Here is a 72,089-nt window from a genome sequence, read left to right as displayed (position 1 = left end):
GGCATCCTGCAAATAAAACCCTTCACCACAACTGGCATCAGTAGATTGGCTTTGCTCTGTATTGGGTGAGTGAATCTGTGTTTGGTTTGGCAATAATTTTGGCAACCATGAAGGGGCCACCATCCCTAGTGGGCATCTCAACCATAGCACACTGGCCCCTGACCAGTGGCAGCTCATGGATACTACTCAGCAGCTGCTTGAGCACCTTTGTCTCAGAGATGGCCCTGAACACTTGCCACTGACCAGGCATCATTGGCCCATGGCACTTTTCATTTCTGTGGTAAAGGGAAAAAGACACATGCTTTGCTGGTTGAGATTTCTCTAGTAAGTAGTGGAACTTGTGTGTGATAATACCAGGGTATTCATTCTCTTAGCCATTTGGGTCTGTCAGTGGCTAAACATTTTTGGGATTTTCCCTTTTGGGCTGAGGAGTTTGCAACACTGAGAGACTACATTTGTTTGTTTGTTTGAGATTTTAAGATTACCAGCCATAAGCAACTGAGAATGGGTAATCAGAGCTCTGTTTCATCTTATATTCCCTACAGTGTATTTTGCAGAATTGGGAAATTCTTAGCTCTTCGTTTCATGGGCTCATACCCATGAAAAGGAGAAGGTGATATTTTTCTAAAATCATGTGGTCACAGTATTCTTTAGGCTCTGGAGAATAATGACCCAGATGGGGCACTTTTTGACATTCTAAAACTTGTTTTTGCATATGAAAAAGCTGGCTTGTTAAAAGTATCTCTTCACTATTCTGACCAGAAGGAAACGAATCTTACTAGGAGGAACTTACATTTTTCTCCCTGTGCCTTTGAAATGTAAATGTTCTACCCTGGGCTCTAATGTACTCTCACTCACTCTTGTCTATACCATCGCCAATTCCTGAGACTGAGGGGGGAAAAAAGGGGAGAAGAGTCCTTTTTAAACTCAGGCAGGAAAACTGTGAGATCTCTGTTTGTCTGGATGTATGTATGTCCATGTGTACATTACAAATATGTCTCTTTTCCTTTGGATGGTATTATCAAAGTTAGTTTGTAAATGAGCTCTATTTAATTGACTTAAAGGAAATTAAGCACTTATAGAAATTCTCAGAAATATAAAAGAAACTAACTTGAATGAATTTCAGATTCATGTGATCTGAAAAATATTCAATATTAAATGTGGGATAATGGCTGACTTGGTCTAATGTCTCATAAAGTTTTCTTGGGTAATCTAAACATAATTTTTGAGAACAAGTGAATAAAACAGAGGTAAATGAGACAAGAGTTTTTAGGTGAACTCTGGGAATAATTATGTTTTAGGAATGTCTACTTAAAAATAGCTTTTCTGGAAGTTTTAGTAACTTGAAATTTTAGAGTTTAACTAAATTAAGCTAAATGACGAGAATTCATTGAATATCGAGGTCATTTCCAAATAAAATAATATACTGAAATATTAATTACTAAACATTGGCTTCCTTTTACAGAGGAAGTAAAGATATTTAAGACTATTAATAAATATGTTTGCTGTCACACTGAGACATTTTCCATAAGAAAGCACATATTTTTAGAAATTATAAATAGCATTTATTTATAAATTTGCCCATCTACAGAATGCTAATGTAAAGAACAGCTCATAATTGCTTACTTCTTAATTTTCACTAGGAATTTAGGTTTTTAAGACTTGAGAATTCTAATTAAATATGTAATTAAAGCTACTAGAAATAAAGAGAACATTTTAGTATACAGGGTATTAGGATGTGTGTTTTCATTAAAAGAAGGTATGAAGAATAGAAATTTATTTTGTTAAAGAAAAAGGAAGTAATTTTGTCTTAATGCTGGTTATTTCTAAATAGGAAATAAAATAAAGGGCAAGTTAATATGAATATAGAAAGTTGTAGATTTCTGGGGAAAAAGTAATCTTTAGAAAGAAATTCTATGTGTTGTCAGGACTCACTAAGATTAGAATGAATTTAATTGAGTAAATGAATTTTAAGATTAAAAGTAAAGTGGTACAAAAACTTGAAATTTTTTTCTCTCTCTGTTAAGAGAAAAAAGTTTTCTTGGAGTACTGATTTGCTTTTGATTACAGATTGTAAATTTTCTTTACCTTTTAAATAATCTGTTATAACTTTCTGTATTTGCTTTTAACATCTTTCATTGTCACTTTGGTTAAATGGATAAGCATTGTTTCACAGTGATCTGTAATCCTATTTGACCAAGTGTTTTGAAACTTTTTAACATTTTGGATAAACTTCTCAAGGATAGAATCCTAATTACAGTTAGTTTGACCTCTAGATAGCTTTGGGATGTTTCAGAGGACCCCTAAGTCATCTCAAAGAGAGATATTAAACTAATTAGGATTATTTGGTATGTTATAGGAGGCACTGTCAATTGATTAGAGATAAATGTATCTCCAACCTTCTTAGGTTATACACTTAGATTATACTAAATATCATTAATATAGATATTCTTATAAGTTATATGAAATTAAATAAAATTTCTAAAATTTGAATATGTCAAATTTGTATGTTACAGCAGTAAACAAATTTTTTTTTGTCAATTGCATTTTAACCAGATCTTTAACTGTGTCTTTTTAAATCTTTTTATCATTCATAGATGCTTTTGCAAAAATGCTTCATCTTCAGGAAGATTCATACTAAAGACTTTCTGACAAGTGCAGGTTTCTGATAACTTTCAAATCATACTGTTGAATTGGGTAAGAAATTAAAGAATTCTAATGGAAATCCCAGTGGTTTCATAAAGGTTAAGGCTGCAAACTGTAAACAGCTCAAATGTTCATCATCAAGTGAATGAGTAATTCACATCCGCAGTAAAGGGCAATGAAATATTAATATACATAACATGGATGAATCTCAAAACATGCTGAGTGAAAGAAAACAGGAACCAAATACATACTGTTAGATTCTATTTATGTAAATTTGAGAATGGGAAAACTACAGTCACTGGAAGCAAATCATCATATCACTTTTGTAGGAAGGTGAGGATTGACCACAAAGGAGCCTAAGGAAACTTTCTGGGTAATGGAAATTTTCTGTAGCATGACTGTGGTAGTGATTACACAACTGTATATATTTGTCAAAATTCATCTAACTGTGCTATACACTTAACATGAGTACTATTAGTTGTATGTAAATTGTACCCCAATAGGGGTGATTAAAAAGAAATATATATTATGTATGACATATAAATAAATGTTTACATATATTACATATATATCATGACAATAGAATAAAATATGTTCTTAGTGATTAAATTGCCATTTAGCCAACATCCAGAATGCCAAACATCCTTATTTTTTTCTTGTTTTTCCTTTCCCTAACCTTTCAAAAAGCATCATTTTTAATAGTCACATCAACATTGCTGATTAGGTTTGCAGTAATTTGAAAACACAGAAGACATTCCTTTTAAAAATATACACAAAAGCTTCTTTCATCTGCTCTCTAGATCTTTTTATTCTTATGCCACATTCTTTACACCAGTTGATCAATTGAGTTAGGCACTCATTTACTTTTCCACAAATCTTTGTTGTGCTTCTGCTAGTTCTACATTAGGGACTATTAAGGAGGAAAACCACTGACACAAAATGGTTTCATTTGTGCTAAAGCCCATGACACCACGCATATATTTAATACTTAACCTACTTGCAATTTCGACCTTCACCCGAAATGTTATCTTAATTCTGAAATCTGGAATTTTCTGGTCAGCACCAATGTGGTAATCTGTCACAGGGGCCCTCTCCATCTCCCCCAACCCAAGAAGAAGAGGCAATCTGCATGATAAAACTCAAGGCTTCCCTTCCCTCCAAAGAGAAGATAGTACTGGTCCCAAATAACCTTTTTTCTTTTGCTAATGACTTTCTCGCCCACCCTCCTTTCTATAAAAACCTTCCATTCTGTATAACTTCTCAAAGTGCCCTTCTATTTACTAGATGGGATGCTGCCCAATTCATAAAGCATCAAATAAGGCCAATCAGATTTTCAAATTGACTCAGTTGAATTTTGTTTTTTAACAAGACATGACCTTAAACAAGATAAACATTGCCCCTGTTTTCATCTCAGGTGGCCTCAGCCTGCAGCTGCTTGAAGCAGGATTTTGGTTCCTGACCAGAGATTGAAGTCAGGCCGGGGCAGTGAAAGCACTAAATCCTAGCCACTAGACCACTAGGAACTAGTGGCCAGTGACAAGGTCCTGGCCTGTCTGCTGTGTAGAAATGAATTTCCACAGAGATGGAAAGTAGTGAAACAAGTAAAGTGTTTATTAGGAGGACAAAGAATACATGTGGATAGACACATGGGCGGGCTCAGAGAGAGAGTTGCGCTCGCATGGTAGTTTGAATCACTTTTATGGGGAATTTCTTCCAGGTTTCCTTTGACCAATCATCTTGCTTTGCCTGGTTCTGAGTTCATATTTGGTATACCTCAGGGTCCTCCCGTGTTCATGTGCATCTCTTAGCCAAGATGGATTCTAGCGAAGAGGCCTATGGGTAGTTGACATCACTTACTATGGGGTGGTGCCCTCTCCCTTTTTGACCTCCAAGGAACCCTTCTGCACATGTGTAGCTGGGAAGGTCTCCTTGACTTGAGAATGAGGAATATCTAGTCTTTTATCTCTTATCTGGGCAGGGCACAGCCTCCTTTCTCGATTGTCCTGTTATTGATATTTTGGAGTTTCTGTCCAGAGGGAATGAACTCCTGCTGCTTACCCTGGGGCCCATCTATCTCCTGCCTCACTTTCACAAAACTCACAATCTGCTGGGAGAGACAGTCAGAATATGAGCACACACACACAAATATTTTAAAGCCCGATAGACTTGAAGTCAATAGAAAAGACATTGAAAAAGAAATGGGCCTCCTTTTGATAAGGAAGTCAGAGGTTTCTCTGTAACTTCTTTTGAGAACAATAAGCCATGTCTTTTCTTTCTTCTACATTTTCTCTCCCCACTGCTGACCCCAACAAAATGCTGAAGACAGAATTTGCACTCAACAGATTACTTTTTAAATTGATGTAAAAGTATAAAGTATATTTATGTGCATTAAAGTATGGAAGGGCATACATTTGGAGCATAAAAGCTCAGGACCTGCTGGAAATATCACATAATTGATGAATATAACACTAATTATATAATAGGGAAATTAAAAAGAAATTTCAGGCTGTGTAGAGACTAAATTAAGAGAACAATAACAGATATAATAGCTGAATATTTTGACATTTGAAATTGGAATTTAAAAAATAGATAAGAGAGGAAGAAATAGGAGTCTTAATTAATAACTGAAGGACAGAGGGGGGATAGGTAGCTTATTTAGCTTATTTCTGCCTTTTTAGTTGCAGAAAATATCAATTTTGAAACCAGATATGGTTGCAATGTATTAGTTCTGCACAAAGTGCTAGGATGAGTTTCCCCACACCCACAGTTTGGGGATAGTGCTTTACTCATAACTCATCTTTCATGCATTTGCCTAAATTCTTGTGGAATACAGTTGGACTTGCAGCTCATAAATATGACCTTTGGATGTGTTTTAAACACTACTGAACTCCATTTTAATTCTACATATTAAAGCCTCTGGGCTCTATTTACTCTTTCATTATATAACATTCATTTATCTTATGAAAAACGCTGTGATTCACTGTTGGTCTAGCATTTTTTTTTCACTTATTTGGATGATTTTTAGAATCCAAACTGTATTGTTATTTATCTTGGAAAACAGAAACACTTTCGGGAGTCAATTCTCTGAGTCCCAAACCCCTCACCTGACAGCCTCTTGTGGTGCTGGGCCCTGGAGGGAGGAGACAGCAGGATCTGCAGGTGGAGAGGCCTAGAGAGCTGAGGGTATTATGTGTCTGGTTTATCGCCAAGATTAGTCAAGCCCCAAATTAGAGTGTTGAGGGAGAAATTTTTCACGTAGTGAGGTATGGGGAAGTCATTTAGGCTTATACATGGTTCAGTCTAAACTTTGTGTGAACTGAAAGAGCCTGTCAAACACACACAGCACATCTGCTTTAACCATTAAGGAAAAGAAATGTGTGATTCAAAAATAAGGAGAAATGACTCCCTTCTTACGATGTCCATGTTAACACCCTCTCGAAGACGAGCTTCCTTTCCCAGGTACCAGGATCCTACTGTCTCACTAGATATGTCCTCAATCTGTCTCTTTTGAAATCTTTAAGGAATAGACCCCTGTCATGTTTGACGTATGTTCTTTGTTCTGATAAAGTATAAGACTACCATGCTTCAGCGGAGAAGTTCCTTAGAGCCTTTTGAGGGGCTGCCTCCTAGATTATAGCCCTCAGCTTGGCTCAAATAAAACTGTTTTCTGTTCCTATTATAAATTCTTTATTATTTCCCTCCACAGTGTGTTACTCCTTATGAAGTCCAGCTGTTCTAGGCTGACACCAAGCCACCCTGAAGCAACCATCGTGTCTTCATTGCCTCTTTCTTACATCTGGGTCCTTGAAGGTTGCTGAGATCATACTTGCTTGTCTGTGTCCATGCAACCCAGGGCAGAGCCCAGGTCCTCCCACCAGGGCCCTGGATTCTGGTACCAAACCCAGGAGAAGGTGTGCTCTAGTTATATCAGCCTCACCTGGCACCAAGGCCAACATCGTCATGTGTTTTTTCCCAGACTTCTTCTGTGGGAAAGGGTTTTGTGATGTCTTGTTTTCCCTAGTTCACCCTAGAGAGATGCAAGGAGGAAGTCTGACGCAGACTTTCCAGCTTACAAACATCTGAGGGCTGTGTCTCAGGTCAGGATCAAAGTTCCCTTTTCCATGGGCATTCAAGTCAGTGAGGCAGCCTGACTTGAGGGCTAGGACTCTGCCTCTGTAGTCCTGGAGTTGATGGCTGAAGGCTGGGGACAGGGGCGCTGCAGTTCTGCCCAAGGGGAATTAAAGGCCAGAACGCCCTGGTTTCTGCAGGAGTCTGATAATCTCCTGGAATGTATGCCAGTTAACATATAATTTCTTTATCCTATTTATTCATTATTGTTATTTCTCATTGTACTTTGGGACTCAATTTTTTATTGTTATAGAAATCCAATGTTTTCAAAGATTCTCCCTCAAGGATTCTACTGTTAACATTTTTCATTAAGAGAAATGCCTGTCTATTCCAATCTTTTTTTCCCTCCATTATTTACTGTGTCTTTTCTAGGTCTTGTCCTTGTCTCCTGGGCCACAGTCAGCAATGTCTCCACTTATGTATTCTGAGTGTGTGATCATTTGGTCCAAGGGATTCTGCTGAATGAAGTATAAATTCTGATATCTTTCTCTTGCAAACTTTCAAAAACTACAAATAAAATGAAGATATGGGCAATATAAAATGAAAATATGATTTTCCATTCTTATTAATATCTATCTCTATATTTCAATAGAATTCAATTATCGGCCCCTGATGACTATATTTTTCAAAAGAATTCCCTAAATAATTATCAGTAATTCACTACTCCAATGTAATGTAGAAGATATTCTTAGTGTATTCTTCAAATTCCTGTTGATGGAATGCTCAAGTTCCCTATAACAAATTGAGCTCCTATATTCCCTCTGAATAATAAAACTAAGATATGTTTGCTAAAGATTGTTGAAAAACAACATTTTAGCTTGACATGGACAGTACAAGTATAGTATCACTAAGCGTGAAAATTTAGTATATGTCCTGTGGACTACCAATTTCATGTTCCACAATCACAATCTAACCATTTAAATACAGAATTATTTCCTAATTCTCTGTTATATAAATCTCATTATAAATAACAAGCATTTTGAAAGCTTTAAATTTTTAACTATAGCTAATTAATTTGTACCTTTTCTTTCCTATCAACAAAAATTGACTTTCATGGTTAACTCAGTTAGAAAATAAAACAGCACAATAGGAAAGAAGTAAAATATCTCCATTGCCTACAATATATAATATATATATAAATATGCTGATGAAGAAAACGTGGGTCTGCTCTCCCATGTGCAGTAAAGCAAATCTACTGACACCAGGTTATGGCAAAGGAAAGTGCAGCGTTTACTGCAGGTGCCAGGCAGGGAGTTCAGGTCAGCTAGTGCTCAAAACCCCTGAACTCCCTTTCCTGATGGGTTTCATGAAAGCATTTTTAAATACCAGGTGAGAGAGGGGAATCACAGGGTATGTGATCAGCTCCTGCACCATTCTTTGATTGGTTGATGTGAGGTAACAGAGCAGTGTCACAGTGGTTAACATTATCAAACCGCAGGCTCCAGTAAAAGATCTCCTACTTAAAACAGTTTTAAAACTTAATAAAAATAAACATTAACTGAGTAGAGGGAAGGTATCCTCAATTTCAGAACAGTGTAAAGTCAGCAAATATCACAACTGGTGCACCCCTTGAAGATACTGATCTTGACTGGTTGCAATTTTTAAGAAAACACATTTGGGTAAAATTAACTCTGCACTTAAAAAAATTGAGTCACAGGTTTTAGGTTTTCTAAATGCTCTAAAAGGACTTATTTTTCCTTTCCAAGAAGGGACTTTCAACCTCCCCCAAAGTAAAAGGGCAGTGCCTCTTGTATTGCTTTCTCTCACTGAACACACCGAAGAAAAACTGCATCATGTTGGTGTCTATCTGAATAATGTGCTCAGGGCCCTCCCTGAGTCATTGCATGGTTCTCATTTGCACGTGGGAGCCAATGGGTCTAAGTGCAGGCCACCACAAGATGTGCCACTATGGCATGTGGATTATTTTGAGCTGAAAACAATCAAGGCCCAAAAGACACAGGAAGAGCCTTTGAACTTCCCCCTTATTCCCTAAAATAATTTAAGACAGGAGGCCTGTCCCAGGAAGAAGCTATCACTAGAGATAAATGTAGTATAATACTAGGTGTGGTAGAACAGGAGGAACATTGAAAAGCCCATTTGATCAAAATCCTCTCTGTGGGGCTTCCCTGGTGGCGCAGTGGTTGAGAGTCCGCCTGCCGATGCAGGGGACACGGGTTCGTGCCCCGGTCTGGGAAGATCCCACATGCCGTGGAGCGGCTGGGCCCGTGAGCCATGGCCGCTGGGCCTGCGCGTCCGGAGCCTGTGCTCCGCAATGGGAGGGGCCACAACAGTGAGAGGCCCTCGTACCACAAAAAAAAAAAAAAAATCTTCTGAAAATATCTAACTATCTGAAGGCCTGTTCTGCCGGGTTTTCCCAGAGCATAGACTGCCTCATTCCTGATCTCTGTCCTGAATTCCATTCAGGGTGTGTTGAAGGTTGTGAAACAAAATTTATATTTTATGGCAAGACAAGAGAAATTTAAACATAAATTCTTCTCTGCCCTTTGGTCTCCTCTCTCCCCACACTGTGCATTGTGCATCTGCATTATACATTGACCAAAACTCCCCCATAGGCAGGAACACTTGCTCAACCATAAAGAGCAACATTCTCCTAACATCAACAAGACAACTCCCTCCTTAAGAGATAACATTTCTTCTTGACCTTGTAAGGGGTTACATGACCAGCAGGATGGCACTTAGATCTGAATTATGTAAACGTTCAATAAAATGTCATTTGATGTACAGCCCTCTGTCTCAAAAAAAAAACTTATACACCTCCCTGGATTTCTAATGGGCAGAACAGTTTTCAGAGTTTTCTGAGATGCTCTTCCCAGGTTATAATCCTCAAATTTGGCTCAAAGAAAAATTTCCAGTTCTCTTTTAGATCAAGTGATTACTTTTTGTCAAGGTCAGAGACTACAGTGGCTAGTGACTTCATTCTTATAGAACCAGATGGTAAGGGACAATTTTATTTCACAAGATCATTAATTACTGAGACCTGTTCAAGAGCAAGCATCATGACCAGGCTGAGATCACAAATGATTTAGGCTTAAAATGGCTTCTCTTATGTCAAAAAGTTATATTTGATTCTTTTTCTTTGGGGACCCCCTACTCCCTTTGCCTACAGAAGGGCAGAGGAAAAGTTCTTCCTCTCTGACAGTCTTCATGACTGCCTTGAGAAACAATGATGGACTCAGGAGTTCTGCTCAGCCTCGATGTGCACAGAAATCTTTATGCCTATGGTAAAGGGGCATGGAAAGGAGAGGGTTCTCAATGTGTATAAGTTCAGATGCTTTCAAAGGCAGGCAATGTGCCCTGCACTATAATGCCTGTTGGGCAGGAAGAAAGTTTCCTGTACCCTTCTAGGTTTTTCTGGTTAGTCTAGGAATTAAATTGATATGAGACAGATTAAGATGAACAGGAGAAAATCAAACAAAATTTAATAATATGTATACATGGAAGAGACCCAGGAGAACTCAGTAAATCTCCCAAATGGCTGAAATCCTCACCTTAAATACCACTTTCAACTAAAGACAAAGATGTTGGGTGTAGTGGTTTGGGACTTCAAAGGGGAGGAAGGCAATTCTTCCTCGGACCTCATACATGAAGTCACCATACCTCAAGGGGAAATTCAGCTTGCACTGCAACTTCAACTAAACAACAGTTCTTCGTGTAACACTGCCGGATATTGGAAGATACACAGGCCCCTCGGCCGACCGAAGGCATCCCTTCATTGAGGCAGTTCGCTAGCCGCAGAACACCCTGCTTTAAAAAGTTGATTCAGTTTAGGGCACAGTGGGTAGCTTGTGTCTCTTTTACTTGTTAGAAAACACACGTATTTAGGCTGTGTGTCAATCTAGACATGGCGTCTATAGCGAAAAGCCTGGTTTTCCCATTTTGAAAGTTCCATTCTTGCGGCCAGAAAGAAACTGAAAAACACTGTTGTTGCCGTGTTTCTAGTCCCTGCAGGCATGGCTCTGAGAAAAAAAAGAGTTTTAAAGAAAGAAACACAGTGCTTCCTGTTCCTGGTTGGGAGCTCATCCTCCCTGCTCTATAGCTAAAGGGAAATTCAACTGAGCAGCAGCCCCGAAATAAGGCCCTGAACTGCATGCTGAATGAAAGGCGTGCAGCAGTTTCCATTAGGCAGTAGTCGCCGTTCTGCTTTAGTCGAACTGTAGTAAGATTTTCAGGACTCCTAGACTCCTCGTGAAAGCACCCGTTTCCGTGCCAGGGCCCTGAGTACCCCCAGGCTCTCCTCAGTTGAGGAGCGACATTCAGACACGGAGACACTTCGGAGCACCCGTGTGTGCGCCGAGTGAACGGCAGCATGTTGCACACGTCCTCGGGGGAGCTAGATTTCCTCAGCTCACCAGCAGCCTCAGGAAGATGACTGTAGCAGCTGCAGCAGGCCATGGAAGTCTGCCTCATTGTCATCGCTGGCCCCGTTGCCACAGTCGGAGCTATACTGAGAAAAACACTTTGCTTACAATTCCTCCCAGTACTTCATACCTGAAGTCAACCTGCCTCAAGGAGAAAGTCGGCTTGCGGTCCAAGTGCATCTAGAGCACAGTGTCTACTGTAACGCTGCAGGCTTCTGGAAGATTCGCAGGACCCTAGGAGCCCTAGCGCATTCTTTCGTTTAGGCAGTTCACCTCAGGAAGAACACGCTGCCTAGAAAAGTTGATTGTGGAAGGACTCAGTGAGAAGCTTGGTCTTTTTGGTTTGGTACAAGCCACTGAAGATTCTGCCCCATGTCAACCTGGAAATGTCGGCCGTTTGAGACAGGCCTTGTTTTCCCGCCTTGAAAGCTGCATTTATGCGGCCTTGAAGCTACGTGAAAAACACTGATGTGGCCCGGATGCTCATCCGTGTAGGCATGGCTCTGAGAAGAAAAAGAGTTTTCTCGAAAGAAAGAGGGTGCTTCCAGGTCCTGGGTGGGAGCTCTTCCTGCCTGCTCTAGAGCTAAGGGGAATCTCAACGTGGGCCCTAGCCTCGACGTAAGGTCTTGATTTGCCATCCAGAAGGGTAGGCGTGAAGCACGTTCCCTGAGGCCTTAGCCGCAGTTCTGCATTCGTTTAAGGGCAGTAAGCGTCTAGAGACTCGTGGCCCCATCGCGTCAGCGCCAGTTTCAGGACAAGAACTCTGAGGACCCGCCGGCTCCCCTGGGCTTGCTGGGCCACACTCAGACCCGTAGGCCCTTCAGGGTGCCCCAGGGTAGGCCAAGGAAAGGGTAACACACTGCAGTCTACCTTGGGGGAGCTAGATGTTGATGTTACAACTACCTGTTTTTTTTTTTTTTTTTTTTTTGCAAAACCCCTTAAATATCCTGTGCCCTGCCTTACCTTTTCAGAACGGTCCCTCAGAGCTATCTGAGAGGCTGTCTCCTGACTTAAGTCCTCAGTATGTCCTCCAAATAAAACATAATTCTCAACTTTTAGGTTGTGCATTTTTTTTTCAGTCAACATTTAATTGTATGGCTCATGTAGGTACTATGCCTAAATGTAATGGGATGAGCTGTAAATTATTAAAACTAGATAAATTCTGTCAGCTCTACCACTAGCTGAGATCAGGCTTTCTTCTCTGGATACTTCTGTCATAGACCTTGGCAGATATGGGGTCTGTGTTGGTCTTAAAATTATTCTTAGAATTGTGGGGACTCATTCATTCTTTCAACAAATTTTACTGCTTATATTCTATGTGTCAGTTACAGTGCTGGGTCTTGAAATACAGAAGTCAACACACAAAAATACAAGGATAAAACACATTTTCTACCATATTAACTTTTTTCATTCATTAATTCATCCTTAAGTCATTCAACACGCATCTTCTTATTGAATACTGATGAGGGGTCAAATGCCATGCTAAACACTGAGTATATAACTGCAAATGAGATGGATAGGCCCTGATTTTGATGTCACTACTATCTTTTGTCCTGCCATATAATGGGACAGCTTCATTATTCCCTTTACCCTAAGATTTTTTTTTTTTTTGCAGTACGCGGGCCTCTCACAGTTGTGGTCTCTACCCTTGCGGAGCACAGGCTCCGGACACGCAGGCTCAGCAGCCATGGCTCACGGGCCCAGCCGCTCCACAGCATGTGGGATCTTCCCAGACCGGGGCACGAACCCGTGTCACTGCATCGGCAGGTGGACTCTCAACCACTGCGCCACCAGGGAAGCCCTACCCTAAGTTTTTAGCACAAATTGCTAATGAAAATAAAACTGTTAGTGGAGGTTCAACATGCATAGGTAAATGAGAACACAGAACTCCCCTTTCGCATGCCCCATTCTCCTCCTTCTAACTCCTTGTGTGAACTCACTTTGTGCCAAGACCAAGAAGATGTGCCCCAGTAAGAACCAAGCTGATTTCCGCACACTGACCGGGGCTTTGCTCACTTAGAAGACTTGATGCTTAATTTTGATAAGGAACTAGAAGACCATGGAGACAACCTATAAAAATGATTTGTCTTGGGAGAAAATACTAAAAAGGGTTAATGTGTTGTTCCACATGTCTAACCTCCTGGGATTAAACCACAGGCACCAAGATCACCATGTGTACTTGGCAACAATGAGCTAAAAATGAAAAAAAAATAGCATCATACTGTTATTGTATTCGTCTTCCCCCAAGGCACTCTCCGATAAACACCACAACCTCTAAGGGAATTGAGACCAGCTTCCTTGTGAGGTAGGTTATATATGCAACTTTTTCCAAGCAGTTAAATCATATCCAGCTATCAGCACACCTTACTTAAGGTGATTGTAATGTATGAGATTAAATGTTCCTACCTGATTGGAAACCTTCTTGTCCTCAATTCATTGGCTATACTGGATTATTTTTCTTGGGTCAGACCTTCAGACTTCTACCAGAAATCGTTCCTTTGGGGAAACCAGGCCTTCCCAGAAACTCAGGAAACTGAAATGGAGACAGCAAGAGAGAAAGAAATTATTTGGACTTATAGACCTCAATTGTTTGGTTTTAAGTAAACGTCCAAGCAAACATCTTCTAAATGGTATAATAACTTTAGGGAAATTCACGGTTTATAAGTTTGTGTACTCATAAACTGTACATATTATGATAAGAGTACAGGTTGCATTTTGTGTCTTCAACTCAAGCAAAGACTTCAAAAAAGGCCCAGTTATCCTTTGTTCATTAAGACACAAAGAGAGGGCAAAAAGGGCAAGTTTCTAAGTCTTTTTCTTTAAAATTTACTTCCTTTCTTCAGTCTTCATCAAGATCTTCAGGAAATTAACTTTACTAAAGTTCATTATTCATAAAATAAACATAGGAACCTGCAGAAGACTATTTCACAGAGACCTGTAATGTACAATATCCATTGCATACATGCACCATGAGCTTGTCTTTTCAAGCACTGGCATACACAAAACTCTGTGTGTGTGTGTGTGTGTGTGCACATGTGTGCCTTTTTTGTGATGGAGCCATAGGGAGAAAATAAAGCTATTGGCTGCAATTCAGTGATGTAGAAAGATTTAAGGTTAAAGGAAAAGGCTACATCAAGTGAAGCAATAAAGTCATGAGGTTGTGCTTCCATAATAATAAAAATAGCAGTCTTCTGTAACCAAGGGAGCAGGCTCCTCAAATTATAGTCACACCTGTTAGACCATCTGCCCATAAATTTCACACTATCATTAATGGAAAACAAATGGCACTGTCTCTCCTTCCCTTTATCCATTGGCCATTCTCATATAAACGATTTTTCTCTTCAAGGTCATACTCTTTCCTATCTGTTTAGAAATATTAGGATTTAGGAGGAGTGATACATAATGTGCCATGCCTTGGTACTTGTACCAGTGATGGCTCTGTAAGGAGCACCGGATCGTTAGGAGGCTATAAATTGAATTCCCCTAGAAGCAGAACCTGAGGCAGTAATTTGAATGCAAACTGTTCATCTGGGAGGTGCTTCCAGAAAACTCAGAAGTGGAGTGGGAATTGAGAATGGAGGCATGGAAGGAAGACAACAGAGGTGCATTGCTGAATAAATTACTCCTGCAGGGAACTGCTGCCAGTAGTTCAGGGGAGTTCTGTGAAACTCTACAGAACATGTCTCAGAGTTATCCCAAGAATCGGTGAGAAACTTGAAGTACTTATCTTCCAGTCCCCTCTGTCCTTGGTTGAAAGCTACACCCAGATACATTAACTCCTGTACATTTCTGGCCTGCCTTAAGGTGGATAATTGCAGGTGGTAGCATGAGTCTATCAGCATATAGTGGAATGATGAGTGCTGGGGAGATATGAGTGGAACAGTGAAACCATCTAATACAGTTGGGGCAGAATATATTAATTATTGGCTTGCAAGTCCAAATGGATAACCTTAAATTCCTGGGATAATGGTTTTACTTTGAGGTATTTAAACATGATGTATGAGTAAAAATTCTTCTATTAAATCAAGTTGAAGATCCTAAGTCCCTAATCTTCTGGAAAACTGTGGGTATCTTTTAACAGATTTTTGAAAAGTAACATGATTAAGATTTCAAATTGACCATTCATTCATTCATTCACTCATTCAACAAACATTTATTGAACACCTAAAGTATGCCATGGGTTAAACTAGGCACCAGTGTTACTGTTACTAAAATCATTATCGTGCCACCTAGAAGTCAATGTATTGTGACACTCAAATAAGAAAATCCATAGTTACCATAAAAATTATTAAAGAATGCTATAGGAAGACACGGTAAGAGCTTAATGCATTCTGTGGAGAGTAGTATATGGGGGATATCAGTAGGGCTTCCTGTAGAAGGCAATTGAAATGGATATGTAACATGAAGGAAGGGTGAATTTTTGAGGAAAAGAGAAGATAAATTCATGTTTGCCAGAAAATGAATGGTTAAGGATCAGTCCAGAAAGGAGTTCCATTCATAATCAGTATAAGAAATGCTCACTGGGGCTTCCCTGGTGGTGCAGTGGTTGAGAGTCCGCCTGCTGATGCAGGGGACACGGGTTCGTGCCCCGGTCTGGGAAGATCCCACATGCCACAGAGTGGCTGGGCCCGTGAGCCACGGCCGCTGAGCCTGCGCGTCCGGAGCCTGTGCTCCGCAACGGGAGAGGCCCCAACAGTGAGAGGCCCGCGTACCGCAAAAAAAAAAAAAAAAGAAATGCTCACTGGAGTGTAAGAAAAGAAGACAATGGAGAGGGTGGTAGAAGCCAGACCATGAATGGTCCCTGCATGTACACTAAGTGCTACGGTCTAGTCTTTGTGTTCCCCTCCAAATGTATACGTTGCAATCTTAATTTCCGGAGGTGATAGTATTAGCAGGTGGGGCCTTTGGGAAATGATTACGGTATTAGTGCTCTTACACAGGAGACCCCACAGAGCTCCTGAAGCTCTTCTGCCGTGTGAGGTTGCAGTGAGAAGTCTGGAACTCAAGAGGGCCCTCATCTGACCGTACTGGCACCCTATTCTTGCACTTGCAGCCTCCAGAACTGTGAGAAAAAAATGCCTGTTGTTTATGAGCCACCCAACCTGCAGTATAATCTTACAGCAGCCCAAAAGGACAAAGAGAGTTTGGATGTGAGATTTTACTCCCAGAAAGATGGGAATCCACTGAAGGATTTTAACTGGTAACTTAGAAGAGAGACAAGTTTCATAACACAATCAGGTATTTTTATAAGAAACATTTGTTTCATTTTCAGAACGATCACTCTGGAAATACTGCGACTAGATTTTTGGAGAAGGGTGACGGCAGTCCCGGATATAGAAAGATGAGTTAGTAGTCCATTAATGTAAGTCAAACAGGAAAGTGGAGATAAAAGTGTGAATTTGTGGCTGAGCGTTCTTTTCTGTGAGCACTTGAAAAATGTTATGTCAATGCTTCTGACTCCAGAGTTTTAGACAAGAAATATGCTGTCGTTGGAATTGGTGTTTCTCAATAAGTGATGCATTGTTTCTGCCTGTCCACTTGCGAGATTTTTTTTGTCTCCACTTTTCAGAAGTTTAATTATGATGCGTCTTGGCAAGGATATCTTTGCGTTTTTCCTCTTTGGGTTTGTTCGGATTCTTGAATTTGTGTTTATGTCTTCTAAAAAACTGGGAACTTTTTAGTCATGATTTCTTTGACTACTTTGTCAGTCCTACTTGCTCTCTTTTTTCATTCTGGAACTTTGATGATATGAACGTTAGTGCTTTTGTTACTATTTACACGTTCTTGAGATCCTGTTCTTTCTCCCATCTCTACCCCTCAGTCTATTTTTCTCTGTACATATGGTACACTGTACTGATCTCTTCTAAGTTCATGATTCTATGCTTTGTAATCTCCACTCTACTCTTGAGCAAAGTTTTTTCATTGTTGTATTTTTCAGTTCTACTGTTCTCATTTGTTTTTATTGTTATAACTTCGTCTTTTGTTTACATTTTCTATTTTTCCCATTTCTGTCAAGGAACGCATAATTGCTAATTGAAGCATTTAAGTGACAGCTTATTTAAAATCCTTGTCTGATCATATCAATAGACGTTTTATCTCAGTGTTGGTGTATGTTTATTGTCTTTTCTCATTTATTCTGTGATTTCCTGGTTCTTGGTGTCATGAGTATTTTTCCATTGTATTCTAAACATTGGGAGTTATTATATGACTCTGTATCCCATTTAATTTTATTATTACTTTTTAGAAGGAAGTCATCCTATTTGAGGCGTAGTATGAGGACTGGGGGGTGACGTACAGATTTCCATTGGGCCCTACTGACAATACCCCAGCAAAAGTGGGCACTTACATTGTCTCACTGCAGAGAGATCAAGTAGAAGTTCAGCTAGCCTATGGCCCTTCTGACACCTTCCCCCCAAAAGTGGGAACATTAATATCATTGTGTTGCCTTTTAGTAGGAGTGGAAGTTCATCTCCCCAGTAGTTTTCTTGACACCAGGGGAGGGGAGAAGTGAACTGTTTGCTGTCCTTCCTCCCGCTTCATTCCTTCTTGTTGATGCCGGGTGTGGGTAGAGGGTCAGCTACCTGCTGGCCCCACTGACACCAGGGTAAGAGGAAGAGAAGTGCCAACTAGCCCTGCTTGTGCCATCTCATTCTGTCTTACTGCCTCAGGACGGTTATGGGGATTCAGCACCCCAGTGGGTCTCACTGACATCATGTGTTGGGGGTTAGTGGGGTGCCTACTCCCTCCAATCTGTAACACCCTATTCTTATTGATGTCAGGAGAGATGAATGCTAAGTCCCACCAGTGGACCCCACGACTGTGTGAGGGCAGCCCAGTGTTAACTAGCCTGTCAGGCACCACCTTTTAAAGTCTGTTTGCTCATGGAAAGGGTTGGAAGCTCATCTCACCACTGGACCACACTGAAACAACCCTGGTGGGGAATCAGAGCGCTGGCTCTTCTGGAAGGCAGGAGTGGGGTGGTGTGGAAGATCAAATCCTACCTTGGCCCAACTGAAACAACAGGACGTAGGGGATGGGTGCAGTATTCCACTGGCACTTGGCTCGAGTAGTGTGTATATTCCACTGGCACTTGGCTCGAGTGGTGTGTATATTATTGCCCAAATGGTCTTCTGTCTTTAGCAACCCCTTTCCTCATACTTTGGCTAGGGGGAACAGGGTTTTGTAGGGGTTTTTTTGAAGCTTTTTTGTCTGTTGTTCTGTTGGTGGTTATTGATTGGGGGTCCTGTAATACCCTCTCCAGGATGTATGGGAAGCAACAGGAAACACAGGGGACTCATCACCATGTCATTCCTCAAGTCCCAAAGTCCTTAGTTAAGTCTGCCTTCTCATTTCCACCTTTCAGCGTCTTCCTGTTTGTTTGTTGTTATGTTCAGGGTTTTAGTTTTAAGTGGGAGAACCTGGGAGAAATGGGCTACTTCATCTTCTTGGAAGCAGAGGTCTGGAGGCCTTTTGATGTTAAAAAGTACTGCTGACTGTAAATTAAAATTTGATGATATACACCTTGCCCTTTAAGAATTATTTTGCTAGATGATGTGGCTTCCCAAAGTTGCTACAATTTGATTTTCATACTTCTAAAAGCCAAGTGTTTTGCTGGAGTTGAAATTTAAAGATAAGCAAGAGATGAGGCTAAGATGATCTATGTGGTAACAGATTAAAGTTGGAAACATCAATATACATTCATGTTTAGCTTAATATTGCTTCATATTACCTTAATACACATGGTCATGTAGAGAGATACTTACAGATATGTGCATATACATGGGTAATGTACACACATATTATCTCTTTGCTCTGTCAGCTGAGAAGATCTAGAAGCAATGACATCCTAGCAGCAATTAGCACACCCCACACCCAGATCCTGCTGTCTAATACCGTTCTCCACTAAAAAGACCTAGTTATCCTTGAAGAAATAGCTGATTCTAGGACTGGGGCAGTAAATATACAAGATTTATATGCAAGACCATCTTATAGTGTCAGAAAGTAAGGAAGTTCCAAAAAAAATATAGGATGGGGATACCTCAGAGTGGCACAAGAGCCAACTGAAAAGAGTTCACAAGGGTCAGGACTAGAGCAATTTGAGGAACAAAGTAACTAAAGTAGAATTCGATTATAACCCAAAGTATAAAATAAAAATCCATGAGTTCTTCTGATATAAATAAATAATTGGATACATAAACGCAGGAGAATAGATAAATCTCCAGTGCAAAGGAATTCCAAATAGTTTATGTAGTACTCCATCTTAAGCATAACTCCCTATTCCTTAGTTGTGGGCTGAGCATATTGACTTCCTTCCAAACAAGTACAGTACGAAAAAGGGAAAACAGTAATCTTACGATGGAGAAACCTGAAAAACACTACCTCAGCCTGGTGATCAAGGTCCACCTCAGCATTCATAATGCATATTGATACTTTGTACACTTGATGTGATCTGACAAAATAACCCTTCTACTCTGTGGTCTTCCTCCCCAAAACACATAATCCCAATATTATCATGAAAAATGCATCAAACAAATTCTAGTAGTAGGCATCCTACAAAACCTAGCGACTCAAAATTGTCAAGGTCATCCAAGGAAAATCTGAGAAGCTATCAAACCCAAGAGGAGCCTAAGGAAACACGGCAACTAAATGTAATGTGATGTTTTGGATGAAATCCTGGAATAGAAAAAGGACATTAGGTAAAAACTAAGGAACTGGGACTTCCCTGGTGGCGCAGTGGTTGAGAGTCCGCCTGCCGATGCAGGGGACGCGGGTTCGTGCCCCAGTCCGGGAAGATCCCACATGCCGCAGAGCGGCTAGGCCCGTGAGCCATGGCCGCTGAGCCTGCGCATCCAGAGCCTGTGCTCTGCAACGGGAGAGGCCACAACAGTGAGAGGCCTGCGTACCGCAAAAAAAAAAAAAAAAAAAAAAAAAAAAAAAAAAAACTAAGGAACTGGACTAATGGATGGGCTATAGTAAATGATAATGTATCAATATTTGTTAATTGATTGTAACAATGTAACATACTAATGTAAGTGGATCATCATAGAGGGAAATGGGTATAGTGTATATGGAAACACTTTATACTATCTTCTCAATTTTTCTGTACAATTAAAACACTTCTAAAAAATAAAGTCTATAAAAACGGCTGTGTTTTCTTGTTTTATGATTATGTGCCTGTATTTCCTAATAAATACGTAAATTTGATTAACCTTCCTTGATACTGATATTACAGAAAATACTAAGTAACTCTGAAAGAATTTGTAACTCCAATGCAACAAGCAATAATTCTTGGTATAAACTTTTTGGAAGAACCCACTGAATAAATCAAAGCAAATTGTCTTTAAAGGCTGAATTTCTTTTCAGTGTTTAATCTTTTATATGATTAATGCATACCACAAGCATGATTTTGTTTCAAAGAGCAGAAAATGTTGATTGTAGGCAATGTCTAAAGTACAGTGAAATATTAATGCCTGATGCTATAACAACTTTAATGTATTTTATGTTTTCAAAATGATGAATTGTTTTTTCAGTTGATAAAGTATTCACTTTTATACATTTCCTACCCACCTTTTCCCAAAACACCCACAAGTAAATGATACTATCATCTGATATTAGGTTCATCAATTTAAATTGGAGTTTTTGGTAGCTGTGGTTGCCAATGGTACTGGAATGTGTGATACTTTTACAGATCCTATCCATGGCAAAATCTGATCTTCACAAGGTAAATCACAGTAGGTGCCTAAAGCCAAATGACATATAGCTTTGTAGCTAGATTACCAAGCATTTTACTTAGAGGCACAATAGGATGTAGAAAAGGCCATTTCTCTTTCTGTCTTTTTCTGCTCAAAGATCACTCACCATCTTCCTTTTTATCAGCCATTTCAGAAGTTTTCCACAAATTTAGACTATATAATGTCACTTAATGTGAATGTAGCTCAACATTCTGTTTTAGTACAGCTAATCTCACATTATTTTATTGGTGCTAAATATGTTAATCATCAGCAAATTTTTGTACTTAACTTTTTTTTTTTGATGTGGACCACTTTTTAAAGTCTTTATTGAATTTGTTACAATACTGCTTCTGTTTTATGTTTTGGATTTTTGGCTGTGAGGCATGTGGGACCATAGCTCCCCGACTAGAGATTGAACCCACACTCACTGCATTGGAAGGCGAAGTCTTAACCACTGGACCGCCAGGGAAGTCCCTGTACTTAACTTTTAAAAATAATTAAAATAAGCTATTCAACACATTTCCCCTTAAAAAAAAAAAAGTAATTCTCCTTAGGCTGGCCCTGGGCACATACGTGACTTTGCCATTTTTTCCATGGACTATTTTCTTATCTGTTCAACTGTGTCACATCTGTTCTACCTTCTCAAAAAGAAACATTTAAAAATTCATCTACGCACGCATGCATTCACACATTTATTAAATAAATCGATTGAACACCTACATACAGCACAGAAAAAAAGGCAGAAAACTAATCTGGGTTGCACAGAAAGTAATGAACTCAGTTACAATTTTTGGTGAACACAGGTGTTACTCAATCTACTGGAAATTACATTTCATTATGGGGACTCACAGACTCAAGGAAAATCAAGACCTAAATAATAATAAAGTAATAAAAGCACTAGCCATTTACTGAGTGCCTGCTTGTACCTGACTCTGAAACTCTAAAATCATTACGGATGTTTTGAGCATTGTCGGATATAATTGTAATCTCCATTTTACAGATGAAAATAACAAGGTTAAGAGATATTAGGTTACTTGCCTAAAGTGAGGTGGCCCAGAAACTACAGAACTAGAAATTGAACCTTAGACTTCATAATGCCAAAGTCTGTGCTTTTAATCACAATGTGTGTGTGTGTGTGTATGAGAGAGAGAGAGAGAGAGAGAGAGAGAGAGAGAATGTGTTTAATAGAGAACTTCTGAGAAATGGCAAGAAAACTGCCAGGTATCCATAAAACAATAATTTAGGAGATTCCTACTATACAAGTAATTGTTAATCATATGGCTGAACTAAGGATCTCTCACTTTTGAACCAAGAAATCAAAAGCTTCCAGAAGTTGAGTCTAAATTTTACACTTACATAAGATACTTCATACAGAATGCTAAAGTATAATAACTAAAGAGCTCTGAAAATACTGGAAGCATTCATATTAGTATGATTTCATAATGTGGATAATAGAGGATTTAAGAAATTGGCAGAGGCAACTGCAGACTCATTTGTTATCATTTCTGTAAATAAAATGAGAAAAACGAAAAAAGAATGGCTGGCAATTTTAGGTAGTTTGCTTAATCTCCATACTAGGAAAGACTAAGCAAAAAAAAAAAAAAATTCTCAAAATCTTATTTTTTGAAAGTACCTACAAGTGTATATGGTCTTTTTATACCAAAAAACTTGGAATTATGAACTGTCAAATAAGTCTAATCTTCTCTGATGATAAAATTGCTGACTTTATTTGAAACTATGAAATGAAAAATGAGGTAATAATCAGAAATTCTTAAGAAAAGGAGTAGAAAAAATATAATTATAAGAGTTATGTTAAAAAATATTTTGAAACAAACATAAAATCCCCATTACTGGTACAGAGCTTTTAAAACTTTACTTTGGTTTTAAGTTTTAATAAATATGTTTACATAATTACTGTCATAAGGAAGACACAAATTTAGGTCAGCTTTCTTCATTCTTTCTTTATTAAGCATTATTCTATTTTGCTCCATCATCTTGTAATTATAATATAGTAACTGTGTAATTTTCTACTAAGTGGATATAATTTCCTAAACTGTTTTCCTACTGTTAACAATTAAAGGTGTTTCCAATTTTTTGTTATTACAAATGACATAACAATGAGCATCTTTATATAATAATTTTCTGGATTATAAATTATTTATTGGCATAAGCTTCCAGAATTAGAATTAATGTGTAAAAAGCTATTAACATTTTTATCTTGCTAGACATTGCCAAATTACTTGCCAAAAGATGGAACCAAATTATATTGCAAGAAACTTTGCCAACAGAAGACATTATATATAATTTTCGATTTTGCTAAATTAATAAGTTGGAAACCTATGTTCCATTTCTTTGAATTCTTTGATAACAGAGTGCCGCTGGAGGCTGGGAGGGCAGCCATGTCCGGGAAGGCTCCCCAGAGTTGGAGCGGGGAAGTGGAAAAAGCTAAAAAAAATACTAATTGTATTTTCCCTCGATTGTTATCTCTCACTCTTTTCTGCCTCTGTGTAACTTATATCCAGGTAGCTGGAGAAAAATCATGTGGCAGGGCAAATTGGTATTCCAATAAATTAATAATCACCAACTTCAAATGGATTTTCAAGACTGGAAATACTGCTCTGACTTACAGTACGTTCTTTCTAATTCTCCTTAAGGACTATTTTTTGAGAAGCTTTACCTGCCCTCCTCAAATGTCCCTCCATCCTCTCTACTTCCTTCATTCTGAGCTGGTGAGGTGCTTCACAGCTCATTAAGAACTCAGAAGTCAGTAAATAGTCCACTGCCAAATCCATTAATTCATTAGCATTTGCGTTGATCTTTGTATTCCCTTTTACTACACGAGTGAAAGTTAAAAGGCCATGTGCACTACAGAGAGCATTTCATTTTCTCTCATCTTCTCAAGTACTTCACAGCACTGCATTTTCTACAACCCATCTACTCCTTAGGAATGATTCTTGCCAAAATTCAACCTCATTCTAGACTAGTAACTCCAACTTAAAATGTTAAAAACTATACGTGTAACATGAAAGCCTCCCTCCTCCCCTAATCCCTGCATATCTTCTTTAGCCAATTCCTGTCTGAACTTTTCAAAATTGTTATCTTCATATACTGTTTCCATGTCCTCACGTCCCATTTACTCTAGAATTTACATCCATCTGACTTCTCTCACCGTAAGCTCTTTGCCCACTGTCCTGAAATTTTACTTATGAAGGTCACCAGCGATCTCCATGTCAGTATAGCCAATGAATAGTTTTTGTCCTATTTCTAGGCTTTTTCCTTCTTTACAAAAGAAAAAGAAAAACAAAAACCGTTTTTTTTCTTCTATGCTTTTACACTCTCATCATCTTCTGTCTTGGTATATTTTACTGGCTTTCTGTATTTAATCAGATTTCTAATATTCTATTAGTTTCCTTTATCTTCAGTGGAATAAACCACTATATGAAGGATTATTCTCAACAGTTAGTTCTCATAATAACAGTACTAGTAGCAGCAGTCAATACTCTATAAAGCTTATCATGTGCCAGACACTATTCTAAGACACTGTTTAAATACATATATATATACACACACATATATATATATATATATATATGAGGTTTTCCTCCTCATAGGCCTATGAAATAAGCCTATTATTATACCCATGTTACAAATGAGAAAACTGAGGCAATGAAAGGCCAAGGTCACATGATCAGTACTTGGTGGAGCCCCACCTAAGTTAATGCTGGGTTAATGCTGGACAAGTTAAATAATGTCTCACAGATTGGCCTTAAATGTGAGCAACATTTAATTAATGACTTGTGAAGTATCAGGAAAAAATGGAACATTTTAAATTGAATGGGAACTACTAAGTCATGTATCAGTAACTAAGAATAATTCTTATTGAATGAAATTATTTTTCATTATTCTTTTGAAAGAAGAATATTCTTGTGTTAGTGTTTTACAGTTTTCTTCCATTCACATATTTATTCATTTATTAGACACACATTTCCTACACACCTTCTATGTGCCAGTGTCTGCTGCAAGCCTTGGAAGATTCAGTGGTGAGCAAAAAATTACAAAGTCCTTGCTCTTAAGCAAATGTCCAGTGGTGGAGGAAGACAGAGTCAACATGTAAATAAATTTTGTACAGCGACAGAAATACGACTGGACAATGGGACGGAGAGGCAGTGAGGAGGCAGGTCTCTTTGGTCAAGATAGTAGTGGTGGCGTTTGAACCGAGGCCTTAGTGATCAGAGGGAAATTGGTCTGGGTAGAAGGATTAGCCAATCTAAAGCTGGGAGAGCAAGAAGTAGAGCTTGTTGCATCTGAGGGACTGAAAAAGATAACTGTGCCTCGAACCCCATGAAGGTCAGGGAAAGATGTAGTAAGTGACCAGACCACATGGTCCCTGTGAGCCTGGCTAAGTAGTTGAAATTTTAATCTCTTTACAATAGACAGCCTTTAGAGGTTAGAAGCAGTGCAATAATAGCATCTGATTTGTGCTTTTTAAAAGACTACTTTGACTGTTGAGTGTCCTACAAAAGCAAACTACTTGTGTCTCTATGAAGTGCAGATAGTAAATTTTAAAAAGCCCAATGAGCTCATAAGTAGTTGGTTTACTAACTGTAATCATTTCTCTTAACTAGACTTCATTAATATAAGCTTGGTGACCTTGGGGTCCTGGGGCATATTAGATTAGGGAAACCCAACTATTTTCAAATAGTGATTTGGAAAATTCTCGAAATTGTTGGGGTTCAGGAAGATTATTTTATTGCTGGGCCTGGATGGGAAGTTTAGAATAAGAAAAGAAAGTATGATGGCTGGCTTCCATCTATTCTCCCTTTCTGTGGGAGAAATGATGGTGGGGTGACTACTTTGCTGTTGACCCAATGCTTAAATTTCAGAGCTCGTTCAATCCAGTAAATATTTGCTGAACAACTATTATATGTTAGGCACCTTGCTGAACCTGGGAATACAGAGAATAATTAATAATAAAAGCAGGTATTCCTAATAAGAGACAGGCACTGTGCTAATGCTTAACATGCACCATCTCAAGTTAGATTAATTTACACACTGACCATATAGGGTAGATGCATTTATTATACCATTTTCCGGGTGAGAAATCTAATCCGTTTAAGGGGCTTAAGTTACTTCTCCAAGGTTACACAGCTAGTTAGGGGCATAGGCAGTCTTTGGACTCAGGTCTGGTATCAGCACCAATTCTCTTAGCCATTATGCTCTATAAGGACCTTACTCGAGAAGTTCAGGATTATCCATATATGGGTACAACCAACCCTAAGACCATCTGGCAAAACTGGCTGCTTGAGAAGTCCTGGATTTATGTAAGATGCTCTTGCAATGGAGAAGATCGTGAAGGAGGGTCCCCAAAACACACTCTCTATACTAAGGGGTAACAAGAGAGAATTAGCCTACAGCAGTATGATATTGAGGACCAAGAAACAGTGTTTCTCTCTTTTGTGAATAGTTATTAAATTATTTCTACTTCAAAATATCAGAAAGAAATCACAGTACTATGGACAGTTTGTGGAGCCACCCTATCTTAGCGTGAATCCTGGCAGGTGTAGAGTTCATAGTATGACTCTGGCACCTAAGTGTAGTTAAGTAAGCTTTCATTTTTCTTTAGCCTTAAAGCAAAGTAGCTTTCTGATAGGTATAATTTAGGAAAGTCTTCAAAGAAAATATTTGAAGTCCACTATCTCAGAGAAAAGCAATTTTGCAAAAGATCTATCAGCAAAAGCAAGGCCAAACACACTAATTATTTAGTGAGACTTGTATTGTTATATCATTGCTCATGTTGTTTCTTTATGCATTTACCTGGAAGAAGGTTTTTAATGTTCAACAATTCTCAAAGAGATAAAGACCCACACTGATGTGTCAGAAGGAGCTTTGCCCCGGAATTAGATCAGTTTAGGTTTGGCTACTTACTAGAATTAGGTAACATTCTTAATCTTTCTGAGCCTGTTTCCTATCTGCAAATAGGGATAACACTATCTATTACAGAGGGATGGGGTTAAATTAAATGACACATGTAAATGAAATATATCCTTCCAGACTAACATACCTAGTAAATGTTAAGTGATCTGCAAATATTCTGCTTTCTTGAAATGGATGAAACCTGTTATCATGTTCTTAACCAATGGTCTAAATATCAAGACAATATTTAGTTAAAAGTTATATTTGTTCTTTCACTGTCCATCTGCATTTTAACATATTCTAACATATTCTCCTTGATCAATTGTGTCAATATTAGTAACATTTGTCATTTAAGCTATTACTGTTCATATGTTTAAAATATTTCAACATGATATAAGTCATTACTCAAAGGGATGCCTAGCTGGCTTTGTCAAAGATTTATTTGAAGTAAAAATAAAAGACACAATTTTCATTTTTACCTAGTTTTATTGAACAGTGTATTCATTAACTGTATGAACTTTCTGGCCAACCCAATACAGTAGCCAAGACATGGAAACATCCTCAGTGTTTTTTTGTGGATGAATGGATGAAGACAATGGGGTGCATACAACCTACTATTATTCAGCCATGATAAAGAAGGAAATCTGGCTATTTGTCACCACATGGGTGGATTTAGGAGGCATTATGCTAAATGAAATGTCAGACAGAGAAAGATAAATACTTTAGGATCTCATATGTGAAATCTAAAATACTGAACTCATGATAGAAAGGATGGAATGATGGTTGCCAGAGCTGGGGGTTGGAGGTGAGGAAAATGAGTGAAGATGATCAAAAGATAAAAACTTCTAGTTATAAGATAAGTGAGTAATGGTGATGTCATGTACAGCTTGGTCACTACAGTTAACAATACCGTATTTTACGTTTGAATGTTTCTAAGAGAGTAGATCTTGAAAGTTCTCATCACAAAAATAAAATTTGTAATTATGTGAATTAAGGTTAACTAAACTTATTGTGGTTGTCATTTCACACTATATATATATATATATATATATATATATATATATATCAATCATCACATTGTACACCTTGGACAGATAGAATATTATATATCAATTCAATCTCAATAAAACTGGAAAAATCTCATTTATATTTTAGCATAAATATATCAAATTGGGTTTCTTGACAAGATTAATAATAACTATAGATAAAAGGAAGTAAGATATTGTTGTTGCTGTTGTTTGCTTTTCCAGAGTGCAAAACACTAAAAAGGGGGGAGGTGAGTATGGGCTTGCAAATGCTGCTTCATAGGCCCTGATGCTGTGATACAGACATTTAGTCCAGATCTGAAAGAGAACTTGAGTCATTTCAACCAATCTGCAAAACAGTCGTGTTCAAACGTGAAGAGATGAAGAGATATCAGTAAATTCTTTTTCACACTGCAAGAAATCTGCCTTCAGCTTTCAGCAAAACCTCAGTTTTGGGGTTATGAGGGTAACAGTTCTTAAGCAAGCAGTACAATGCTTCCACCAGTGCTTTCTCCCTACGATGAATAAGTTTTCAGTCTCCCCACCAGTGCTCATCCCTTCTCCCCTTAATGTCTTGGCCAAAATTCAACCATCAGCCCAGAAAACTCTTTCCCAGTTTCATTGCCTGTACGTGACCACGTTATTTCAATCACCTTGGCAACATTTATATTACCTACTTCCTAAGGTAGGTATTATATATATGAGATTTTAAATAAAAGAATGCCTGTAAAGTACTTAATGGTCAACTCCTAGCACAATATGAATATTCCATAACTGCTGACAAGCATTATTATTATATCATTTACATTAAAACTGATCTGTACTTTCTTTCACACACCCATGTTCTTTGTCCCCAACTGGGGTAAAGGAAATAAATGAACATTTATTGATTATCTACAGTAAGAGTATAGAATGCAGTGTAGGCTACAGAATTAGGGGTGTTCAAGACTGAAACTGACCTGGATTTGAATTCCAGACCTCTCACTTACTTAGACTTTACGACGCCTCAGTTCCCTTACTGATAATTAGAGATAATAGACATTTCAGGCACCACGGTAAGGATTAAAAATATTATAATGTTTGGATCCAGAAAGGGCATTCATTACCTCATTTAATGTACACTGTTAGATAATCTGATTGAGTTTTGAGAATCTGATAATGGCTCTGCATCCTTTTGCTAAAAATAATTAGATAGGTAGATAACTATTCATAGCATTTTGCATAGAATTCCAGGGCTTTGCTAATACGAAAATCAATCAAAGGCTTTAGTTGGCACAAAGAACTCAAGAGAAATTGTTATGGGGCAAGAATTAGAATTCTTCTTGAAATACAGACTATCATCCTGGAGAAGAAAGGACAACATTTTAATGTGGTTAAATTTGGGTCAAAACTATGCACTTCCTTAATGGTGTTTCTACCAGCTCTTGATTTGACTGGGATTGAAATTTCTGACATTACTGTCCCCATCACAGACTTGAAAACCTGGCAGACAATCAAGTGCAACCTACAGTTAAAGGTCGCTCATCTAAAAAAATGGGTATGTTACTACCATTCTGACAAGAGCGTTATGAAGATTAAGAAGAAGCACAAATAAACTCTCCTAACACCTGACAGCCAAGTAATACATCTTTCAGCTCTTTCAATTCTTTTTCCTGCTTACCTGACTTATTTCCTTCCCTGCTCTGAGTTCTCACTGTGTTTCGTGTCCCACAATGCTGAAGTCATTGTAATGCTTTTACTCAGGAATCTCATTTAACATTTAGCATAGTAAATAAGAAAGCCTAAGAAGTGACTGAGGTAAACTGTCATTATTGCATCATTCTGATAACCTGATTTGTCCAGAAATGTAACTATGTGATTCTCCTTTACTTCCAGTTGCTCACCATTCATGGGCACAAATTGAGTGTATATCAGATATATTAAATTCCTGGAAAATTATCTGTGGTGTGATTTGGGGTTCTATTTGTGTACTACAGCTTTCCTAAAACTAAACTATTATCATTTCTACCCCTCTTCTGTCTGAAAATCCTCAAAACATAAGTTCTAATTAATAGTTATACTAGTTGGCATTATAGTCATTCTTTTTTGCTTTTTCTCTGATTGTAAGTCTCTTCTGACTCTTAAGTCAATCAAATGGGTTCTCTACATTTGAGGAAGCTCAAAGAGGAAAATAGGATGAGTAGGGTAAGAAGACATTCACACATAGAATTAGTGGAAGCCTTACCAGTAACAAAACTAGTGAAATTAGAGCTAATTAATTAGCAGCCAGGAAAATTTCATTATGTGTTGTCATTAACTGGTCAACTAGGGTAACTAGGCTTACACACAATAGAAAGAAAGAGTAGAAAATCTATTGTTTCTGCCAGCTTCTCCTGCTCGTTATCAGCTCAATTTTCTCCTAGTTTATGAAACAATAACAGTTTGGTATTAGAATTTAAGTGCCATCAATATAAGATATGGAGATATGTGAAGCCTACTCCACTTTCTTTGTAAACTAGTACTATAGCATCATAAATTCCACATTAGAATGATTCAGTTGAAAGACAAAATTCATGCAGAGTACACTATTTGTTTAAACTTCAAAAAAATCAAAAAAGATTGCTATATCTTGTTAGATATGTTATGATCCCAAAGATATGTTATGAATCCCAAAGCCAGCCAGGCTATCCCTCTGCATTTCTTTGTCCTAACACAGGCTTTTGTCCACCAGCATCCCCGTCGGCCCCTATACAGAAGAGAACACCGTCTGTTCATCAAGAGCCCCACGCCGCAGACACACGGCGCGTAGTTAGAGCTCAACGATGAAGCTGGAGGAGAGGCAGGGATCTCCCAGTTGTGTCCGGCCTGGTGGGATTTTAGAGAAGCTATTTCTTTAGGAAGCGTCCCTTTCTTCAGACAGACTGGGGCATTTCCAGTGGCTGGCCACAGTGCCCCGAAAAGGTGGACTCAGATGGACTTGGGCATCAAGGAAGGTTCTGTGCGGGGCTCACGGGCTGTTCTTCCGTGTTTCGAACATACAAATCAAGTTGGGGGCAGGCCACCACTAGTGCAGGGCCGACCAGAAGGCACGTTCAACAAAGTTTCCCCTCCCTAACCCCTGCAGCCCCTTCTAACAAAAGGAAGACCAAAAGGAAGATGTCCAGGGAAGCCTCATCTAAAAGGTGGAGGAGCAACATTCCTCGGTGCAAGTGTCCTGGCCGTGGCTGCAGTGGGAGGACCACACCATGCCACCCCCTGGCTGGGTGTCATGATGAAATTTGGACATTATACCAGAAGCCAAAGGGTCACTCCACCAAACCCTTAAGAAAAGGATGAGGGACGAAGCATGTGTGCCCTCGAAGCCCCAATCTTCTGGTGCTCCAGTCTTCAAAACTTACACAAGCTGCCTCTTACATGTCTCCTTTAGTTGTCACCTTGGGACAAGGACCTCTGAGCACCTGACTGAGGAAACAGAAAGGCCGCTGCCACAATCATCCTACTGAGCCCTCTCCCCTCCCCTCAAAAAGGGCCAGCAGCCCCCTTCCCTTGAAAGGGCTTTTCTTTAGAAAGGGCGGCCTGGACTTAGCATGAGAGGGGAATGCAGTTTAGAGACACCTGGGACCACGGGGTGCTTTCAAAGCCTCTCCCCGCCCTTCCAGGTCTTGTCTGGTGGGGTTTTCAATATTAACGCCGCACAGATAAATAACACCCAGTGTCAGGATGAAGTGTTCTTACGTGCACAGGGTCAGATGGAGGGTTGAGGCCCCGAGCGTGGTCCAGTGTCACGGGAGTGCGGGCAGGGCGGGGGGCTGGCCGTGAAGAAACAAGAGGAGGAGGGGCAAGGCTCAGTACTGGATCCTGCTGACTACACACACACCCACACACACACTTATAATCTTTAGCTGCCCCATGAACTTTTTGTGAACTGTTTAAAACTGGAGGTCTGTTGAACAAACAGCGGCGCCACTGCCAGCCATAATTTCATTGCAACGAGCTAAAGACTCTTAACTCTTCAGGTTCCAGGCCAAAGATGGACCTGAGCGGAAAGGGCCAAGGAGCCGGGGGCCCTGCCTGGCGTGAGGCCCTTCTCCAGAATGACAGCCCAAATCCTGGGCAGGAACACCCTCATCCTGGGCAAAGGCCGTACTGCGTACACCCCACCATCACTGAGAAACGGGCCCACCCCCCATCTCTCTGGGATGTAGAACTAACTAAGGGGATCTTGGGCACAAGGGACACACAGATAGGGTCAGAGACACCGCCACGCTCACCCCATTCCTCTTCTAGAAGCGGCTATTGAAATAGTTGGGGGTCTTTCTTACTTTCTTCTTCTTCTTTTTTTAACCTCCAAGGAAAAGTTCTTCAAAAGTGACTTCCCTCACCCTTGGCTGTGGGTCATGCTGCAGGGGGCAAATGACGTGATTTAGATGACAGACAGAGCAGGCGCTTTGCTGCTGTATATAAGAGGCTCATCTGCCCTTATTTCTCAACGACCCCCCCCCTTTTCTTCCACAGGTGGGTGATGCTTCTGGAAGTGCCAAGATGTGTGAAGTCCATGAAAAGCACTTTACAAGCACCAACCTGTTTCCAGTGGGAGCTGCTAAGCTACACCTTGGCTCTGGGTTTTAACCCTTTTTTCCAGCAGTGGAGAGAAGGGGGCAAGGATGTGGGATAGGGATGAAGAGGGAAGGTGGCCAAGAGAAGGGGTCAGCCGGGGAGACGGAGGAGGGTCTGGTTTCTGAAGAACAGACCAGGAATTGTGGTGGCTGCCCGCTGAACACCCAGTTCTGGGAGAGACCCGGCTTGCAAAACGCAGACTCGCCGCGTGGTCTCCGGCTTTCGGTCTGGCCCTAGGGGCAAGCACAGGAGAGCTTGAGTCTCCCTCGACAGACTTGGGCAGTCATCTGGTCCGGGAGCCAAGAGTTATGATTAGCATCCGAGCTTGGCCTGGACGCTGGGGAGAAGAGCCTGATTGGCAGAAAGAGGTCAGAGGGACCAAGATTAGGAGCTGTCCCCCCAACCTCGGCATCCCTGAGTGAGGGCACCTTGGCCCTCTGTGAAAAGACACGAGGGGGCACACGGGTCCCCAGCTGTACCCACCACCGTTCTGCCGATTCCTGCTATGAAGACACCATTATGGAATGAGGAGAAGGAGAGAACGTTTGTTTTGTTTTTTTTCTTTAAAGGCGACTTCCCTTGCCAGGCAACAAACAGATTGCAAAGGAAGGAGCAGTGGCCGTGAGAGGCTGGCGTGAGCGCAGGGAGGAAGGCAGCACCAGGCCACTCCTGCCACCTCTCCTTTCTCTCCACCCCAGCTCCTCCTGGCACCGGGCCACTTTCCACTGCCTCCGCCCTTGAGGCGCTGATGGATTGGTTCAAGTCTGCACAGCACGCTTGTCAAGTGACAGCGACGGAATGGGAAGCAGCGCCACCAAACCATCCCAACTCCACTCCAATACTAACGGTGCCCCTTCCTAGGGCCTCACTCTCTAGGCACCCCATGCCGCATCAGGCACTTATCCAGTTAGTGACCAAGAAGACCTGGACGGGTTTTGGAGAGCTTCTGGCTCAGAAGGCCGGGCAGACGGCAGGGCTCCCAGCCAGCATGCCATGTGCCACGGCCCTCCGTAGGCTGGGGACCTCTTCGGGGAAGGGGTGTCTCTCACTGCACGGGCATGGCTGGTTCTCTGTGGAGGACACGCGCGCGCGCGTGCGCAGTCACCACAGCCTCCCAGCTCCCACTCTCATCAACGGCGTGTCTCTGGGCAGGTGGCCGGACCTCTTCAACTTTGGCCCCCTCATCTGTAAATCTTTGGCACCGTGTTTTCCAGAGGATTAAACTGCACTATGGACTTGAGTTCTGCCTGGCAATAGCTGGTGCAGGCCACATCTAACCCATTAAACAGCATCTGACTCCACTAAACATTCTACGTAACAAACAAACCCCCGAATGGCTATATAGTTTCCTTGCGGCAGAGGGAAGGCTGAGGCAGGGACACAGAGGGGGCCAGGGAGGGGTGATCTTCTGCAGAGTGTGTGGCTTTCATGGAAGCCCAAAACTGATGGCACGGGAGCCCTTCCTGGGACTGCTCCAAGCGCAGACTGAGTCACAGACAGGCACTTCTCTACTGGCGTCAAGGAAGGGAGGGATGAAGAAGTTCCTATTTTAGCATTGGGGGCCGCGAGGAGGTGGGAGATGAGAAAAAGCGGTCCAGGGTGTGCAGCGTTGGGGCAAGTCCTCCTGGGATGTTTTCCCCAGTATGTGTAGCAGTGGGGAGAGGGGAACCCCAAGGATGCCCCCAGGTCGGGGGGAGGGTCGCAGGCTTCCTGGGGTGTGGCTGAAGGAGGTCGCCCGACTGGGTCCTGCAGCCGGGCATGGGTGCTGGGGGGGAGTGGGGGGTGGGAGGAGTGATCCAGCCTGTCCAGGCGCTGTCTCTTGGCACACTCCAAGTCATGGCTGTCGCCGCCTCCAGAGGCGTCCCCACTCACGACCCAAGTTTTGCATTAGTAACAGAGCTGCGGAGCAGGAGTGCGGGTGTGACGGGGTGGGGGACGGGAAACTCACGTGGCTGGCCCTGACCTTTTGAGCAACCAGAACCTTCCCTGCCTCCTCCCAGGGCGCCAGGATAGCGCCGCGAGCCACTCGGGTCAGTCGGGAGTGAACTTGGCCGGCAGCGGCGGCGGCGAGTGGGGGAAGGGCGCCCCCTCCCCCGCCTCAGCCCTGAGCACGGATTGGTCGGCAACAAAGGGATTTTCTCTCCCACCACACACACCCGCGCTGCCGCAGGCTCCTCGCCCCTCCTCCGCCAGGTCCCCGCGCGGGGCCGACCCCCCACACGCACCCCCCGCCCGACCTTCCAGGACCCCCGGATCTCTCGGCTAGCCCGACCCCAGCTCACCCCGCCCGCGCGCTCCTCTGGGCTCCCCCTTCCCAGGCGCCTGCCGCTGAATCTCTGACAAAAAGCAACTTTGGGTGGGCGCACGGAGAACCCAGGATGTGCGGCGGCGCGCCCCAGGGGAGTGGGCACTGACTGGAGACCGCTCCAGCCCATCGTCCTGCGCTCCCTTCGGCCAGTCTGGAGTGTTCTCTCCGTGGACGCCTCCCCCACCTTCCCCGATTCAAAGATGCAAGCCAGGTGTAGCCAACTGTAAAAGGGGGCTCGGGGGCTTGGGGAGGGGGGCACCAGCAAGGATCGACCGGGAGAGCCGCTGCCAAACCGGGGCTGCCCGCCACACACCCCCTTCCCCCAAAACAGAGCCGTGGCCCCCCGTCAGTTCTTGGACCAACCTCAGACACTTCCCCTTCCCCCTTCCAACCCGCCCCCCCCCCACGCCAGGCCTCGGCTTTTTGTTCCTTTCACTTTCTTTCACGGTTGTGCCACACACAACCACGCGTGTATGCAAGAGGGGGCCCCATTTGGAAGCTGGTGTCCCTCAACAGGAGGCAGCAGCCCAGGACAGGAAACCTCGGTTGAATGCAATTAATCGACCTTACTCCACTCCTCCCCGCCCACCCACCCTCCACACCCCCCCGGGTCTGGTCCCTACAGGCTGGGATCCCACTTGGAGTCTACACAACCTGGAAACAAATCCAGAATAAACGATCCATAGACCACGACTCTAGAGGGGGTGTCACTGCACTGCAGCCTCCATCAGGGCTTTGTAGAAATAAAGTGAACTCACTGCAAACTCCTCCCCCCACAAGGAACGCTATACCAGAAAGCTATTAACGACAGCTATCATTAGTACACACAGGAAGCACAAAGGAACTTTTTACGAATGAAAGATGCATAAAACACAGGGTCCTGTGATCTGCACCCGGCTTCCCTGCTGATTGTGTGCAGCCTGGGAGTCCTGGGAAGGCTGGGGGTGAGGGTCAGAGGAGGACGGGGGCGCCCACTTTCTTTACGAGGAACAATAGGAACCCCACGTCTGTTCATCTTGGAACCCGGAACACCCCCAAACAAAGCTGTGGGAAAACTGCGGTAGACGTGGGGGCCCGTGAATTTTTCTAGCTGTTCAGAGCTTAATTACTCCTCCTTGATCCGTGGGACCAGACACGACACCACCAAGGTTAAAATGCCCCAAACAGCGCCGAGCAGATGTGAGCGAGCTGGCAGACGCGCAAATGAGGCCTGCCTCGGTGCACGATAACAAGAGACTAATACGTTGCATATCGTTGAAAGAAAATTACTTTTCTCTGATTTGCGTTTGCTTCGGGGGAAAAAAAAGCCAACCAGAGTCCCTCTTCACAAGCACGAGTCTTATCCTGGAAATGCAGCCCGGCTGCATTAAGAGAGCTGGAAGGAGGGAAAGACTGCCAGCGCTTTGGCGTTGCAGGCTTGTTTATCTTTCCCCTTTTCCTCCAAGGCGAAACTCGTTTTGCAAGCAACATTCCTACAGAAAATGGCACACGTCATAAAAAGAGACCAGTTTACAGAACTGGCACCGAAGTTCATGTATCATTCCAGAAGCATCTCCCAGCTCCCCACTAGGGAACCCAACTAGATGTAGAAGTCCACATTATAACCCAGAGAGTAGATCTGGGGGCAGGGTGGGGCGGAGGTGGACCCATAATTTGCAGATATCCTGCAAGCTGTACACTCAGGGGCCGAAGTCACACAGAAGGGCAGGATATAGAGTTAAGTCAGCTCTAAATGATCCTCCAAAGCCCGGGGGCCAGGGCTGCGGAAGCCTTCAACCTTGAGGTTGGGGGGAGTGGTGTTTACACCCAGCTTGCCCCAGGACAGCCCAGGGGCAGGCCCATCTTCTGGACCATCCTGAGCCCCGCCAGCTTGGACCGGCCCAGCGGGGTATTGCTGCCACCCACCAACTGTTCTCCCTCCCACCCTGGCGCCTCCCCGCAGTGCCTGGCAGAGGACCAGGAACTCAGAGAAGGCCGGGCTCTGGGCATTTAGTTGATTAAGTCACAGAGTGGGTGGCGCTGTGGGCAGAGCTCAAGACAGCACCGTTGGTCCTGCAGCTGAAAGGCAAGAGCGCTCTTAAAAACCGGGAAGGCAAAGGGAGGCGGGTGATCAAAAGCCGACTTGCACCCCTCCCCACCCCCATTCACCCCCCTTCGGGTCCTGAACCTACACACTTGTGTTTCCAATCCAGGAAACAGGGCCGAGGGCATAGAACACAGCGGCCGCCCGTCTCTTGAACTTGTCTGAATAACAGGGCCATTTCAGAGGAAGAACAACGGCCTTCAGAGCCTCTGCAATTTCCAGAAAGCCTTCAGTTAATAATACATTCTTTCCAACAGGCTTGCTTTAGGGCGGAAAGTTATTTTCCCAAATCTTAACAACCCGGTCACAAGCCACTGAGGCCCCAGGTCAACAGATCCCGGCCAAACCCCTCCAGACAGTTGACACTCATGACCCCGCAGGCCCTCTCCTGCCACCTCTGCCTAACAAGTTCCCTAAACCACAACACACCAACCAGCGCGCACGTCCACCACGATCCCAGGAGCCAGAAAGATGCATGTCGCGGGGTGCGGGGGGGGCGGGTGCCGCCGCCCAGGGCTCTCTCGCAGCGCATCCGAGGGCTCCCGGGCCAGCAAGGGGCGGCCACCTCTGCAGCTCTCCGCGGGCCTGCATAGTGCGCGCTTTGTGTGAGCGCCGAGGAGGCACAGCGCTGCTCGTGCACCAACAGCTGTCACATTATTTGCACTCGCTGTAAACAGCCTTCACATTCCCCCCTTACCACACAGTTAAAGCCAGACTAACAATCCAGTTAGAGATCAAACCAACAACAGCAGCATTGTGTCTGCCTTCGCACCAAGCCCAGCAGCTGGCAGGTTTCTCCGGAACAAGAGACCCCCCTCCCCCCACCCCTCCAGGCTCCAGCCAAGGCTAGCCGAGGCAGCAATGCGTGTGTCGCTGCTGATTGTTAAAGCAAGAGAACACAGCCATTTCGCGCAGAGTTCTGTGCGGTTCATCAGCTCTCCCAGAGTTTCCTCCTCCCAGGCCCCCTCCCCCATTTCCTCAGCTGGGAATAAAGGTTGTTCAGACTCCCAGGGTCGGTTTCTCTGCTCAGCAAAGTGTGGGTCGGCCTGCCCCGGCCAGGCCTGGGGTCCTGCAGCCCTCTCTACCGTGGTCCCAGAGGCTAGGCAGCCCGGCACTTTCTGCAGCCCAAAGCCTCGTGCGTTTCGGAAAACCGTCCAACTCCCTGAATCCTTCCTGGTCGCCCCACTGACCAAAATGTCTCCTTTTATGATTTTTGGTTAAGTCGAACATTTCCATAATCGTCATTATTAGCGCAAATTACATGCCTGATCGGTCCTTAAATAGATTTTAATTAAATAATCATACAAGGCTCATTTTATGACTTAAGAAAGGCATCAGTTTTCGTTATAAACTTTCCACCAGGATATAGAATAATGATAGCAGACAAATACTTATTCTTTGAAAAGCACCAATAACTGATGGGCAGAGTGTTGGGAAAGAAGACCCTGCTTCACACCTTCTGGAATCCAAGTGGAGACTAGACAGACCACATCTGCACAACTTTCCTCCGGAAAAGGGAGAGGGGATTTCTTCCTCCAAAGCATTACTTTTGTCTTCTCTTTGGGGCCAGGAGAAAGGAACCCCAAATGTTCCTTTTCCTTGCCCATCTGAAGAGATCTCTCCAGCTTAGAAGTCTCTTCTAGAGACCACTCCTCGCCACCCCCATCTGTTTTCCACCCCTCAGTCTGCTGAGAGCCGTGGTGGAAAGCAGGCAGGCTGTGCTTGTTAAATGCTGTGTAAAATGCTGTTAATAAAATAATAAATACAAAGGATGGAGGCTGCTGGTTCCATGGGTGTTTTGACTGGAAATGCCTTGGCACTTGTCATGTGTTTATGGGAGGGCAGACAACTCTAGGATTTACATAGTTTGGACATCTCTGTACTTCATTTATTCTTTCCTAGTTGACGTAGGCCTAGAGCTATTTCAAGTTTGCATTTGTACAGAACTGTTAAATGCCTAAGAGTTTCTCCAATTAAACCAAGTTTTAAATCAGACCCAAGGCTGGAACGTACTCTCGGGCTCGCCCCACTCCACCCCTCTGCCTCTGTGGCTGGAGAAAACAAACAGACACTCAGCAACGATCCCCTGTCCTTGCTCTCCCCACCTTCACCACCCCCACCCCCGGGGGGGGCACCTAGGGCAAAGGTTAAGGTGTCTTCAGATTACAGGCAAGGCCCTGGCTACACACACTGGAAAGCACTGCAGTTGGGCGCATCCTGCGCATACTCGAACCTCTAAAATAGTGAGCTAAGATGGGGGGAAAACTGCTGGCCTGGTAAAACCCACTGTTCACAAAACAATGTCAGCAAAGGCTGAAAGGCATTCTTTAGAGAGGTACCAGGGACTCATGCCTACTGAAGCTCTTTCAGCACAAAGGCTTTTAGGGGAAGAAGGGAAAAGGGGGATGGGGTGGGGGAGGAGAGAAAGGGAGCGCTCCTGTTTCAGAGCAGGCATCCCCAGAGAGTCAAGAACCAAGTGTAGCTTCAATCAAACGCTGACTTCCCCTCTGGGAGTCTAGTAGGAAACCTGATCACAGTAGCTCACTACCGGCCTGGATCCATACAGGTCTGGTTTTCTTCTCATGCTAGTAATTTTTTTAAATACATATCGATAGAAAAGAAGCAATCCCTGACAGACTTTTATTGAAAACCACACTGAGACCTCATAACATCCAGACTTAATCCCTATCAGACAAACCACAGCACCTCTGGCCCCTGCAGTGGGCCAGACCCTTTCACCTCTTCCCACCAGGTCTCTCCCCTCCAGCCGCTGCTGTTCCCTCTCCCCGAAAGAATGACGGGAGGACTTGCCAAAGAGCACCTAGATACCGGTTCTGGAATCAATTCCTAACCATATAAATGATCCCACTTAGGGGGAGAAAAAAAAAATCCCAGCCTTTTCATATGGATTCCTTTAAAGCCCAGAATGCAAAGAACTGTAACAAAGGGAAAGAGGAACCCACGGAGGCAGACCTGGAGGAATAGCCTCAGGAATACCCTTGGAGGGGAGCTTAACCTGCAGGTTGGCCCCCAGACACTGGCCTACGCAGGTCTTGCGGCCGGGGGGGGGGGCTCGGGCATCTCAGGGGCAGCAGGGGATGGAGAAGCAACCTATAGGAATCTGACCAGTCATTCAAAGCAATTACTAATCCTCCGGGCCTACTATGTGCCAAGTATTCTTTGATCCTAAAGGTGGAAAATTATTCCCAGTCTTACAAATGAAGAAACTTACTGAGGCTCAGAGGCCATAAATAACCTGCCCCCAAGGTCACACAGCTAGTAAAAATGGGCCACGGTCAAACTCAGTCCTGGAGTTGAGGAGAGGAGCCAATTATTGGTCAAATTGTGCCATCCAGAATCCACAAGAAGTTCGGAAGCCTTCCTTGGCCCTTGTACTCCAATACAGAGTAAAAGGATAGCACTTAACACCTATGAAATTCGGTCCACAAGGAGCCCGCACCCTAGTTTCTCCTACACCCAGAAATCTCTTGGTCCATGTGAAGTCTTTCGAAATTTCTGCCAACATCCTACCCATCTCCCTACACTGGAACACCCTGGTGTGAGGCCAGGGGTTCCCAACAAGGCTCCACTTTCCCCTCCTCCAGGAGCCCAGAACAGGCAGTGGGAGGTGGGTGCTACTCTTAGGTCTCTATAAAAAGTGCTGACACCTGGAACTAGAAGAAGGCTTGCCACATAAAGCAATAAATCAAATTATCTAGACAGAGCAAAAGCCCTTTGGAAAGACTGCCTACATCTACCTTTCCTAGGACTTGAATGAAAAACTCAGGGACCAAAGTGGGCTGGGGAGGCAACTGAGGGGGAAGCGGCTTGCAAGATGCTGGACCCTCCTGGACTCCTGGGGGTCCCCCCAAAAAGCCAAGTCCTGAGACAAGCCGGAGGTTGGGGTTATCTCTCCTCTCCCCAACTTCTCATCCCAGCAGCGCAGGGTCAGCGCTCAACATCCCCTCCCCACCCCATCTTCAATTTCCTGGTCTGCCCCGGGCTTTCAGAAGCTCCGGGAACCATCCACACCCGATGCCACAGACGCCACAGGCTCCACGACCGAGGGCCGTCTCCAGCTCAGCTCGGTGGGAAGGGGAACGGGCAGGAGCGCCGGACACTCAGCCGCCCCTGCGGCTTTCCGGCCCCGGGCGGGTGGCTCCTCCAGTGGCCGAGGCTCCGGATGTGTGAAATGGCTCCAGGAGCGCCTGGGGCAGGCCAGGGCCTCCGCAGCGGGAGGGACCGAGGCGATGGCGGAGCCGGGTCCTCACCCCTCTAGTCAGCCAAACACGCCCCGGCGGCCCGGCAGCCCCTGGCTCGCAGCCAGTGGCTTTCTCTCTTTTTTAAACTTTCCGGCCTTGGCCATCACCACCGATTGGGACAGGATTTCCAGCCCCCGCCTTCCCGCCTCCACACCCTCCGTGCAGGCCCTTCCAACCTCCAGGGAGGTGACCCCCGCCCCCGGGCACCGTGAGTCCCTGGCCCCGGCAGACCCTCCCCCGCCCCCGCCACTTGGGCCACCTGGAGCGAGCCGCTTCCCAAAGCGATCGGCGTGCGGCCGAGTCTGGGGCTGCTGCTGCGTCCGGGGAGGAACTCCCGCAGCCTCCAAAGGTCCAGGCCTGCCCGCAGCGGCATGCAGAACCGCCCCCTACTCTCGCTCTCTTCGAAAGACCAGACGCGGGGGGAGGGGGGGCGGGGGAAGTTTAAGGCCTGTCTTTAAAAAAAAATTTAACTCTTCAGATGCAAGAATTTGGGTGCTCTTGGCACGGTTATGAGCGCTCGGGTAGAACAATAGAAATGGGGGGTGCCGGAAATGGTGCAGGAAGACCCCTATAACCCTATAAACCTCTCCTCCCCCCTCGCAGTTACTATTAGCATTAAAAGATCCCAGTGCCTTCAATGCAATAGTGCCTGTTTATAACTTTTCCCTGCTGGGTCCCCATACCCTATACAAGCCCCCTCCTCACGTTTTGAAATCACCAGGGCAAAGATCGCTCCCAAATCTGTGACCTCCCGGAGCTCTTGGGCCTCTCACCTGCTCTTGCCCCTGGCACCCTGACCTGACTCACCCTCTTCCCCCCAGTAGTTCCTCTGGTTTGCACCTAGACAAGAAATTTAGTTTCATTTAGCTTCCGGTCTTTAATTTTAGCAGGTCTCCTTTTTGCATGCAAATCAATATGGCAATTACCATCTAAAAGCTCGCCCAGCCCCGGGTCAATGTAAATTGATCATTGTCCGCCTTCCACAAAATAACACCGGGAGTCTGTGATGCATAATGAGATTATACTGGAAACTGTCTTTTAGATCAAATTCTATTTTATGCTGTCAGGATCTTCTCCTAGCGGACTTCCCCGCTAGTCTAATCACGGGGCGCCAGAGCCCATGGGTGCTGAGGGGCGATGGCTGGCCGGGGAGACATGGTTCTAAGAAATAACAAAGTGCGGGGACGCGCCCCCCCCCATTTCCAACACCCTCGACTAGGGGCCGGCGGAAATGAGCCTGCGCTGGGAAAGGGGGCCTTCTACAGAAACGTTGCGGGGGGGAAAAGTTCGTTGGTCAATTCCCATCCAACAGAAAGTCAGCTATCCCTTCCGGAGGAACACATGGGGGGCAACCAGCGAAAGCCGTCGGGCCGGGCTGGAGGTTGGGAGACGTCCACGGCCAAGTGCTCGGGGCACAGGCGGCTTGGCTGCCACGGGGGTGGCCTGAGAAGACCTTCCACTCCTGCCCCGGCTGCTTCTCAAGCCAGCGCCACCATCTAGGCCCCGGCAGCGCAGCCAGCCTTGCAAACAGACGGAATCCTGCCGGCCGTACACTCGGGCGAGGCAGCCCGGTCGGGCCGGGCTCCTCCAGCCAGGAGAAGGTCCTCCCGCCCCCGCGCGGCCCCCGGGGCACGGGTGTGACCCTGGAGCTTAACAAAGGGCCTTCAGAGCTCCTCGGGCGGGCGGGGGAGCGGTGGGGCCAGCGGGGAGAGGGGCGGTACGGCGGCCCAAGTGAGGCCCCCCGCCCCGCCGGGCTGGGTCTGCCGGGCCCGCCGCCCTCGAGGAAACCACCGAGGTGGCATTGCCGGGGCTGCTGGGCACTCCCGAGGACCGTCCTGGGGTTCGGGCGGCTCGGAGGCCGGCGAGCCTCCTGCCCAGCCCCGCGGGCCCGGCTGTCGTGCCCGACCCAGCGCGGGCTCCACCCGAGTGCGGTCTTCCCAATAAAAGCTGGAATTCCCGGCTGGGCTCAGACAAAGAGGGACCGCGGCAAATCGACGCCGCGGGCAAATCAAACCCAAGCCGAGTTTACGCGCGCGTCTGGGGTCACAGAGGCGCCTGCTAATCCTCCCTACGCTGGCCGTCCCCGCACGGTCTCCTCAAGGGGGGAAAAAAAAGGGAAAGAAAGCATACCTCCCCCCTTGATTCCGCCCAGAGGCCGAGCTTCGCACTTCTTTCGGTTCAGTCTCTCTCAGTTCACTAGGCCCTGCGCCACCTTAGCAAACAGGGCTTAGAGGAGCGCAACATCCCTTGCTTCCGACCCAGAATGCAAAGCTACTCCTCTTTTTCCTCCACCATCCATCCTCTCAGGGTCCAGAACTCAAAAATCTTTCAGAAATCCTCCTACCTGCTCAAGACATACTCTCTTCCCCACTCTAGATGCGAAGAAACTATAACCAGAAGCAATCTTAGTAACCAAGGGCCATCCACCCTTAGCTAGGCACCGTCGCCCTCAGTTTCCCTCTAGCCGAAGACACAGTATTTCCCAGTGAATGAGTGTGCGAATGTGGTCGTGTGGCCCACACTTCCGTGCCCTGCTCTGTCTCACCGGGCAGGAAAATCTTCATCAGGCATTGAGGAGTTTTTGTCATTCAGCCTGTGTATCTAAGCATGGATGTATGCATGTGAATGCTTTTTGTGTTTCCAAGTGACCCTCTTCACACCTTTAAATGGGCTTTTGTCTCTCGAACGAACTTACAGAAATTCTGCTCCAGTTTCCAGCTCAACAAACTCTGGGATTTTCTCCTAGAATCTCGCTCTAGGTCTCAGTATTTGCATACCCATGTTTACATTCCTCGCGGCCAGTTCTTTCTCTCTTCTGTATCTCTTGTTCCATGTGGGCACCAGAGCCCAAGTGTCTTGATTTGTCTCAGCACATGTCATTCAGGCGCACATCTTAATCTGTGCATTCCTGTCTAATACGTACACCTCCCCACGACTTACATTCTTGCTTTGCCTATAATGGGGCTCGTTCCCAGACCAATATGGGTTTGCAGTTTAATGTAACTAGAGGATCCCCTAAGACTCCAAACCCTAAAAGGAAGAGGAGGGGGAAGGAGAGAGGAGTGTGACTAATGATTCATTTCTCTATAGGGTAACCCACCCACCAATTTCTACCTCAGGGAAAGAACGAGACCAATGCCTGCGGAGTTGTATTAAATTTTTAGACCCATTCAATGTTGACCCCATGGATGTGTATACAAATGATCGATCTTGTACACATCACTGTCCAACTCCTGTTTGGAGGCTGCCTCCCTGCACATATCTTATTTGAACTCTCCACAAGTTCATGGTTAAAAGTGTTTTTATTTACATAGACAACTCAAGGACCCCTTTGCTCTCTCCGACGCATACCTGTATGCACTGGCCAGGCATTTCAGGCTTGGGTCTTTGGTAGGCAACACTCTCGGTCAGAGGCCCCACTGACTAAAGCTCTGAGCAGACCTTCACATACTGGGCCGCTGGGAACGGTAAGGTCTAACCTCTGCATCTCCCCAACTCAGTTCCTTAAGTGAGGGTGCCCACCGTGTGTGTTCACACCTTCCCCATTGAGAAGTATCGGGTCAAATTAGATCACCTAGCAGCTGCGTTTGGTTCGTCGAAGAATCGAGCCCAATGTACCAGGATGTGAGACTGCATACACAGAAGAGAAAGGAAAACCCTAAGCCCAGACTCCCGCCTCCTCTCCCCAGGGGGCTACTTTGCCTCCAGGAATTTCTACTACACTCCCCACCCCCACTCTCCCTATCGTCTTTAAAGGGTTAAGAGAAACCCTCGCAGCCTTCCCTCCACCCTGGTCGCTGGGCCCGAAGGCTCGCTCGCTCACGGGAGTCTGCCGCCGCCTCCGCGGCCCGCCCCCCGCTTCCCGTCCTTCAGCCGGGAGGGAGCCTGCATGCCTGTCTAGACCCATCTATCACAGGCACACCAACAACACCCGCGAGAGCGCGGAGACCCTACCCAGGACCCCCTGCCCGCACGGTTCCCGGCGGACAGAACGCTGGAGCGTGACCGCGCCTGCAGGGTCGGGGTGGGACTCTACGGGCTCGGGCTGCCCCGAGCGCACAGCGGGTCTGCCCCGGCCCCGGCCCACAGCGCTCCCGCCAGCCCGGCTGCCGGGGCACAGTCACAGCTCTGTGCGCTGGGCAGTCCTATTTTTATCTTGTCTAATCCCAAACTGGGCGGGGAGCACAGGCGTCGTGCTTAGAGAACAAGAGATAGGCGAGGGAGGCGGGGAGGAGCAGCCAGGCAGCGACGCGAGCGGGAGCGAGTTAAAGACACAGTCGAGGCGACCGAGAGCAGGAAGAAAGAGCGGGCTGTGCGGGCCTCGAGGCGCCGCACGCAACGCGCCGCCCGGCCAAGTTACACTCGCCTCCCGGTCGCCCCTCGCCGCCCATCCCTCCCCACTTCCCAGAGGCGCTCTCCGCAGCCCGGGCCGCGGGGCCCCGGCCTCTGTGGGAGGCACAGGCCCGGCCGGCCCTGCAAAGGGCTGGAGAGAATCGCTAATGAGCTGTGCGGCCCATTGATCCGGAGAACACTTCCTAATTAACTCTCAGTCACCTACTGGTGACAGCGCCTCAAAGGACAGCGCTGGGGCCGTCCGAGCCCCAACCCCGACCTGCCCGCGGAGCGCCTGGCGCCCGAACCCCGCGCGCGCGCCCCCCCCTCCACTACCCCAGGCAATCCCGGTGAGTGGCGGCGTAAACCCGCACACTAAAGGCCAGCCTCGGGTTAAACCTGGACGGCATATTAATCACCGCCATCTCCCCCCTTCCTCCTCGCGGTGAAATCATGCCCAAAATAAACACGGGAACCAACACTGCAAAGCCCAGACCAGATAACAGGTCGGGGGTGGAGTGGGAAGGGTCGAGAAGCAAATGTATTTTCCAAGTGTCCACGTACAGGAGTCTCGGAGGCCGACAATTAAAATGACCTCCACACAAGCAATTCTGTTGGCCAAACCGAATCCAACACCTCGTAAGGATTGATTTCGGCCCGCGGTGTCCGTTTCCAGTGCCACAGGAAGTGTCAGATGGCTACAAATACCCAAGTCTGTCTGCGTTCACCACCCACCACCTTCTGGGGTGGGCCATTTCCTCCTCGTTTTTATTCCCAAGTCATTTTAAGGATTTTTCTCCAGAGACTACCCCTAGAATCAAATACCACTACCCCTCCTCTGGCCTTCTCTCAAAAAAGAAACAAACAAACAAAAAAACCCAGCTAAAACCCTGAGCTGTCTACTCTAGACACAAGAGGCTGTACGAATACCTATTTGAAGCGCGCTGGTTTCTTTTTTTAAGGTTTGTTTTTAAATACACATAACCCTCCCCCCTCCTTCGCTCTTCCATCCCCGCAACCCCCCAACCCTTTAGACGCCGGCGGCGCGCGCCCTCGTGCGCGCGGGCACTCACAGCCTCTGGCTGGAGATCGCGGACTTTCTGGAAAAGATTCATTAACTGCAAATTAAGCCTCGCCCCGGCTTCGGCCTACACGCGGCCAGGCTCAGCCGTCTCAGGGACCCGGGGACGTGCCCACTCGAGAGTGCAGGCGGCGGGAAGCCCGTCGGGACCACGCGTGCCTCGAGCCGCCCTACTCCGCACACGGCGCCCCGGGGCTTGCTTGGTCAACAGCAGGAGCACGTCGCCGCCGCCCCGAGCCCCCTAGTTGGCGGAGGCTCTGCAGCGCAGCCGCCCACCTGCTCCGAGCGCGGGCCCCGCGGCGCAGCGGCGCCTCGCTCTCCCCGCCTCGGCCGAGGATCGCGCCCGGGTGCGCAAGTTCCTCTTCGCCCTCAGCCTCTGCGCCGCACGCCCTCCGAGTGGGACCAACTTCCTCCGGCCGCAGACTCGCACACGCCCTACAGGGCTTTCCACCAGACTCCACGCTACCCAGAGGAGGACCCAGGTCTCGCCCCCGCGCCCGCCGCCGCCCCCGCCCCCGCACGATCTACCCCAACCCCTGGGGGTAGATCTTAAACTTAAAACCAACCCCACGACGTCGCGGGGAAGGTGCGGGTGGACCAGGGTGGCAGATTAAAATTTTTAAAGAACATTTACAAAACAAAGCGTCTGACCTGACTGGCTGGTGGGCGGGCGGGCCTTGTCGGAACCCCTCGCTCTGCTCGATTTCCTAGTATTTTTTTTTAAATCCATGTGATTCACGCTTTGGAGCAATCCAAAACAAAAAACAAAAAACCGGGATTCCCCTCCCGAGTCGCGCGGCAGCGGCGGCAGGTCGAGCTCGGCTCGGCCCGGGGCGCCCGCCACACACACCCTCGCGCACGCACACGCCGTCGTTCCACGAGCAAGAACGAGCTGCCCCCGGAGAGGTGAGACGAGGCAGCGGCGGCTGGAGGTTTTTACAGTTCTTTCCCGAGTCGAAAAAGAAAGCAGACGGGAACCCGCCGCCCTCCCCTTCCTGCTAGCGAGCTAACGCCGAGCCGAGCTTCCCAGCTTCCAGCCCAGCTCACCCCCCCGCCCGACTCGCGGCACTCAGCGACGACCGCGCTCCCGCGCACACAGACACACACTGCCTGCAAACTTCCAATCCGCGAACTCCCTGCTCTCCTCTCAGCCCCCAGCGGGGCGGCAGCCCCCCCACCCCCGCCGCGCCCCTCCCTCCCCGAAGCCCACGCCGGGCCGCTTAGGTTGGCTGCATTTTTAATAACTTACAGCTAGGAAATAAAAACGAAAGCGAGCAAAGCAGCCAAAGTGAAGCGCGAGGCACAAGCTTCGAGGGGTACGCCAGAGAGTCAGAGGAGCCACCCGCCGCTAGTCTGGGCCCCGAGGGAGGGGGCCGACTGCAGCCCGCCGCACGCACGCCCGCCAGCCCGCGCGGCCTCCGCGGGGAAAGGTGTTCCGGGCACTGACCTGAAATCCCCAGCCGGGGAGTAAGCAGGGAGCCTGCGATCCGGCGCTTTGAAGTTTTCCCCGGAGCAGAGTCGAGGCGGCGAGGAGGAGCGACGGGAGGTGGGGTGGGTGGGGAGAGGTGTGCGGGGTTGGAGGAAAGTGGGGTGGCGACGTTGGCGATGGGAGAAGGGGCCGGGCCGGGGAAGCGCGGCGAACAGCAAAGTTTGCCGTCCCCCGCTGCCCGCAACCCGCTGGCGGCGCCGCGCTCGCTCGCCTCCCTCGCCGTCTGCTGCCAGCCGGCTGCCCTCGGGGTCGGCCACGCCGAGGGGTGGGCTCTGGGCCGGGTGGGGGCGGGGGCGGGCTCAAAGCCTCCGGGCAGGTGGCGACAGCCCCGCGCGATCCTCCGGGCTCCGGCGGCTGGGCCGGGCTCAGCAGCTCTCGCGTCGCCGCTGCTGCCGCCCGCGCTCGGGCAGGAGCCCCAGCGCCATGCTGACGATTAGCCGCGAGCGCCCGCTCGGGCTGGGTGTGTATGTGTGTGTGAGTGTGTTGGCCAAGTCTTCCCTGCGCGGCGACAGCGCGGCTTGGGCTCACCGCCCGGCAGCTCGCGGGCTCCCCCTCCGCCGCCGCTGCCGCCTCGCTCCCGCTCTCGGTCGCGGTCTGGGCTCCGGCGCGTCTTCCCCGCTGCCGCCGAGCTCGGTCTGCGTTCAGCAAGGAGCGTAGCTCTGCCTCCCCTCGCCGCTGGGAGCCCAGGCTCCGTCTGCCGCCGCACGCCGCGATCCCAACGCGTCCCCCCTCCCTGGTTCCCTCCTCTTCCTCCTCCCCCTCCCTCCGCCCTCTCGCCCGCCCGCCCGGCCTCCCTCCCTCCCAGCAGCCGCCTCCCCTCCCCCCGCAGGCGCAGCGCTCGGGCGACAGCCAGCCGCCCACCCGCCGCCGCCTACTCCAGCTGTCGCAAGTTTGAGCTCCCCCAGCCTCCGCTCAGCCTCCGCTCAGCCTCCGCTCACCCTCCGTTGCAGCGCCTGGGCGGTGGGGTGTCGGAGCGGTGATTCCCCAAAAAGGTTTGCCCGAGTTTCCCCAGCCGATTCCCGGCGCGTTTCGCCTATCTGGGTTCGAACCCCAGACCACTTGGGTGGCGTCCCCCTCGCCCCTTGTCCTCCCCTCCCCAGCTTGGACCGAGTTTCCTTCCTCCTTTCCATACTTCCTTTCTATTTCCTTTTTTTTCTTTTAGATTCACTTTAGAAGAAATTTTACATCTTCTTAAAACATAGTTCCTTTAGCTTTCTCTTTTATAGGCTAAATCGTCAACATTCAATTTTCTTCATCATTTATATTCGCCAATAAAATACTACTTTTTATGGATTCTCATTTATAGCTCTTTGTGTTATACAGAGTTAGATATTATTAACATATCTTATTTTACATGATTAGAGTATGAGAAAGAGGAGAACAAAAAGAAAAAAAATGTGTGATGTGATGTGTGTATGTGGGAGGGGGGAGATTTATCACACACACATACACACAAACATATTCATATCAAAATAAGGAAGAAGTACTCATAACTATTACAGCCTGCGTTTCTCCAGCTGATCACATGATCATAGCTGGTATGTATAACAAGCTTCTTCCACTACCATCCTGTACACCCTATACCGTCAGCAAGCACTCCTGTTGGTCATAGATTCTTGCCTGCTAAACTTACCCAAACCTTTATTCCTGAAGGAACTGGACCATAGCAGCCCAACCTGAATTATGATAGTTTTCCACTGACTTTAATCATAGGAAATGAAAGTATTAAAAGGCACCCTGGAGGATCTTTTGCATTCCATACAGACCCTCCTTTACCCACATTATTTGGTAGCAACCCAATTTCATCTTGATAGAAGGATCTCTCCAACTAGTGCAGAAACCCCAGTCTTTGCCTGTTAATTCAGAAGTCCCATCTGGCTAGGTCAAACTCTCAACTTCTATTTCAATGAAAGTATTGTCAGGTTCCCTGGCAGAAGCATTATTTTCCTTGGTACTAAGATCTCACTGGACTTAACATCATGGAGATGAGAAGCAAATATTTTGCTAGTGGATCACTTGCAGTGATAGTGGAGGAGCCTCTCCCATTTTCCTCCCTTGATTCCCTGACCCAGGAACTCTGACTGTGGGAGATATAGCACTATATGTGAAGGAATGGTGATCATACAGAACACTCTGGAGATATCACCTCAGCCCTGAAAGGTATTGCCATCTAGCTGGCACCATAACTGAGTCTCCCTTAGACCATTCCACCATTACATCTGTGGCTCTGTAAGGAAAACCATGGTTAGACTAATTAATTCCATGAGAATGGACCCATTGCCACATAACTATATCTCTGTATTTAAGCTGCAGGATATCAATGAGAGAGTATGAACGAATTAATAGAAAATGACTATCATGCAAAGACAAACAAGGGACTTTGTATCTCTTCTGAGGAAGGGATTCATCTGTTTTCAGTTGGACCTGGGATATTTGTACCATGTTAGGTGGAAGCACGACTTGGCTGTTTTCAGTATTTGGAGATGAATACAGTTTAAGGAGATTTGCATGGGTTGACAAGGGGTGAGCTATGGTGGCCTTTTGATGTGGCCACTTGGCTAGGCCTTACCACACTTTCCAGCATTCCTTTTCTGTATGTCTCTGGGTAGGGTGGGATATAGCAGAGTTTCTTACAGGGGACTGGAGGGGAAGTGAAGCAGCAGTCATTTTATGTCCTCACTGGTCTGCTGGCTCATCTCATTGGTGAGAGACAGTGGCCAGGCCTGCCATTGCCCACCTTCCACTGGGCCTTCCTTCAGCTTCTTCTACTCTGGGACCAGTGTGGGTATTTAGTTCCATGAGGAAGGGGCTTGACTTCTGCAGGAAAACTACACAGTCAAGGTCAGAGGCAATAAGGGCTCACATAGGTTTCATTCTGTTTTCGTGGCCTCTAGCTTTTTTTTTTTTTTTTGGTGTATGGGTTCCGGATTGTTGCTACTTTACTTTACATCCATATTCTCTCCCTCGTGGCCTACTTTGTGACCCCCAAGCTCCAGGATCAGACACAGTCCTAAGAATTCAGCCTTACACAATTGTCTAGGTCAGACTGTTGCCTGTGTCTGATACTGGAGCTTGGAGTCCACAGGACATGAAGTCAGGGAGAGAAGACAGACAGATGGGCCTCATTTCTTAGTAGTTCTGCTTCTTCTGGGGGACCTATACTGAAATATTCCCTTTGTATTCTGGAAACGAATATTAAGACATTCTTTCTTAGAAATATAGAAGAAAGAAATATGATGTCATTAACTTATCCTTAACTTTCCTAAAGATCCAGAATTATGCTGTGCCTTTTTCTTTGAAAGTCAGAAGTAGCATAACACCCTAAATGTTACTTATTTGCTAGCAATACTTAACAGAGAAAAAGAGGGATAACTTTGCAGTCAGGAGAAAGACAAACGGCTTGGAAAAGACACAAAATAATTGTCAGCTCCTGAAAAAGTCTTTTTTAAAAACGTTTTTCTCTTTTTAAAACGGTAATAACTCCCCACCACAGAGAGGTGCTCTCACACTTACTTCTCCAATATTTGCAAAGCATTCAAGTCCTAAAATGTGCCAACATTTTTCAAACACAGGATTAAAAATAGAGTATTTTTGTTTAAAAATAATTATATGCCATAACATGGAAACAAATAATTCTGTAGTCTTTGGAAAACAATGGTTTGCCTGTGGATAAAGTCACCCTCCCGCCCTACCCTCAGCCATCATGTCAAAGGAACAATAACCTCCTAATGTGTTAAGTTCTCCATGCATTGTGTTTTAAAACAATGCTTTATGAGCACACCATTGGTGAGCTTTCGGCATTATCTCAGTATATGGTACATCTACAGAAATTTTTTATTTATACTCCTGTCCTTTTTTTTTTTCCTAAGGTACTTGAAACATTTTGCTTTGTAGTAATTTTTACTTATTTATGTTAAATAATATCATCTTTTGTAAGCCGCTGGTGATTTTGCCTGAAAGGCTGACTGTTGATAAGAAACATTCTTCTCCTTTTATTTGGCTGAGTATTTTGTAACAGAGGAAACATGACACTGTGGTCAGGCATCAGGCTTCAGAGAAAACTACTAACTTCAAAGTCTAGCTCTGCTCCCAGCCTGCTCTGCAACCAACAGCATGCCTTAACCTCTCTGTGCCTTATTTCTTTTCATTGGAAAAACTAAGATGATAACAAAATATCTACTTCCAAGATTTGTTTTGTAGATTAAATAAGCTAGTTCATGTAAAGTCCTTCACATAGCACCTGGCAAATGCTCAATAGATATTACCCATAATAATATTGTCTTCTGTGCTTGCCAATAAACTATGAAACTATATGGATCTAAAGGACAAGGCTTATAATTAACCAAAAAGAAGGAGTAAAGACCTTAGTTAATAAAAGTAAAATAATGTATCTTTTAAATATAGAGATATTGCTTCTACACAGAAATATTGCTAAAATAATAAATGTCAGACAAATAGATGCACATAACTGTTTTATAACTAGCAGCTGGATCCTTAACTCTCTATAACTTTGAAATGGAGCTGCAAAGTACAATGCATTTCCCTCAGTAGTTTCTCCAGATTCCCTTTGAATTTGTGCAGGGTCGATTGATACATACAAGCACTATTTGATAAAACATATTTTTCAAAAAGTGAGAACAGCACGTAATTACCTCTACATGATATTTCTTTGGTAATTGCAGATAAATTGGTAAAAATATTTCAATTAGGCAAGCAGACTATTGATTGCAACTTACTAGGCTGTAAGAAAAAGTGATTTTTCTCTCAAGTTTTAATATAAGTACTTACTTGTTTTATTTACAACAAATACAAACCTTCTCATTTCAGCAGCTCAAAGTCTTCATGGAAAAATCACATGATTACTAATCCTCAAGACTGACTCTCTGTATTTTTTGCAAGTTTTCGCCTACTTATTATGTTCCTGCTGGGAAGTTCCTAAAAATTACATTTCCTATAACTGGGAGTATTACTAGTTCTTTCTATCAATCTATTTTTAAAGTGCAGAACCTTCAGAACGTTCTGAATATATTCTTTTTAGAAAGGAAAACAAGAAGGTCACAGATTCTTCTTTTTCCTTTAATATTTCTCAACCACACACTCACACACACATTCCCTTTATATCTTACAAATTCATGAGAAAGCTCATTCTGTTTGCAATTTTAATTTTTGCTTTTGTTGACATGCAGTCTTCCTTAAGGGAACTTGATTATCCTTTTATACGGAAGGTAAGCTATGTACTATATTCATTTTAATTGAGGATGCACTGTTTGGAGATTACATCATCTGGTTATTTACATTTTTCCTTTCTTCCTTGAGTTGATCTCAAAGGAAACATGTGTGCATTTATAGTTCATGTATTACTGATAGCTATCCTGAGTATAACAGCATTTATACTCAGCTCTAGTTATAACTTGTTTCACCCAACCAAAACCACACTTTTCTACTGATTATAAGGTTTTAAATTCATCACAGATATCAAAGCGAAAGAGTACAGTGAGACTCAGTAAGCTTATGGAGGGGAGCTGGGGGTTTTATACTTAACTGAGGGAAACTTGATCATTGATGACACTGGTTTATGACAACGTCAGGATGGCATTAGGCAGCTCTGACGTGATAACTCCAGGGCACAATTTTTCACCTATTGGGAGGTAGTGTGAACATCTGAGCAGCTTAGCCAGTCAACTGTGTCTCCCTACAGCCATCATTCTTCCTCGAAAATCTAATGATTCTCTTAGTTCCATGGCAGAATCAGGTCACTCTAGGTAGTTCTATGTTATGTGAACAAAAGAATCACTGAGGATAGTAAAAACTAATTTTAATTTATCAAGGATCATACGTTAAGTATAATATTTTATAAATCATTTATTTTACTCTAAAATTAGTTGACAATTTTTTCCCCATAATTTGATTGGCACATTTGATAATTTGCACAGAAATGTACATGATAAGTGAACATAATGATGTTAAATAGTGGAAGATTGGAGCTGATGCAAAAAGAAAAGGTAATTAAATATATAGAAATTATAACATTATTCAAATTCCTACCCAATCTGCAATCCTTCCTCCAATTATATTTTTTCTGGAATATAGTCTTTTAAGCCAAAAGCACTTAGAATGGTCATTTTAGAGATTATGAGAGAGGAATTATAGCCCAGAGAAAACCTACATGCAATAGGTAGCTAGGGGCAGGCTTATTGAATGACATTATTCAGCCAACAAGTTGATACATCATCTTAAATCTGAAATTTTGAACAACTGCAGATAAAATGTCCTAAAACATACGAGGCAGGATGGTGTCTTCAGTTTCCCTCACTTACTTTATCTTTCTTTCCTTTTCTCACTCTTACAGGAAGAGAATCTCCCTTTAACTCATTATGGTTATGCTATAAAAGACTGAGTGATAAAAAAATAAGTTTATTTCAAAGGTGCCTCACTCTGAATCATCTGAATGACAGGAATCATTATACTGAAGAATGGGACTCACTGAGAGCATATATAAAGGAGCCTTATTTTTATCCTCCACTGTCCATTCCCCCTGTGCTGTGAGACTTGTTTTGCCTTTGCTTCCTTGGGTGAAAAGCAGTGCACATCCCATACCTGCCATGGTCACTTTCAGATAACAAGAATCCACCAGTAACTTCCAGTTCCACACACAGTCTCAGTTCAATAATTATTTTGTTCAATCCACTGTATTAATTTCAACATTATGAATTTCATTTAAAGTTGAAATTCCACCCATCCCCCATCAAGGGAGAAGTTTTCAATCCACACCAGTTGTTGGAGCGTGGCATGAAAGCTCTTACTAGATTAATAATGTTGTGTGTGCCTGGTAGATGCTTAAAGCTGACACTTTCTCTTATGGTGCGTGGGTTCTTCCGAGCCCACTGCCCCATCACTGGGAATTTCTCACACGTGGTTCCCTTTAGGGTTACCAAGAGCAACTCTATTCTGGATGGTTAGTTTTAGCCATTGCCTATATCTTGTCCTATGCAAACAGCCTACCCAATCCATTGCCAGGAAACCCTATAGAAATTTAGGTCTTATAATGTCAGTAATTTATTTAAAAATAACTCATCATCACATGTGTGACATTTATGGAATACATATTTGTATTATACCCTCTAGGTATTTGGTTGACACTTGAAATACTTTAATCAGGAATATTCACCCTAAGGGTAGTGAGTCAGCATTTGAAAATTAGGAACTTTCGATTTCTACTGAGAGAAATAAGGAACCCCTGGAAAAATCATAAAGAGGTAGATTTCAACTAAAAACGATTGGACTATCATTGCCTCAATCTGCAACAGAGGACTTGTTAAACAGCCTAAGGGAATTTACAAATATGTACGTATTTGCTAAACGGGTAGTGGTTGAGATATGTTTATTGACTAGCAAATTTGTACAGATACTTGGCCTTTGGACAAGTCTAGAGAACTCAAGGTGTAACATTTTCCCAAGTGGGGGTTTTAGCCCAGGTGTTTATTCCTTCGGTGCCACCATGATATGAAGGAATCTGTCATCGTACTAGAGGAAAAGGTACTAAATGTAGAACTGAATACCGATGAACTTATGGGATATAGGACTGAATATGGCTGCAACAGTACAGCTCAGGACTGTCTGGGGTCTATTTGCCAATTCATTTTTCTATGAGTGATAGAATTTGGTCTAAGCCTTGCTTTCACTGTAACATCTCACCTGGTTGTGCGATTTTGAGAGAGGATAAGTACAGCGCTCATGTTGCTCTAATCATTGGAAGCCTCTAGCCTCCAGAGTGGCAGTGTGAAGAAACTGTCAGAAGGCTGATTTCAACTCAGACACCTCTGTCCTTGATCTGACCTAATACCACCTAGCTATCCAGTCTTTTGTTCCTTAGGAGGATATGAGTCAGACAAGAATACACTGTGCGCCTCAAGCTCAAGGGGGGGCCATGGTAAGCTATCTGAGTGGTCTTCTTAAACTTGTTATTTTTTCACATTATATGAAGAGGGAAGTACCTTCCACTTTGTTTCCTTGAGGACTGCGATTGGGACTCACAGCACTTCAAGAACTCTCCCTTAAAATCTTCTCTTAATCTCTAAATCCTGACACTTTTGTTGTCTCTATGTAGTTGAGAAGCTTTAGATTTAAAAAAAAAAAAAGTTTGCTCTTTACTCCATTTCAAATAGTCGAATCACAATTCAACTTGGGATGTGGGAACAACTGGCATTTATTGTGCTACAGTCTCAGTCTGAGAAGGAAATAGTTCGATTTTGTTATCCTACTATGCATAATAAAATGTAACTTCTAGAAAAATATTTTCAGGTAAGTTTTTTTATTTTTTATTTTTTTATTTTTTTGCGGTACGCGGGCCTCTCACTGCTGTGGCCTCTCCCGTTGCGGAGCACAGGCTCCAGACGCGCAGGCTCAGCGGCCATGGCTCACGGGACCAGCCGCTCTGCGGCATGTGGGATCTTCCCGGACTGGGGCACGAACCCGTGTCCCCTGCATCGGCAGGTGGACTCCCAACCACTGCGCCACCAGGGAAGCCCTCAGGTAAGCTTTTTTTGATATTTCATCACATAATCTGTAGTGAACCAATAATTTTCAGGCTACCACTGGGCTATTTGCTACAGTAAAACAGTGATTTAATCTAGTAAACCAATTGATTATGCAAAAGTATAACTTAAAAATTATCTTACTTATACAAATATAAATGTAACTAAAAATTATTTCATTGTTGGGGGGGGCAGAGAGATAGTAGAGCTGGTTCAAAGAACATTTTAAGGCATTTATAAATAGTGGAATAAGAAATAATAAAAATAATACCATGAAAGACATGACACTAATTAAAATTCTCTGGGGCAATAAAATCATAAATTTGGGTTTATGTTGTTTTTTTTTCTTTTCTTTTTTGCTGGTGAGAAACCTGTAAACTAAGACGTGGCTTTACAGTGGTGTCTGGGCACTAATCAAATAGTAAAGAGCTAAATCTAACTCAAGTACATTTTCCTGGAGAATTACATAATCTTTGGGTGATTCTTTTAAGCAATGCCCCTGCATGACATTGAAAGGACATACCACATTCCCTTTGTCTTATTTGCAAATTGTGGATAATTTTTCCTAATAAAGGACAATATATGCCTCCTGATGTGATTATGTAAGCACTTTAACTGTTTTAGATAATTAAATGAGAAAATAATGATGGCCACTATGTATAACATGGTATAAAATAGATATTTCATATTCCTCAATTTCTTTGGATCTCACTAACAACAATAAATTTGGAATAACTGGTTTTTAAGGTCATATCTGACACCAAGAGCCATTCGTTTATTTTTCTAACTGCTTGAACTGTTAGCAACTTTCAACACTGTGGCCTTTCTTTTCAAACAATCTCTTCTTGGTTTCACTGACAGCTCTTCATCCTGCTTTCTATCCTAAGTATCTGGTTATGTTCATCTTTGTACTCTTCTCAGCACTATTTATAGTGTTTTCTCATATTCTTCTTTGCTGGGGATCTACCTCTTCTTCGCTAAAATCCTACCTCTTCTCCTGAGCTGTTACATGTCGGAGCAATTAAGACCTGGTCTGAGACCCCATTTTTTTTTCACTCTGCATTCTCTGTCCTGGTAATCTAATCCACGTTTACTGCTGTAAATGTCATCTCTAGAAAAATAGGCTCCAAATTAGTAGCTCTAGTGAGAACCAGACATCACCAAAAGTTGCTTAATCAGTATCTACATATGGATAAATAAAAGCCAACTCGAAGTCAGCCAGTCCTAAACCAAACTCATCTCTCTCTTTTGCTGTTTTTTTTCTTCACTATTTTCATTTTAATGAACAACCCCATAGTAAATCCAGTTGAATAAGACAGTAACATAGGCATTGTCCTTAATGCTTGTCCTTAATCCTCTCTTCTGTATATAATTCACATTGGGATCTTTCAAGTTTACTCTCTAAATCTGTCTCAAAGGCATTCATATTTTTCAACATCAGTACCACTTTCACTCTAAGCCAAAAACCACCATTTCTTGCTTAGACTAATACTGATTCTATCTAAATAGTTTCACTAACGTGTACCTTTTGCTCTCCACCCAGTTCTCCACACTACAAAAAGAATAGCCATTTTAGAAATCACATATGTTCAGGTTATCCTTTAAAACCCTACAGTGGATTCCTATTTCTCTTAGGAGGAAGGGAAAAAGAAATCCTTCATTTGCCACACAAGTCTTGCACGATCTTTCACCCAGCTGTGTGAGCGGGTGTAGTGTAGTTGTTATAGACAAGAGTTGTGGAGCTACACTGCCTGGGTTCAAACCTAAACACCTTCACACTTTAACCGGCTGAACTATACAAGATGTTTCCCTCTCTGAGCCTCAGTTCTCAGAGAAGTTATTACTTGTACCTACTTCATATAATCATTTAAAAACTCGAATAAGCTAACACAGTTCAAGTACTTTGAGCAGTGGCTTTCACTCAATTAGACATGAATTTACCATAGTATTAGTATTACTTTTCTTTCTCATTTCATGATTATCTCACACTCAATCTCTGTAGTTTTTTAATTTGCTTTAGTGCTGAAAACCCATGCTCAGTGCCCCCTCTCCCTTTCATTTGTACCTGCTACCTCCTCTACTTGGAATGTTCTTTCCCCCCCCCTTACCTCTGGGGGCCTTGACATTTATGGTGATTCCCCTTAACCCTGGCCCCGCTTCTCCAAGTCGTACCTTCATTACATTATCTTCTTTGAACCAAGTGAGTTGAATTTTCTTTCCTGCCAGAAGCCTGACTGATGCAGAAGCTCTGCCCGTTGTAGACACTTAGGATTTACGCTGGTGGAGACTCATCTTCACACACATGCATCTAAGATCCTTATGGCACAGGGAGAGGGTATAAATATTAATTCACTAGGTCTTACATCTCCTTCCTGCAATTGACTTCTGCTCATGTTTAACTGGTCAAGCTATATCATATTTCCACATCACTCTTCAAATGGAGCAGAAAAGTACAGTGTTACCATTTTCTTGGAGAAGAAGGGGAACTAGAACACATATTACCCTGTTATGACTACAAAGCAAAGCATAAGTAAGGGCATTAGAATGTGAAAGTACATAGACTGTTGGAGGTTGTTGATCTAGTGTGAGATGAGCTTGACACATATTCTAGGATTCGATGGAAACACCTGTGAGGTCAGCTCAGTGAGGACTCTACGTGTCATGCAAAATTTGTGTGGTGTCCTTTTCTTAGAATTGAAAAGGAGACATAGGAAAAGAAATCTGGGAAGGAGAAGACAGGAGCATATCTATATTTTGGAATATCATAATTTAATCATTCTATCCTGCTCGTAGCTTCTTTAACTAAGGGAGATTATATAAACTGTTTTCAGATAAATTTGAAATATCCTGAGCTCATTATTTCAGCATCTGGAATGTAGAGTCAACCAAGATAACAAATTGTATGATTTCTCTATTAGGCAGAGGCTTCTACAGCATGAATCAAGGAAATTAGAAGGATCAAGTTACTAGTTTATTAAATTAGCACTGACATTATCACAGTCTCAGAGGAAAAAATATAACAAGATTGTTTGCAATAGAAAACGTTTTGTAAAATAGCCCTTAATCAGAATAGTCATTTGGAAATATTCTAGCAAAAACGTATATGTAAAGCAGCACTGCACCTCAGACTTGAAATTTTCCAAATAATTAATAGCAAGTAAAAATTTTATATAAATCCATGGAAATAAAATTGGAGTGGCCAAAACATTACTGAAGAATTCTGAGATAAGGACAGTAAATTCATGAAGCACAAATAAAATGACATAAATACCTCTATGTTCTGAATGTAATTTAATTATTGACTCTCACATACATAGCTAGAGTATCATCAATCACCATAGATAATATTTTTTTCTGAGCCATCAAAGCTAATTATAGTCAGAAATCTCACTCACTGAGACTAAACATTACACTACATTAAAAATCAATCTATTATGTGATGTCAGGAAGTTCTGTTGAGTGTAGTGATTTTTTATGAGCCTCAAAATTCTATGTTAATTACCTGAATATTTTACATAGATGTCTCAAATAGTCCTTGTAAGTAATAAAAACAGTGGTGATTTGTATTTCACCATTGCTAAGATAATTTTCAAATTAGAATATTGACAGAGGGGAATAAACCGAAATACAATAGGAAAATGCAAGAAAAAGGCAGAAGTAGAACTAAATGAACCACCTTTTCACTGAGGGCTTCTTCACTTTTCCCTAAAATATGTCCCACTGATTCTAAGGTTGTGTCTACACTATGCTAAAAGATATTTTAAGTTTCCAATAATTGAGTCTTCCCAAGTACTTGTATGAATCAATTCAAATCTGATACTTCATGTTCAAAGAATTTTAGAGACAAAAATTCTTAGGAGATTGGAGATTATGTAATTCATTATAAACACGGAAGCTGGAAAATAGGGTAAGTAGAAAGGTTTCACCATGAGTGGCATAGTTAGACTCCGTGTTTCCCAACTAGTTAAGAGAAATATTTTTACCAAATCACAAATAAACAGTGAATGCTTACAATTATATTTATAACTAAAATAATTTCTCTCCACTTAAAACAGTAGTGTATCTATTCAACTAATGATATTGCAGCAACTGGACATTCTCATGCAAGAAAATGAATATAGACACAAAACTTACACCCTTAACGAAACAACCCAAAGTAGATCATAGACCTAAATATGAAATGCAAAACCATTAAACTTCTAGAATACGAATAGGAGAAAACCAAGATGACCTTGGTTATGGCGATGGCTTTTTAGATACAGCACCAAAGGCACAATCCATGGACTTCATTAAAATTAAAAATTTTGCAAAATTGTTGTTTCTGACAACACTAAACATATTCTTACCATTAAATCCTGCAATTGCACTGCTTGGTATTTATCCAAAAGAGATGAAAATGTATGTCCACACAAAAACCTGCACACAGATGTTTATAGTAACTTTATTCATAATAGCTAAAATTTGAAAGCAGCCAAGATGTCCTTCAGTAGGTGACTAGATAAATAAACTGTGGTATATCTAAACAATGGAATATTGTTCAGCACTAAAGGGAAATAAGCTATCAAGCCATAAAAAGACATGCATTTTAAGACATTTAAAAAAATTAAAATAACTACTGGGTATACAGAAAAATACCTAAAATGAAAAAGGGTCTTTTATTTTCATACAGTAATAATGAAGTAAGAATTTTAGTTTAAGATCAGTTATACATTTAAAAGCCTTTACATTTTCCAAAAGAAATTAATGTATTACTATTGAACATTTTGTTAAAAATGCCACAGACAAGACTATGAGACTCTCTAAGTATTACTTCTATCATCTTACTAAAATCAGTAAAAATAAGTTTGCGTTAACACATTCCAGCTTCCTCTCTCTAGAAATAGAATGAGAAAAAAAGCAATAATAATAAGAGACAGTAGCTTCAAATCTTTTTAAAAAGTTATTCCCAACTGCACATCCATTATCAGTCATAGAAAATGTAGGGCTGCGGTAGAAGTCATGGTTTCCAGCACTCTGAAAAGCACATTATTTTAAAGATGGATCAATATAAAAGAAGAAAAATACTCAAATCATCTGAAGATGATGTAGTATTAAAAAGCTTTGGGGGAAAATGAGGCTGCAATTTGAACAAAATTATCTACTTACAAAGAAAGGAGGACATGAGTTATTGTCTAAGAGTTACCATAAAGACACTAAAAAGAAAAGAAATACACACACACACACACACACACACACACATAATCCTTATATAACTAGTAACTTAAAATTAACAAATAATATGTCTTCGACTTACTTGTGATGAATAAACCTCACTTGAATTAACAGAGGAAAGCATTTAAACATAAGAAACAGAAAAAGAGTTTCAACAGTTTTAAAATATACCTAGTTTATGTTGTAAAGAAACGCTATTGACAACAAAATGCTCCTAAAAGGAACTTTGGTAATAGAGTCCAGTTGAAAACCACTGTCTATTTACAAGGTAGACTTGGGGTGCTGCACTGAACAGTGTGCCCCCAAACTTCATGTCTGTGCAGGATCTGTGAATGTGACCTTGTTTGCAAGGGTCTTTGCAGATGTGATTAGTTAAGATGAGGTCATACTGAATTAGCATGGGCCCTAAGTCTAATGGCTGGTGTCTTTATAAGAAGAGGGAAATTTGAACACAGAGATACAGACACAAACAGAGGCAAATAGGCCGTGTGATGTCAGAGGCAGTGACTGGAGTGATACAGATAGAAATGCCAAGAATTGTCAGCAACAACCAGAAGCTGGGAGAGAGGCGTAGAACAGATTGTCCCTAGAGCCTTCGGAAGAAGCATGGCTCTGCTGACACCTTGATTTCGGACTTCTAGGCTCCAGACCATGAGGGAATACAATTTCTGTCATTTGTGGCATTTTTTTACAGCCACCTTAGAAATTAATATACTTGGTAAAAATTCAACCCAACAGTCATTTTTATTTTGATATATATCACGAAACTAAACCCTAACTAATGCGTTTCCCATTTTGCCTCCATCTCTGATTTTTTTTAAGCTAGCAAGTATTTGTTTCTTGCTTATACCTTCAAAATAAAAGTTATGATTTTGATGACATGATAGCTAAAATCTTTACTCATTATTCTGGTCCATATACATTTATTCATGACATCAAAATTCATTTATTGAGCATCTAATATATATTTTATTCTAAATCTCATCTTTGATTTCTCTAGTAGTCCAAACCTTCTCATTTGTGATAGAGTTTCAAAAATCACTTGGCTAGGGCCTCCCTGGTGGCGCAGTGGTTGAGAGTCCGCCTGCCGATGCAGGGGATACGGGTTCGTGCCCCGGTCTGGGAGGATCCCATATGCCGCGGAGCGGCTGGGCCCGTGAGCCATGGCCGCTGAGCCTGCGCATCCGGAGCCTGTGCCCCGCAACGGGAGAGGCCACAACAGTGAGAGGCCCGCGTACCGCAAAAAAAAAAAAAAAAAAAAATCACTTGGCTAAATGGATAATTTATTGAGTGTCCAAAGTATTTTCTTGAGTTAATAATTTTCAAAAATTGTATTACTCCACTTCAGAAGAGAATGACAGGGCTTTTCAAGAAATTATCATTTATTATATAGAAAAGATTCCAAGTATTCTTCTGGATCACCTGCCGGTTCAGTTTCTAGTTGCAAAAAGGCACCACATGACATACTTAGCCACAGTCTTGGATGATTGCTGTTGGCATCAGGAAATTTCTGCTCACTAGGACCTATGGACCTGTGATTATTGCTACTACTTATCAACACCATCCTCTTAGAAAATTATCACCTTAGAAATATTTCGACTATCATGAATACTACTGTACAAGTACTAATTCTGCGAGTATTGATTGCTGTAAAAATGTAGCAAATGATCTGGAAATGATCTACCAGTCACAATCTGGACAATCACAAATCTAATTACAGAGTGCAACATTGAAAATATACTAGAGGAAAGGTATGGAACCCTGCAGAACACATTACTAACGTGTATAACTTTGTTGTAGGAGATGGGGATGCTATTTGTATTTTACATATATATATATATATATATATATATAGTCTATATTTTCAGACTTATTACAATGAACATGTGGTTCTTTTGCCATTTAAAACATAGATTTAAGAAATTGGAAAAGTTCTTTTTCAAAGAGAAGTTGTTCTTTTTAATCCTATGATTGCAGGCAAGTTTTCTATATTAAAGTCTTGAGAATTGCTTTTCTTCAGGAAATCTGTCTTTGCCTTCAACTGATGGGATGAATCCCACCCAGGCTATGGAGGATAAACTGCTTTACTCAAAGTCTCCTGATTTAGATGTTAAACACATCTTTAAGTAGACACTCACAGCAAGATCTAGATTATTGTTTGACTAAACAGTTGAGCACTATATCCTAGAAGGCTGACATATACAATTAACTGTCATGTTGAATTTCTAATCAGGAGAGTGGCAAGATGAGTCCTGTGTTTCAGAAGATATCTTTGGAGAATGGAAGGACATCGGAAAGAGAGCACGGATGAAGGTGGACATGTCACTAGGAGGAGGATGAATGAATAAAGATCAGAGATGATAGAGATAAACTGGGTTGTTCTTGTTTTGGTGGAGAGGACTATGTGGATGGTTTGAAGGATGAAAAGCAGTAAGATTAACAAGGGTTGGTAAATGATTGTATATTGGATGTAGGGGAAAAAAAGGAAGACATAAAACTCTACCATCCTCCCATAATTAATTGGATTTTAAAATAGAAGCTTTACCATTCTTTCACTTTAAAGCAAAGACAACCTATTGCTAATTCCCACTTATAATTATCTCCCAGAACTCTTAATCTGCAGTATTCATCCTCTTCTGAATAACATTCTTCTGAAGACTATTTTAGTTAATTTATTTCTCTTGGTTGTTATTTTTTTTATAACCAGGCTTCAGTTACTTGTGAGGTAAAATTTAAAATTGGCAGTGAGTTCCAGACGAGTTATACAGGGCTTTGTAGCTCTGAAAGCCTTTCACATATATAAAACAGTAAAATATTCCTTTGTTACGAGGATATGACCCAGTTAAGTTTTACAAGTGATGCTTAGTGTAAGAAAAGTATAATACTCCAACATATTCCAAACAGGACAGGTAACTTTGGTAACATAGACAATGTAATAACTTGACAAGAAATAAGGGAAAAGTGATGAAAAGGACAGCTCGCTTTTTGTAAATAATTTCTTTTTCTCTAAAGAAAAATTAAAATAATACTTCTGACATGTCATTTTCTTGTTCTTATTACCAATCTCTTTAATAATTACTAAAAGAGAATTTTCATTCCCTGTCAGGCAAAATATAATTTAGCATCAGAATGATTCCACCTCCTCAGCATCATTAGGCTACTTGATAGAGGATGTGATTAATGCCTGTGTAGAATCATTAACTGCAGGAGGCCTATTCCAAACAGTAGGAACAGAATCCTGTTCACTCGTAGATAGAACTGTGATAATGTGCTTTTCATCTAGGAGTGGTGTGTGGATACTTAGAAATATGATTTCACTTGATCTAGAATAATATGGGATAACTCTCTGAGTTCAAAATGCTATTAGGTCAGCTAATACTGCAACCTGTAGTCACCTTATAGGAAATATATATTTGTCAATAATATTACTTATTAAAACAATTATGATGAATGAAGCAAAAATTTAAAAAATATATATATAAAGCTAACTTCTTGAATGTAACTATGGTTAGGGTAAAGAAGTGTTTTCACAATTTATTCATGTTTCCAGACCAGAGAATTATAGTTTTGTTTTAAAAACTGTAACCATGCTAAAATTGTAGGAATAATACATCTTACATCTATTTAATATTAAACGGAGGTAAAGATATCTCTAAGAAGGTTAAAAATGAAGATTTAACCTATTCATAAAGACATATCAGGAGGTGAACAATTCAGTTCAGATAGTCGGTTCTTTTCTTTTACAAATATTCTAAGAATTGACATGAAACTTCTTTAGACATCTAAATAATTTATTTAAGAACATTTCCTATTTGGTGTTCAGTATGGCGAAAAGACTGCAATTTTAAAACTGTAAGGTAAATGAACCCTGTGAATTGAATCCTGATAAACTAGTGTGGTTCTTCATCATACACTCCTAAATAGGAAAGCACAATATTTAAGGCTTAGGATTATTACTCAGGTTTAAATAAGCAATTACTGTCCACTCGGTTAGTCAAAGTCATTTAAAATCAAATAACACAATGGCAAATAGGAGTCTGTTGTAGGCAAAAATTGTTTTATCGTACAAAAACATTTGACATATATATTTAATATTACAGTGAGCTTGTGGAATGGCTGTTTTAATTCCCATTTTATGACGGAGTAAAATTTGACAGGTAAGGCATCCCAATTAATATTACACAGCTCAGTGTGAAGACAAAGAAAACCTAAATCCAGGGTATTTTTTTCCAAATTTCATTTACTTCATATTAAGAAGAAATTTCAGTAAGGTTGACTTTACATCAACAAATACTCGAGGCATTTTTAGACCAAATTGTACTTGCAGGAGAAGAGATAGGACAGAGTCAGTGGCTTCCAACAGGGGAGACAGAGAGTTCAGTGAAAAATAAAATGTAAAAGTTACCATTAACAGGGAAAAAAGAAAAAAATGTGAGAACTAGCTATAGAAATACTCTGATTGCTTGTGACTTTTGAAGTTAGACTTTAATTCAATAATTACAGGCTCATTTGAACAATTCTAATATTTAATATCCTATTTTAAATAAAATTTGTGATATTAAATAACTCCATTCTTTGATAAGCATCTGAAATTACTCTATAGGGACTGATTTGCTAATATGGATGTTAGTATCATCAGAGTTTGATATATTTTGCGTTTCACCATCTTGTCCTTTCTGTTTTCCAGAATTTCCACTCTTCACCAGAATGGCTATGGTTACTGAAAAGTATTTTCAGGCAATTTATAAAAATCTTGTGAAGGGCTTCCCTGGTGGCGCAGTGGTTGGGAGTCCGCCTGCCGATGCAGGGGACACGGGTTCGTGCCCCGGTCTGGGAAGATCCCACATGCCGCGGAGCGGCTGGGCCCGTGAGCCATGGCTGCTGAGCCTGCGCATCCGGAGCCTGTGCTCTGCAAGGGGAGAGGCCACAACAGTGAGAGGCCCGCCTACCGCAAAAAAAAAAAAAAAAAAAAAATCTTGTGAAGAGTTTTTAGGTGTTATATTTGGAGAAATGATTTTCACATAGTCATAATGGTAGTAAAATCCCTGTTCATTGAACTGGTTCTACAGAAATTCTTTGATATTACTTTTCTAAAACTGTCACACTTTGGGGAGAAAACTGGGAATTGCTGTTACATCTGATTATTTGGAGACTAGATGTTGCTGTTAATACTGTGTTGCCAGAGTGAAATATCTATTCTCTCTCTCCATAATTAGCTTTAAAAATGTTAGATATTTGGATATAATATCTAGGGCAGGGCATCTGATAACGTGAGCCTAAGTTCGGTGCAACTGTCTACCTCCAGGTGGGTGCTAAGAAATTAAGTATCTGAAATGTTTGTCTCTCAACAAGCCCTGGATAGTGGGACATTTTCATGCATCTAAGTAGTAGTTCCTGTGATGGGCGTCTACAAAATTATCAGTTTTCTCTTGCTACACAGGAATAATAAGGTTTTGTTCATTTAAATGCCCAATTAAAAATTATACAAAGTAAGACCAAACTCTGTTCCAAAACAAGAATTTGTGTTTTTTTTAATTAGAAGATAAATATGTTGATTATAGAAAGTTTGAGAAATGCAGAAAATTATTTTAAAATGCAGAAATAAAAGGTACCAGATATTCAGGTTGATGTAATCTAATCACATGGGCTCTTTAAAAGCAAGGAGTTTCCTTTGGCTGGTAACAGAAGGAGAAATCAAAGAGATTGGAAGTGTGAGAAAATTTTGGCATGAGAGGATATTCCATTGTCAGCTTTTCAGATGCAAGAGGTAAGATGGGAAGGACCTGAGCGCTGGTCCTATGAGCAGAGAGGAACCCTCAGCCAACAGCCTGCAGCAGAATGAGGACCTCAGGCTGTAGGAAACGAACAGCAAGGAATCAGATTTTGTTAAAAACCCAACTGAATTTGGAATCAGATACCTGCCCCCAACCCACAGATCCTCCACATAAGATGCTGGCCTGGTTCACACCATCATTGTGGCCTTTTGAATCCCATAGAAAAGAAAACAGTTAAGTCCACCTAGACTTCTGACCTGTGGAGCATCAGATATTGAATAGGTGTTGTTATAAGCTGTTAAATTGGTGGTAATTTGTTATAGAGAAATAAATAGGAAATTAGCACAGGAGACCTCCTCTATTCAATGGTTCTCAAACTTTAACATCTCAGAATCACCTGTCTAACTTGTTAAAATACAGATTGCTGGGGCTTCCCTGGTGGCGCAGTGGTTGAGAGTACGTCTGCCGATGCAGGGGACACGGGTTCGTGCCCCGGTCTGGGAGGATCCCACATGCCGCTGAGCGGCTGGGCCTGTGAGCCATGGCTGCTGAGCCTGCGCGTCCGGAGCCTGTGCTCCGCAACAGGAGAGGCCACAGCAGTGTGAGACCCGCGTACCGCAAAAAAACAAACAAACAAACCAACAAAAAACAGATTGCTGGGTTCTGTATCCTGAGTCTCTAATTCCATAGGTTTGAGGCAGGACCTGAGAAATTCCCTTTCCATTAAGTTCCCAGTGATGTTGATGCTGCTTATCTGGGGACCACATTTCGAGAACTATTGCTTTACTATAATACTCTTTGCCTCAGTTCACACCTCTCGGAAACTCCTTCCTAAGGAAAGAAAAATAACTTACCTGGTTGCAGAAACTGGTAGAAGGAATTGACCTTTCTAAAGCCGTTCTCTGCTCTCAGTCCTGTGGCTCTGCCAGCCTGCAGACTGGGAACATTCTGGTCTGCTCATGGCCTTGAAGTCGGCTGTTTGCCGTTGTGAGAAGTGGTCGGTGATTTCCCAGGACTGCCAGTGACTCCGTGAGCAAGTCTAATTCTGAGAGAATGATGCGGAAGCCCGTTGGGACTCCTTATCTTCACCACATCCTCCAATCCTGTTTTTGAGTAATAACACTGATATTTAGTTTACTACTGTGTTTATCTCAGTGTGTTTGGGCTTCGGTAAGCCTATATGATATTATTTTTTGGCCCCATGAAATCTCAACAAACTATAGAATAACTGGAACTCATTTTAGCAGCCTGCAGCTCACTTCAGTTGCCAAGAACTACTCTTTCCCTAGTCAGAAGAGAGAGAACTTTTCGGCCAGTAGTCACTTTGGAAGACAAGCAACTTTGTGAGGCAAACTCGGTAAAGCTGTGGATTTTATCAGCTGCCTCTAAACAGGCCAAGCTAATTCACTGCTTTATACCACAACCAATCAATCACACTTATTCAAAGGTCAAACCAACCTTACATATTCATAGCAAAATTAAGGCCCTAGAATCTTCTATTGTAAATCTGATAACCATCTGAAGGAAAACTCATTATATGGGGTATAAAAGACCCAACATTTATTTCCCCAGCCTTCTGTCCAGCAACACCATCTTTCCTCCTAGAGAGATGGAAACAAAGTGAAACTTACATATACTGAATATTCACAATATATGGCTCTGATGTTTATTATCAGGACATTTATTTCTATTTCCATTTTACAATGAGGATCAGAAAGTGAAATAAGTTTCCTAACATCATACATCCTGAAGTGGGGTGACCTGGGGCTCAAACATATGGTATGTTTGATTCCAAAGCTCATGCTATTTCTACTCTGCCACTTTACCGATAAAGAATGCTGTTTTAAAGCAATGTAGGTTATTGTGGTGGGAAAAAATGGACTTCCTAGATATACTCCTCTAGCTGAGGCCAAGTTAAAAGAAAAAGGACAATTTTACATAAAATGCTTACCAGATGTTTTTGAAAAAACATATTTCAAATATTTTAATGATGCACGTTTATAAATCACACTGTAAGTCTCATATCCTCTGTCTTTAAATAGATTCCTATAGGAAAAATTACTAAGAATGATTTGTCATGTCATACATTATTTAATGACAGTCAGTTCATGTTATTTTTTTATTACAAAGACATTTAAAATGTGGAAATAAAAAACGATGGAAAAGGTAATATAAATCCACTATTAATATCATATGGGCAAAAATAATGATATTTATTGTAACCTAACACTTCCTAACTGTCAAGCTGATTTTCCAGTTCTTTTGGCTATTTCCATCATAGATTTCCTGTGTCACATTTGAGAAAATTAATATAATAGTATAATAGGATTCATAAAGTCTGTTTCTGGCTCCAGAAACACACTGCATACATTTTCTAGTTGTCTGACTCCAGGAAAGTAATCCATTTTATATTTCTTTGCTCAATATGAAGTGGAAAATAGTACTTGCCCACATGAAAAGTTTGTTGTGAGAATCAAATTTATTGATTGAATAGTATATCAGTCAGATGATTATTTAATTAAAAAAATTATTTGATGTCAACCATGGGCCAGGCATTGTGCTGGTCACAGGCGCTACAAAGAGAGATATGATCATCATTCTTAAGTGAGACACAAATACGCACAGATACACAAGTCTTACTTTGGGATATGCACAGACTATTATGAGAGTCAATAAAGACCATCTCGCCCAGCCTGGGGATGTTAAGTAAAGTTTTCTGGAGTAACTCTTGAATTAAATTTTGATTATTGAATAAAACTTAAGGAGGGAAAAATCCAAAGAAAAAACATAGCAAGATATATGGGAAACTTATAAGCATTTTACTGTTGTATCATGAAATGTGAGAAAGGAAACAGTGTTCAGTGTGGCACAAACAATAGGAATAACTTGAAATTATTCTTACAATACCTACCAAAGCTTTTAAAGTTACACTTTTAACCCAATATATTATCGTAGACAAAACTAGGAAATAATCAGAACTGTGGACAAAGATAGGTGCAAAGGTTTTTATATAAAAATTGTAATAAAATTTGGACAGATGCACTTAGAGTACAGGACACTAGTATTATGGTGATAATGAAATCTTTTCAAAGAATGTTTAGTGAATTGGAAAGTGCTCACAATCATTATATTATTATATCATATATACTATATATTATAATAACATTATATATTAATTATATTATTATAATGTTAATACTAAGACGTAGACATCAGATTATCTACATGTAAGAGGATGCCAATTTTTAATTTTATATATATATGCTTATTTATGGGTAGTGAAATTCTCATAAAGGGATGCATCTAAATGTTCACTGTTTTGCCTGGCAGAATAAATTTTTATGAGTAAGCAAAATACTAACATATGCTGGGCATCTATACAGATGTGTTTTACGTCTAGTACATGAGATTGCAGATATTTAAATTTTCTTCTGGTTTCCTGTCAAAACTTCTATATTTATAAGAAAATTTCAGAGTTAAAAATCAAGAATAAAAGTATCATTAAAGAAAAATTAGATTAATGGATATAACGTGAGTAAGACTGCCTGAATATAAGCTATGAGTACAAATAAGAAATAGCTGATTAGTTTGGGGGACTTAATTTAAGTCTAATGAGTTTAAAAACGTCTAGATTATTAGGTTAATACTATGGCAACACAAAAGTGATGCAAACGGGCTTCCCTGGTGGCGCAGTGGTTGAGAATCTGCCTGCTAATGCAGGGGACACGGGTTCGAGCCCTGGTCTGGGAGGATCCCACATGCCGCGGAGCAACTAGGCCCGTGAGCCACAACTACTGAGCCTGCGCATCTGGAACCTGTGCTCCGCAACAAGAGAGGCTGAGATAGTGAGAGGCCCATGCACCGCGATGAAGAGTGGCCCCCGTTTGCCACAACTAGAGAAAGCCCTCACACAGAAACGGAGACCCAACACAGCGAAAATAAATTAATTAATTAATAAACTCCTACGCCCAACATCTTTTGTAAAAAAAAAAAAAAAAGTGATGTAAACTAGGAGTGCCTACCGTGTATTGTAGTAAACCCTTACTTAATGCAACCCTAAATATTTAGGCATTTCATATAAAAATAAGAAATTGCTATTCTAAACTTTGCACATATTAAAATACTATATTTAGGGTAGAGATAAATGAGTGAAATAAAATTCTTTTCAGGCCATTACTCAAAGACACAGTGACTGGTCAAATCGCTCAAAGCATGTTTATTCAATGAAAAAATGAATGAATAAATGAATGAATGATTGACTTGGGGAACATAGTCTTTTGCTAACGATTACAGTGGTATAATAATTTAGGACTTGATTTAAAAGTTATTTGCGTTTACCAATTATTGTCTTCTCGTAACTAGTTGATATCCATGATCAATCAGCTTGGCTAAATTTAGCTCATGGCAAGCATAAAATCATTTGTAGTTATCAATATCAAGTCCATTCCAGTTTTATCTATTAGCATCAAAGCCATAATACCCATCACAAACAAAACAAAACAAAACAAAAACAAATAGAAAATTTGAGATGGAAAGAAAAAGCAAAAACAAAAAAAAATCAAAACTGAAGTAAAAAAAGAAATACTAAACTAATGTA

At 42.8% G+C, this 72,089-nt stretch overlaps 1 protein-coding gene and 1 long non-coding RNA gene across 2 annotated transcripts; both read right to left on the bottom strand.

Moving 5' to 3' along the window:
• Positions 1-11,760: 11,760 nt before the first annotated feature.
• Positions 11,761-54,577, bottom strand: LOC308610324 (uncharacterized protein; the record flags this gene model as incomplete). Its single annotated transcript, XM_081259501.1, has 6 exons — positions 11,761-11,971; positions 16,090-16,215; positions 47,136-47,191; positions 47,932-48,853; positions 50,711-50,801; positions 54,571-54,577. The coding sequence occupies 6 exons, from the start codon at positions 54,575-54,577 to the stop codon at positions 11,761-11,763; spliced, it is 1,413 nt and encodes a 470-aa protein (XP_081115627.1).
• LOC308610323 lies at positions 30,372-31,595 on the bottom strand. Its single transcript, XR_014014513.1, has 2 exons — positions 31,537-31,595; positions 30,372-31,263 (listed from the first exon to the last, which is right to left on the bottom strand). It is a non-coding gene; the product is annotated as an uncharacterized lncRNA (long non-coding RNA).
• Positions 54,578-72,089: the final 17,512 nt, after the last annotated feature.

The sequence above is a fragment of the Mesoplodon bidens genome (assembly GCF_964165515.1).
Source record: "Mesoplodon bidens genome assembly, contig: HAP1_SCAFFOLD_197, whole genome shotgun sequence".
In the NCBI taxonomy this organism is placed as follows: Eukaryota; Metazoa; Chordata; class Mammalia; order Artiodactyla; family Ziphiidae; genus Mesoplodon; species Mesoplodon bidens.
Note: the sequence above shows the minus strand (reverse complement) of the source record. Positions and strands in the feature narration are given on the sequence as shown.